Here is a 71,276-nt window from a genome sequence, read left to right on the forward strand (position 1 = left end):
CCATTCTGGAAAGGACCCCGAAAAGAATTTTTAACCATTTTCACAAAAAGTGACATTTTTTGTTTTTTTTTTTTTTTTTTTTCGGGACTTAAAAACGGTGACCCCGGACATGCCGAATTTGCGCCATTCTGAAAGGACCCCGAAAAGAATTTTTAACCATTTTCAAAAAAAAGTTTTTTTTTTTTTTTTTCGGGACTTAAAAACGGTGACCCCGGACATGCCGAATTTGCGCCATTCTGAAAGGACCCCGAAAATAATTTTTAACCATTTTCAAAAAAGTGTTTTTTTTTTTTTTCGGGACTTAAAAACGGTGACCCCGGACATGCCGAATTTGCGCCATTCTGAAAGGACCCGAAAAGAATTTTTAACCATTTTCACAAAAAAAGTGTTTTTTTTTTTTTTTTTTTTTTTCGGGACTTAAAAACGGTGACCCGGACATGCCGAATTTGCGCCATTCTGAAAGGACCCCGAAAAGAATTTTTAACCATTTTCAAAAAAGTGATTTTTTTTTTTTTTTTCGGGACTTAAAAACGGTGACCCCGGACATGCCGAATTTGCGCCATTCTGAAAGGACCCCAAAAAGAATTTTTAACCATTTTCAAAAAAAAGTTTTTTTTTTTTTTTTTTTCGGGACTTAAAAACGGTGACCCCGGACATGCCGAATTTGCGCCATTCTGAAAGGACCCCGAAAAGAATTTTTAACCATTTTCAAAAAAGTTTTTTTTTTTTTTTTTTTTTTTTTTCGGGACTTAAAAACGGTGACCCCGGACATGCCGAATTTGCGCCATTCTGAAAGGACCCCGAAAAGAATTTTTAACCATTTTCAAAAAGTTTTTTTTTTTTTTTTTTTTTTCGGGACTTAAAAACGGTGACCCCGGACATGCCGAATTTGCGCCATTCTGAAAGGACCCCGAAAAGAATTTTTAACCATTTTCACAAAAAGTGATTTTTTTTTTTTTTTTTTTTTTCGGGACTTAAAAACGGTGACCCCGGACATGCCGAATTTGCGCCATTCTGAAAGGACCCCGAAAAGAATTTTTAACCATTTTCACAAAAAAGTTTTTTTTTTTTTTTTTTTTTCGGGACTTAAAAACGGTGACCCCGGACATGCCAATTTTTGCGCCATTCTGAAAGGACCCCGAAAAGAATTTTTAACCATTTTCAAAAAAAGTTTTTTTTTTTTTTTTTTTCGGGACTTAAAAACGGTGACCCCAGACATGCCGAATTTGCGCCATTCTGGAAAGGACCCCGAAAAGAATTTTTAACCATTTTCACAAAAAAGTGTTTTTTTTTTTTTTTTTTTTCGGGACTTAAAAACGGTGACCCCGGACATGCCGAATTTGCGCCATTCTGAAAGGACCCCGAAAAGAATTTTTAACCATTTTCAAAAAATTTTTTTTTTTTTTTTTTTTTTTCGGGACTTAAAAACGGTGACCCCGGACATGCCGAATTTGCGCCATTCTGAAAGGACCCCGAAAATAATTTTTAACCATTTTCAAAAAAGTTTTTTTTTTTTTTTTTTCGGGACTTAAAAACGGTGACCCCGGACATGCCGAATTTGCGCCATTCTGAAAGGACCCCGAAAAGAATTTTTAACCATTTTCAAAAAAGTGTTTTTTTTTTTTTTTTTTCGGGACTTAAAAACGGTGACCCCGGACATGCCGAATTTGCGCCATTCTGAAAGGACCCCGAAAAGAATTTTTAACCATTTTCACAAAAAAGTTTTTTTTTTTTTTTTTCGGGACTTAAAAACGGTGACCCCGGACATGCCGAATTTGCGCCATTCTGAAAGGACCCCGAAAAGAATTTTTAACCATTTTCAAAAAAAGTTTTTTTTTTTTTTTTTTCGGGACTTAAAAACGGTGACCCCGGACATGCCGAATTTGCGCCATTCTGAAAGGACCCCGAAAAGAATTTTTAACCATTTTCACAAAAAAGTTTTTTTTTTTTTTTTTTTTTTTTTCGGGACTTAAAAACGGTGACCCCGGACATGCCGAATTTGCGCCATTCTGAAAGGACCCCGAAAAGAATTTTTAACCATTTTCACAAAAAAGTTTTTTTTTTTTTTTTTTTTTTTTCGGGACTTAAAAACGGTGACCCCGGACATGCCGAATTTGCGCCATTCTGAAAGGACCCTGAAAAAAGAATTTTTAACCATTTTCACAAAAAAGATTTTTTTTTTTTTTTTTTTTTTCGGGACTTAAAAACGGTGACCCCGGACATGCCGAATTTGCGCCATTCTCTGAAAGGACCCCGAAAATAATTTTTAACCATTTTCACAAAAAAGTTTTTTTTTTTTTTTTTTTTTTTCGGGACTTAAAAACGGTGACCCCGGACATGCCGAATTTGCGCCATTCTGAAAGGACCCCGAAAAGAATTTTTAACCATTTTCAAAAAAGTGTTTTTTTTTTTTTTTTTTTTTTCGGGACTTAAAAACGGTGACCCCGGACATGCCGAATTTGCGCCATTCTGAAAGGACCCCGAAAAGAATTTTTAACCATTTTCAAAAAAGTTTTTTTTTTTTTTTTTTTTTTTCGGGACTTAAAAACGGTGACCCCGGACATGCCGAATTTGCGCCATTCTGAAAGGACCCCGAAAAGAATTTTTAACCATTTTCAAAAAAGTTTTTTTTTTTTTTTTTTTTTTTTTTTCGGGACTTAAAAACGGTGACCCCGGACATGCCGAATTTGCGCCATTCTGAAAGGACCCCGAAAAGAATTTTTAACCATTTTCAAAAAAAGTTTTTTTTTTTTTTTTTTTTTCGGGACTTAAAAACGGTGACCCCGGACATGCCGAATTTGCGCCATTCTGAAAGGACCCCGAAAATAATTTTTAACCATTTTCACAAAAAGATTTTTTTTTTTTTTTTTTTTTTTTTTCGGGACTTAAAAACGGTGACCCCGGACATGCCGAATTTGCGCCATTCTGAAAGGACCCCGAAAAGAATTTTTAACCATTTTCAAAAAAAAAGTTTTTTTTTTTTTTTTTTTTTTTTCGGGACTTAAAAACTGTGACCCCGGACATGCCGAATTTGCGCCATTCTGGAAAGGACCCCGAAAAAAATTTTTAACCATTTTCAAAAAAAGTTTTTTTTTTTTTTTTCGGGACTTAAAAACGGTGACCCCGGACATGCCGAATTTGCGCCATTCTGAAAGGACCCCGGAAAAAAATTTTTAACCATTTTCACAAAAAAGTTTTTTTTTTTTTTTTTTTTTTCGGGACTTAAAAACGGTGACCCCGGACATGCCGAATTTGCGCCATTCTGAAAGGACCCCGAAAAGAATTTTTAACCATTTTCACAAAAAAGTGATTTTTTTTTTTTTTTTTTTTTTCGGGACTTAAAAACGGTGACCCCGGACATGCCGAATTTGCGCCATTCTGAAAGGACCCCGAAAAGAATTTTTAACCATTTTCAAAAAATGTTTTTTTTTTTTTTTTTCGGGACTTAAAAACGGTGACCCCGGACATGCCGAATTTGCGCCATTCTGAAAGGACCCCGAAAAGAATTTTTAACCATTTTCACAAAAAAGTGATTTTTTTTTTTTTTTTTTTTTCGGGACTTAAAAACGGTGACCCCGGACATGCCGAATTTGCGCCATTTTGGAAAGGACCCCGAAAAAAATTTTTAACCATTTTCACAAAAAAGTTTTTTTTTTTTTTTTTTTTTTTTCGGGACTTAAAAACGGTGACCCGGACATGCCGAATTTGCGCCATTCTGGAAAGGACCCCGAAAAGAATTTTTAACCATTTTCACAAAAAAGTTTTTTTTTTTTTTTTTTTTTTCGGGACTTAAAAACGGTGACCCCGGACATGCCGAATTTGCGCCATTTCTGAAAGGACCCCGAAAAGAATTTTTAACCATTTTCAAAAAAGTGTTTTTTTTTTTTTTTTTTTTTCGGGACTTAAAAACGGTGACCCCGGACATGCCGAATTTGCGCCATTCTGAAAGGACCCCGAAAAGAATTTTTAACCATTTTCACAAAAAAGTTTTTTTTTTTGTTTTTTTTTTTTTTTTTTTTCGGGACTTAAAAACGGTGACCCCGGACATGCCGAATTTGCGCCATTCTGAAAGGACCCCGAAAAGAATTTTTAACCATTTTCAAAAAAGTTTTTTTTTTTTTTTTTTTTTTTTTTTTCGGGACTTAAAAACGGTGACCCCGGACATGCCGAATTTGCGCCATTCTGGAAAGGACCCCGAAAAGAATTTTTAACCATTTTCACAAAAAAGTGATTTTTTTTTTTTTTTTCGGGACTTAAAAACGGTGACCCCGGACATGCCGAATTTGCGCCATTCTGGAAAGGACCCCGAAAAGAATTTTTAACCATTTTCACAAAAAAGTGTTTTTTTTTTTTTTTTTTTTTTTTCGGGACTTAAAAACGGTGACCCCGGACATGCCGAATTTGCGCCATTCTGGAAAGGACCCCGAAAAGAATTTTTAACCATTTTCACAAAAAAGTTTTTTTTTTTTTTTTTTTTTTTTTTTCGGGACTTAAAAACGGTGACCCCGGACATGCCGAATTTGCGCCATTCTGAAAGGACCCCGAAAAGAATTTTTAACCATTTTCACAAAAAATTTTTTTTTTTTTTTTTTTTTTTTCGGGACTTAAAAACGGTGACCCCGGACATGCCGAATTTGCGCCATTCTGAAAGGACCCCGAAAAAAATTTTTAACCATTTTCAAAAAAAAGTTTTTTTTTTTTTTTTTTTTTTTCGGGACTTAAAAACGGTGACCCCGGACATGCCGAATTTGCGCCATTCTGAAAGGACCCCAAAATAATTTTTAACCATTTTCAAAAAAATTTTTTTTTTTTTTTTTTTTTTTTCGGGACTTAAAAACGGTGACCCCGGACATGCCGAATTTGCGCCATTCTGGAAAGGACCCCGAAAATAATTTTTAACCATTTTCACAAAAAAGTTTTTTTTTTTTTTTTTTTTTTTTTCGGGACTTAAAAACGGTGACCCCGGACATGCCGAATTTGCGCCTTTCTGGAAAGGACCCCGAAAATAATTTTTAACCATTTTCACAAAAAGTTTTTTTTTTTTTTTTTTTTTTTCGGGACTTAAAAACGGTGACCCCGGACATGCCGAATTTGCGCCATTCTGGAAAGGACCCCGAAAAGAATTTTTAACCATTTTCACAAAAAAGTTTTTTTTTTTTTTTTTTTTTTTTTTCGGGACTTAAAAACGGTGACCCCGGACATGCCGAATTTGCGCCATTCTGAAAGGACCCCGAAAAGAATTTTTAACCATTTTCAAAAAAGTTTTTTTTTTTTTTTTTTTTTTTTTTCGGGACTTAAAAACGGTGACCCCGGACATGCCGAATTTGCGCCATTCTGAAAGGACCCGAAAAGAATTTTTAACCATTTTCAAAAAAGTTTTTTTTTTTTTTTCGGGACTTAAAAACGGTGACCCCGGACATGCCGAATTTGCGCCATTCTGGAAAGGACCCCGAAAAGAATTTTTAACCATTTTCAAAAAAAGTGATTTTTTTTTTTTTTTTTTTTTTTCGGGACTTAAAAACGGTGACCCCGGACATGCCGAATTTGCGCCATTCTGGAAAGGACCCCGAAAAGAATTTTTAACCATTTTCACAAAAAAGTTTTTTTTTTTTTTTTTTTTTTTTTTCGGGACTTAAAAACGGTGACCCCGGACATGCCGAATTTGCGCCATTCTGGAAAGGACCCCGAAAAGAATTTTTAACCATTTTCACAAAAAAGTTTTTTTTTTTTTTTTTTTTTTTTTTTCGGGACTTAAAAACGGTGACCCCGGACATGCCGAATTTGCGCCATTCTGGAAAGGACCCCGAAAAGAATTTTTAACCATTTTCACAAAAAAGTTTTTTTTTTTTTTTTTTTCGGGACTTAAAAACGGTGACCCCGGACATGCCGAATTTGCGCCATTCTGGAAAGGACCCCGAAAAGAATTTTTAACCATTTTCACAAAAAAGTTTTTTTTTTTTTTTTTTTTTTTTTTCGGGACTTAAAAACGGTGACCCCGGACATGCCGAATTTGCGCCATTCTGGAAAGGACCCCGAAAAGAATTTTTAACCATTTTCAAAAAGTTTTTTTTTTTTTTTTTTTTTTTTTTTTCGGGACTTAAAAACGGTGACATGCCGAATTTGCGCCATTTTGAAAGGACCCCGAAAAGAATTTTTAACCATTTTCAAAAAAGTTTTTTTTTTTTTTTTTTTTTTTTTTCGGGACTTAAAAACGGTGACCCCGGACATGCCGAATTTGCGCCATTCTGGAAAGGACCCCGAAAAGAATTTTTAACCATTTTCAAAAAAAAGTTTTTTTTTTTTTTTTTTTCGGGACTTAAAAACGGTGACCCCGGACATGCCGAATTTGCGCCATTCTGAAAGGACCCCGAAAATAATTTTTAACCATTTTAAAAAAAGTTTTTTTTTTTTTTTTTTCGGGACTTAAAAACGGTGACCCCGGACATGCCGAATTTGCGCCATTCTGGAAAGGACCCCGAAAAGAATTTTTAACCATTTTCAAAAAAAAGTTTTTTTTTTTTTTTTTTTTTTCGGGACTTAAAAACGGTGACCCCGGACATGCCGAATTTGCGCCATTCTGAAAGGACCCCGAAAAGAATTTTTAACCATTTTCACAAAAAGTTTTTTTTTTTTTTTTTTTTTTTTCGGAACTTAAAAACGGTGACCCCGGACATGCCGAATTTGCGCCATTCTGAAAGGACCCCGAAAAAATTTTTAACCATTTTCAAAAAAAGTTTTTTTTTTTTTTTTTTCGGGATTTAAAAACTGTGACCCCGGACATGCCGAATTTGCGCCATTCTGAAAGGACCCTGAAAAGAATTTTTAACCATTTTCAAAAAAAGTTTTTTTTTTTTTTTTTGACTTAAAAACGGTGACCCCGGACATGCCGAATTTGCGCCATTCTGGAAAGGACCCCGAAAAGAATTTTTAACCATTTTCAAAAAAGTTTTTTTTTTTTTTTTTTTTCGGGACTTAAAAACGGTGACCCCGGACATGCCGAATTTGCGCCATTCTGGAAAGGACCCCGAAAAGAATTTTTAACCATTTTCACAAAAAAGTTTTTTTTTTTTTTTTTTTTTTTTTTCGGGACTTAAAAACGGTGACCCCGGACATGCCGAATTTGCGCCATTCTGAAAGGACCCCGAAAAGAATTTTTAACCATTTTCACAAAAAAGTGTTTTTTTTTTTTTTTTTTTTTTTTTTCGGGACTTAAAAACGGTGACCCCGGACATGCCGAATTTGCGCCATTCTGGAAAGGACCCCGAAAAGAATTTTTAACCATTTTCAAAAAAATTTTTTTTTTTTTTTTTTTTTTTTCGGGACTTAAAAACGGTGACCCCGGACATGCCGAATTTGCGCCATTCTGAAAGGACCCCGAAAAGAATTTTTAACCATTTTCAAAAAAATTTTTTTTTTTTTTTTTTTTTTCGGGACTTAAAAACGGTGACCCCGGACATGCCGAATTTGCGCCATTCTGGAAAGGACCCCGAAAAGAATTTTTAACCATTTTCAAAAAAGTTTTTTTTTTTTTTTTTTTTTTTTTTTCGGGACTTAAAAACGGTGACCCCGGACATGCCGAATTTGCGCCATTCTGAAAGGACCCCGAAAAGAATTTTTAACCATTTTCAAAAAAATTTTTTTTTTTTTTTTTTTTTTCGGGACTTAAAAACGGTGACCCCGGACATGCCGAATTTGCGCCATTCTGAAAGGACCCCGAAAAAAATTTTTAACCATTTTCAAAAAGTGTTTTTTTTTTTTTTTTTTTTTTCGGGACTTAAAAACGGTGACCCCGGACATGCCGAATTTGCGCCATTCTGAAAGGACCCCGAAAAGAATTTTTAACCATTTTCAAAAAAAGTTTTTTTTTTTTTTTTTTTTTTTCGGGACTTAAAAACGGTGACCCCGGACATGCCGAATTTGCGCCATTCTGGAAAGGACCCCGAAAAGAATTTTTAACCATTTTCAAAAAAAGTTTTTTTTTTTTTTTTTTTTTTCGGGACTTAAAAACGGTGACCCCGGACATGCCGAATTTGCGCCATTCTGGAAAGGACCCCGAAAAGAATTTTTAACCATTTTCACAAAAAAGTGATTTTTTTTTTTTTTTTTTTTTTTTTTCGGGACTTAAAAACGGTGACCCCGGACATGCCGAATTTGCGCCATTCTGAAAGGACCCCGAAAAAAATTTTTAACCATTTTAAAAAAAAAATTTTTTTTTTTTTTTTTTTTTTTTCGGGACTTAAAAACGGTGACCCGGACATGCCGAATTTGCGCCATTCTGGAAAGGACCCCGAAAAGAATTTTTAACCATTTTCAAAAAAAGTGTTTTTTTTTTTTTTTTTTTTTTTCGGGACTTAAAAACGGTGACCCCGGACATGCCGAATTTGCGCCATTCTGAAAGGACCCCGAAAAGAATTTTTAACCATTCAAAAAAAAGTTTTTTTTTTTTTTTTTTTTTTTTTTCGGGACTTAAAAACGGTGACCCCGGACATGCCGAATTTGCGCCATTTTGAAAGGACCCCGAAAAAAATTTTTAACCATTTTCAAAAAAAAAGTTTTTTTTTTTTTTTTTTTTCGGGACTTAAAAACGGTGACCCCGGACATGCCGAATTTGCGCCATTCTGGAAAGGACCCCGAAAAGAATTTTTAACCATTTTCAAAAAAAAGTTTTTTTTTTTTTTTTTTTTTTCGGGACTTAAAAACGGTGACCCCGGACATGCCGAATTTGCGCCATTCTGAAAGGACCCCGAAAAAAATTTTTAACCATTTTCACAAAAAAGTTTTTTTTTTTTTTTTTTTCGGGACTTAAAAACGGTGACCCCGGACATGCCGAATTTGCGCCATTCTGAAAGGACCCCGAAAATAATTTTTAACCATTTTCACAAAAAATTTTTTTTTTTTTTTTTTTTTCGGGACTTAAAAACGGTGACCCCGGACATGCCGAATTCGCCATTCTGAAAGGACCCCGAAAATAATTTTTAACCATTTTCAAAAAAGTTTTTTTTTTTTTTTTTTTTTCGGGACTTAAAAACGGTGACCCCGGACATGCCGAATTTGCGCCATTCTGGAAAGGACCCCGAAAAGAATTTTTAACCATTTTCACAAAAAAGTTTTTTTTTTTTTTTTTTTTTTTCGGGACTTAAAAACGGTGACCCCGGACATGCCGAATTTGCGCCATTCTGGAAAGGACCCCGAAAAAAATTTTTAACCATTTTCACAAAAAAGTGTTTTTTTTTTTTTTTTTTTTTTTCGGGACTTAAAAACGGTGACCCCGGACATGCCTAATTTTTGACTTTCTGAAAGGACCCCGAAAAGAATTTTTAACCATTTTCACAAAAAAGTTTTTTTTTTTTTTTTTTTTTCGGGACTTAAAAACGGTGACCCCGGACATGCCGAATTTGCGCCATTCTGGAAAGGACCCCGAAAAGAATTTTTAACCATTTTCAAAAAAGTTTTTTTTCGGGACTTAAAAACGGTGACCCCGGACATGCCGAATTTGCGCCATTCTGAAAGGACCCCGAAAAGAATTTTTAACCATTTTCACAAAAAGTTTTTTTTTTTTTTTTTTTTTTTTTCGGGACTTAAAAACGGTGACCCCGGACATGCCGAATTTGCGCCATTCTGAAAGGACCCCGAAAATAATTTTTAACCATTTTCAAAAAAAGTTTTTTTTTTTTTTTTTTTTCGGGTCTTAAAAACGGTGACCCCGGACAACCCGAATTTGTGCCCTTTTTGAAAGGGCCCCGAAAAAAATTTTTAACCATTTTCAAAAAATTTTTTTTTTTTTTTTTTTTTTCGGGACTTAAAAACGGTGACCCCGGACATGCTGATTTTGCGCCATTGTTTTTTTGGAAAGGACCCCGAAAATAATTTTTAACCATTTTCAAAAAAATTTTTTTTTTTTTTTTTTTCGGGACTTAAAAACGGTGACCCCGGACATGCCGAATTTGCGCCATTCTGAAAGGACCCCGAAAAGAATTTTTAACCATTTTCACAAAAAGTTTTTTTTTTTTTTTTTTTTTTTTTTTCGGGACTTAAAAACGGTGACCCCGGACATGCCGAATTTGCGCCATTCTGAAAGGACCCCGAAAAGAATTTTTAACCATTTTCAAAAAAGTTTTTTTTTTTTTTTTTTTTTCGGGACTTAAAAACGGTGACCCCGGACATGCCGAATTTGCGCCATTCTGAAAGGACCCCGAAAAGAATTTTTAACCATTTTCAAAAAAAAGTGTTTTTTTTTTTTTTTTTTTTTTTTCGGGACTTAAAAACGGTGACCCCGGACATGCCGAATTTGCGCCATTCTGAAAGGACCCCGAAAAGAATTTTTAACCATTTTCACAAAAAAGTTTTTTTTTTTTTTTTTTTTCGGGACTTAAAAACGGTGACCCCGGACATGCCGAATTTGCGCCATTCTGAAAGGACCCCGAAAATAATTTTTAACCATTTTCACAAAAAGTTTTTTTTTTTTTTTTTTTTTTTTCGGGACTTAAAAACGGTGACCCCGGACATGCCGAATTTGCGCCATTCTGAAAGGACCCTGAAAAGAATTTTTAACCATTTTCAAAAAAGTGTTTTTTTTTTTTTTTTTTTCGGGACTTAAAAACGGTGACCCGGACATGCCGAATTTGCGCCATTCTGAAAGGACCCCGAAAAGAATTTTTAACCATTTTCAAAAAAGTTTTTTTTTTTTTTTTTTTTTTCGGGACTTAAAAACGGTGACCCCGGACATGCCGAATTTGCGCCATTCTCTGAAAGGACCCCGAAAAGAATTTTTAACCATTTTCAAAAAAGTTTTTTTTTTTTTTTTTTTTCGGGACTTAAAAACGGTGACCCCGGACATGCCGAATTTGCGCCATTCTGGAAAGGACCCCGAAAAGAATTTTTAACCATTTTCAAAAAATTTTTTTTTTTTTTTTTTTTTTTCGGGACTTAAAAACGGTGACCCCGGACATGCCGAATTTGCGCCATTCTGAAAGGACCCCGAAAAGAATTTTTAACCATTTTCAAAAAAAATTTTTTTTTTTTTTTTTTTTCGGGACTTAAAAACGGTGACCCCGGACATGCCGAATTTGCGCCATTCTGGAAAGGACCCCGAAAAGAATTTTTAACCATTTTCAAAAAAAGTGATTTTTTTTTTTTTTTTTTTTTCGGGACTTAAAAACGGTGACCCCGGACATGCCGAATTTGCGCCATTCTGAAAGGACCCCGAAAAGAATTTTTAACCATTTTCAAAAAAGTTTTTTTTTTTTTTTTTTTTTTTTCGGGACTTAAAAACGGTGACCCCGGACATGCCGAATTTGCGCCATTCTGAAAGGACCCCGAAAAGAATTTTTAACCATTTTCACAAAAAAGTTTTTTTTTTTTTTTTTTTTTTTCGGGACTTAAAAACGGTGACCCCGGACATGCCGAATTTGCGCCATTCTGAAAGGACCCCGAAAAGAATTTTTAACAATTTTCAAAATTTTTTTTTTTTTTTTTTTTTTTTCGGGACTTAAAAACGGTGACCCCGGACATGCCGAATTTGCGCCATTCTGAAAGGACCCCGAAAAGAATTTTTAACCATTTTCAAAAAAAGTTTTTTTTTTTTTTTTTTTCGGGACTTAAAAACGGTGACCCCGGACATGCCGAATTTGCGCCATTCTGAAAGGACCCCGAAAAGAATTTTTAACCATTTTCAAAAAAAGTTTTTTTTTTTTTTTTTTTCGGGACTTAAAAACGGTGACCCCGGACATGCCGAATTTGCGCCATTCTGAAAGGACCCCGAAAAGAATTTTTAACCATTTTCAAAAAAAGTTTTTTTTTTTTTTTTTTTTTTTCGGGACTTAAAAACGGTGACCCCGGACATGCCGAATTTGCGCCATTCTGAAAGGACCCCGAAAAGAATTTTTAACCATTTTCACAAAAAGTGTTTTTTTTTTTTTTTTTTTTTCGGGACTTAAAAACGGTGACCCCGGACATGCCGAATTTGCGCCATTCTGGAAAGGACCCCGAAAATAATTTTTAACCATTTTCACAAAAAAGTTTTTTTTTTTTTTTTTTCGGGACTTAAAAACGGTGACCCCGGACATGCCGAATGCGCCATTCTGAAAGGACCCGAAAAGAATTTTTAACCATTTTCACAAAAAGTGTTTTTTTTTTTTTTTTTTTTTTTTTTTCGGGACTTAAAAACGGTGACCCCGGACATGCCGAATTTGCGCCATTCTGAAAGGACCCCGAAAAAAATTTTTAACCATTTTCAAAAAAAAATTTTTTTTTTTTTTTTTTTTTTCGGGACTTAAAAACGGTGACCCCGGACATGCCGAATTTGCGCCATTCTGAAAGGACCCCGAAAAGAATTTTTAACCTTTTTCAAAAAAGTTTTTTTTTTTTTTTTTTTTTTTTTTTCGGGACTTAAAAACGGTGACCCCGGACATGCCGAATTTGCGCCATTCTGAAAGGACCCCGGAAAAAAATTTTTAACCATTTTCAAAAAAAGTTTTTTTTTTTTTTTTTTTTTTTCGGGACTTAAAAACGGTGACCCCGGACATGCCGAATTTGCGCCATTCTGAAAGGACCCCGAAAAGAATTTTTAACCATTTTCACAAAAAAGTGATTTTTTTTTTTTTTTTTTTTCGGGACTTAAAAACGGTGACCCCGGACATGCCGAATTTGCGCCATTCTGAAAGGACCCCGAAAAGAATTTTTAACCATTTTCAAAAAAGTTTTTTTTTTTTTTTTTTTTTTTTTTTTCGGGACTTAAAAACGGTGACCCGGACATGCCGAATTTGCGCCATTCTGAAAGGACCCCGAAAAGAATTTTTAACCATTTTCACAAAAAAGTGTTTTTTTTTTTTTTTTTTTTTTCGGGACTTAAAAACGGTGACCCCGGACATGCCGAATTTGCGCCATTCTGAAAGGACCCGAAAAGAATTTTTAACCATTTTCAAAAAAAAGTTTTTTTTTTTTTTTTTTTTCGGGACTTAAAAACGGTGACCCGGACATGCCGAATTTGCGCCATTCTGAAAGGACCCCGAAAAGAATTTTTAACCATTTTCAAAAAAGTGTTTTTTTTTTTTTTTTTTCGGGACTTAAAAACGGTGACCCCGGACATGCCGAATTTGCGCCATTCTGAAAGGACGAAAAGAATTTTTAACCATTTTCAAAAAAAGTTTTTTTTTTTTTTTTTTTTTCGGGACTTAAAAACGGTGACCCCGGACATGCCGAATTTGCGCCATTCTGAAAGGACCCCGAAAAGAATTTTTAACCATTTTCACAAAAAGTTTTTTTTTTTTTTTTTTTTTTTTTTTCGGGACTTAAAAACGGTGACCCCGGACATGCCGAATTTGCGCCATTCTGAAAGGACCCCGAAAAGAATTTTTAACCATTTTCACAAAAAAGTTTTTTTTTTTTTTTTTTTTTTTTCGGGGCTTAAAAACGGTGACCCCGGACATGCCGAATTTGCGCCATTCTGAAAGGACCCCGAAAAGAATTTTTAACCATTTTCACAAAAAAGTTTTTTTTTTTTTTTTTTTTTTCGGGACTTAAAAACGGTGACCCCGGACATGCCGAATTTGCGCCATTCTGAAAGGACCCGAAAAGAATTTTTAACCATTTTCACAAAAAAGTGTTTTTTTTTTTTTTTTTTTTTTCGGGACTTAAAAACGGTGACCCCGGACATGCCGAATTTGCGCCATTCTGGAAAGGACCCCGAAAAGAATTTTTAACCATTTTCACAAAAAAGTTTTTTTTTTTTTTTTTTTTTTTTTTTTCGGGACTTAAAAACGGTGACCCCGGACATGCCGAATTTGCGCCATTCTGGAAAGGACCCTGAAAAGAATTTTTAACCATTTTCAAAAAATTTTTTTTTTTTTTTTTTTTTTCGGGACTTAAAAACGGTGACCCCGGACATGCCGAATTTGCGCCATTCTGGAAAGGACCCCGAAAAGAATTTTTAACCATTTTCAAAAAAGTTTTTTTTTTTTTTTTTCGGGACTTAAAAACGGTGACCCCGGACATGCCGAATTTGCGCCATTCTGAAAGGACCCCGAAAAGAATTTTTAACCATTTTCAAAAAAGTGATTTTTTTTTTTTTTTTTTTTTTTTTCGGGACTTAAAAACGGTGACCCCGGACATGCCGAATTTGCGCCATTCTGAAAGGACCCCGAAAAGAATTTTTAACCATTTTCAAAAAAGTGAATTTTTTTTTTTTTTTTCGGGACTTAAAAACGGTGACCCCGGACATGCCGAATTTGCGCCATTCTGAAAGGACCCCGAAAAGAATTTTTAACCATTTTCAAAAGTGTTTTTTTTTTTTTTTTTTTTTTTTTTTCGGGACTTAAAAACGGTGACCCCGGACATGCCGAATTTGCGCCATTCTGAAAGGACCCCGAAAAGAATTTTTAACCATTTTCAAAAAAGTTTTTTTTTTTTTTTTTTTTTTTCGGGACTTAAAAACGGTGACCCCGGACATGCCGAATTTGCGCCATTCTGAAAGGACCCCGAAAAGAATTTTTAACCATTTTCAAAAAAAGTTTTTTTTTTTTTTTTTTTTTTTCGGGACTTAAAAACGGTGACCCGGACATGCCGAATTTGCGCCATTCTGAAAGGACCCCGAAAAGAATTTTTAACCATTTTCAAAAAAGTTTTTTTTTTTTTTTTTTTTCGGGACTTAAAAACGGTGACCCCGGACATGCCGAATTTGCGCCATTCTGAAAGGACCCCGAAAAGAATTTAACCATTTTTTTTTTTTTTTTTTTTTTTTTTCGGGACTTAAAAACGGTGACCCCGGACATGCCGAATTTGCGCCATTCTGAAAGGACCCCGAAAAGAATTTTTAACCATTTTCAAAAAAAGTTTTTTTTTTTTTTTTTTTTCGGGACTTAAAAACGGTGACCCCGGACATGCCGAATTTGCGCCATTCTGAAAGGACCCCGAAAAGAATTTTTAACCATTTTCAAAAAAAAGTTTTTTTTTTTTTTTTTTTTTTTTCGGGACTTAAAAACGGTGACCCCGGACATGCCGAATTTGCGCCATTCTGAAAGGACCCCGAAAAGAATTTTTAACCATTTTCACAAAAAATGATTTTTTTTTTTTTTTTTTTTTTTTCGGGACTTAAAAACGGTGACCCCGGACATGCCGAATTTGCGCCATTCTGAAAGGACCCCGAAAAGAATTTTTAACCATTTTCAAAAAAAGTGATTTTTTTTTTTTTTTTTTTTTTTTCGGGACTTAAAAACGGTGACCCCGGACATGCCAATTTGCGCCATTCTGAAAGGACCCCGAAAAGAATTTTTAACCATTTTCAAAAAAGTTTTTTTTTTTTTTTTTTTTTTCGGGACTTAAAAACGGTGACCCCGGACATGCCGAATTTGCGCCATTCTGAAAGGACCCCGAAAAGAATTTTTAACCATTTTCACAAAAAGTTTTTTTTTTTTTTTTTTTTTTTTTCGGGACTTAAAAACGGTGACCCCGGACATGCCGAATTTGCGCCATTCTGAAAGGACCCCGAAAAGAATTTTTAACCATTTTCACAAAAAAAGTTTTTTTTTTTTTTTTTTTTTTTTTTCGGGACTTAAAAACGGTGACCCCGGACATGCCGAATTTGCGCCATTCTGAAAGGACCCCGAAAAGAATTTTTAACCATTTTCACAAAAAAGTTTTTTTTTTTTTTTTTTTTCGGGACTTAAAAACGGTGACCCCGGACATGCCGAATTTGCGCCATTCTGAAAGGACCCCGAAAAGAATTTTTAACCATTTTCACAAAAAAAGTGATTTTTTTTTTTTTTTTTCGGGACTTAAAAACGGTGACCCCGGACATGCCGAATTTGCGCCATTCTGAAAGGACCCCGAAAAGAATTTTTAACCATTTTCAAAAAAGTTTTTTTTTTTTTTTTTTTTCGGGACTTAAAAACGGTGACCCCGGACATGCCGAATTTGCGCCATTCTGAAAGGACCCCGAAAAGAATTTTTAACCATTTTCAAAAAAGTTTTTTTTTTTTTTTTTTTTCGGGACTTAAAAACGGTGACCCCGGACATGCCGAATTTGCGCCATTCTGAAAGGACCCCGAAAAGAATTTTTAACCATTTTCAAAAAAAGTTTTTTTTTTTTTTTTTTTTTTTCGGGACTTAAAAACGGTGACCCCGGACATGCCGAATTTGCGCCATTCTGAAAGGACCCCGAAAAGAATTTTTAACCATTTTCAAAAAGTGATTTTTTTTTTTTTTTTTTTTCGGGACTTAAAAACGGTGACCCCGGACATGCCGAATTTGCGCCATTCTGAAAGGACCCCGAAAAGATTTTTTAACCATTTTCAAAAAAGTGTTTTTTTTTTTTTTTTTTTTTTTTTTTTTCGGGACTTAAAAACGGTGACCCCGGACATGCCGAATTTGCGCCATTCTGAAAGGACCCCGAAAAGAATTTTTAACCATTTTCACAAAAAAGTGTTTTTTTTTTTTTTTTTTTTTTTTTCGGGACTTAAAAACGGTGACCCCGGACATGCCGAATTTGCGCCATTCTGGAAAGGACCCCGAAAAAAATTTTTAACCATTTTCACAAAAAGTGTTTTTTTTTTTTTTTTTTTTTTTTCGGGACTTAAAAACGGTGACCCCGGACATGCCGAATTTGCGCCATTCTGAAAGGACCCCGAAAAGAATTTTTAACCATTTTCAAAAAAGTGATTTTTTTTTTTTTTTTTTTTTTTCGGGACTTAAAAACGGTGACCCCGGACATGCCGAATTTGCGCCATTCTGAAAGGACCCCGAAAAGAATTTTTAACCATTTTCAAAAAAGTTTTTTTTTTTTTTTTTTTTTTTTTTTCGGGACTTAAAAACGGTGACCCCGGAATGCCGAATTTGCGCCATTCTGAAAGGACCCCGAAAAGAATTTTTAACCATTTTCAAAAAAGTGTTTTTTTTTTTTTTTTTTTTTCGGGACTTAAAAACGGTGACCCCGGACATGCCGAATTTGCGCCATTCTGGAAAGGACCCCGAAAAGAATTTTTAACCATTTTCAAAAAAAAGTTTTTTTTTTTTTTTTTTTTCGGGACTTAAAAACGGTGACCCCGGACATGCCGAATTTGCGCCATTCTGAAAGGACCCCGAAAAGAATTTTTAACCATTTTCAAAAAAAAGTTTTTTTTTTTTTTTTTTTTCGGGACTTAAAAACGGTGACCCCGGACATGCCGAATTTGCGCCATTCTGGAAAGGACCCCGAAAAGAATTTTTAACCATTTTCACAAAAAGTTTTTTTTTTTTTTTTTTTTTTTTTTTTTCGGGACTTAAAAACGGTGACCCCGGACATGCCGAATTTGCGCCATTCTGAAAGGACCCCGAAAAGAATTTTTAACCATTTTTCAAAAAAGTGATTTTTTTTTTTTTTTTTTTTTCGGGACTTAAAAACGGTGACCCCGGACATGCCGAATTTGCGCCATTCTGAAAGGACCCCGAAAAGAATTTTTAACCATTTTTCAAAAAAGTTTTTTTTTTTTTTTTTTTTTTTTTTCGGGACTTAAAAACGGTGACCCCGGACATGCCGAATTTGCGCCATTCTGAAAGGACCCCGAAAAGAATTTTTAACCATTTTCAAAAAAGTTTTTTTTTTTTTTTTTTTTTTTTTCGGGACTTAAAAACGGTGACCCCGGACATGCCGAATTTGCGCCATTCTGAAAGGACCCCGAAAAGAATTTTTAACCATTTTCAAAAAAGTTTTTTTTTTTTTTTTTTTTTTTTCGGGACTTAAAAACGGTGACCCCGGACATGCCGAATTTGCGCCATTCTGAAAGGACCCCGAAAAGAATTTTTAACCATTTTCAAAAAAGTTTTTTTTTTTTTTTTTTTTTTTCGGGACTTAAAAACGGTGACCCCGGACATGCCGAATTTGCGCCATTCTGAAAGGACCCCGAAAAGAATTTTTAACCATTTTCACAAAAAAAGTTTTTTTTTTTTTTTTTTTCGGGACTTAAAAACGGTGACCCCGGACATGCCGAATTTGCGCCATTCTGAAAGGACCCCGAAAAGAATTTTTAACCATTTTCAAAAAAGTTTTTTTTTTTTTTTTTTTCGGGACTTAAAAACGGTGACCCCGGACATGCCGAATTTGCGCCATTCTGAAAGGACCCCGAAAAGAATTTTTAACCATTTTCAAAAAAGTTTTTTTTTTTTTTTTTTTTTTTTTCGGGACTTAAAAACGGTGACCCCGGACATGCCGAATTTGCGCCATTCTGAAAGGACCCCGAAAAGAATTTTTAACCATTTTCAAAAAAGTTTTTTTTTTTTTTTTTTTTTTTCGGGACTTAAAAACGGTGACCCCGGACATGCCGAATTTGCGCCATTCTGAAAGGACCCCGAAAAGAATTTTTAACCATTTTCAAAAAAAGTGTTTTTTTTTTTTTTTTTTTTTTTTCGGGACTTAAAAACGGTGACCCCGGACATGCCGAATTTGCGCCATTCTGAAAGGACCCCGAAAAGAATTTTTAACCATTTTCACAAAAAAGTGATTTTTTTTTTTTTTTTTTTTCGGGACTTAAAAACGGTGACCCCGGACATGCCGAATTTGCGCCATTCTGGAAAGGACCCCGAAAAGAATTTTTAACCATTTTCACAAAAAAGTGATTTTTTTTTTTTTTTTTTTTTTTTTTTTCGGGACTTAAAAACGGTGACCCCGGACATGCCGAATTTGCGCCATTCTGGAAAGGACCCCGAAAAGAATTTTTAACCATTTTCACAAAAAAGTTTTTTTTTTTTTTTTTTTCGGGACTTAAAAACGGTGACCCCGGACATGCCGAATTTGCGCCATTCTGAAAGGACCCCGAAAAGAATTTTTAACCATTTTCAAAAAAGTTTTTTTTTTTTTTTTTTCGGGACTTAAAAACGGTGACCCCGGACATGCCGAATTTGCGCCATTCTGAAAGGACCCCGAAAAGAATTTTTAACCATTTTCAAAAAAGTTTTTTTTTTTTTTTTTTTTTTTTCGGGACTTAAAAACGGTGACCCCGGACATGCCGAATTTGCGCCATTCTGGAAAGGACCCCGAAAAGAATTTTTAACCATTTTCACAAAAAAGTGATTTTTTTTTTTTTTTTTTTTCGGGACTTAAAAACGGTGACCCCGGACATGCCGAATTTGCGCCATTCTGGAAAGGACCCCGAAAAGAATTTTTAACCATTTTCACAAAAAAGTTTTTTTTTTTTTTTTTTTTTTTTCGGGACTTAAAAACGGTGACCCCGGACATGCCGAATTTGCGCCATTCTGAAAGGACCCCGAAAAAAATTTTTAACCATTTTCAAAAAAAAGTTTTTTTTTTTTTTTTTTTTTTTTCGGGACTTAAAAACGGTGACCCCGGACATGCCGAATTTGCGCCATTTTGAAAGGACCCCAAAAAGAATTTTTAACCATTTTCAAAAAAATGTTTTTTTTTTTTTTTTTTTTTTTTTTCGGGACTTAAAAACGGTGACCCCGGACATGCCGAATTTGCGCCATTCTGAAAGGACCCGAAAAGAATTTTTAACCATTTTCAAAAAAGTGTTTTTTTTTTTTTTTTTTTTTGGGACTTAAAAACGGTGACCCCGGACATGCCGAATTTGCGCCATTCTGAAAGGACCCCGAAAAGAATTTTTAACCATTTTCAAAAAAAGTTTTTTTTTTTTTTTTTTTTCGGGACTTAAAAACGGTGACCCCGGACATGCCGAATTTGCGCCATTCTGGAAAGGACCCCGAAAAGAATTTTTAACCATTTTCAAAAAAAAGTTTTTTTTTTTTTTTTTTTTCGGGACTTAAAAACGGTGACCCCGGACATGCCGAATTTGCGCCATTCTGAAAGGACCCCGAAAAGAATTTTTAACCATTTTCACAAAAAAGTGTTTTTTTTTTTTTTTTTTTTTCGGGACTTAAAAACGGTGACCCCGGACATGCCGAATTTGCGCCATTCTGGAAAGGACCCCGAAAAGAATTTTTAACCATTTTCAAAAAAAGTTTTTTTTTTTTTTTGACTTAAAAACGGTGACCCCGGACATGCCGAATTTGCGCCATTCTGAAAGGACCCCGAAAAGAATTTTTAACCATTTTCAAAAAGTTTTTTTTTTTTTTTTTTTTTTTTTTTTCGGGACTTAAAAACGGTGACCCCGGACATGCCGAATTTGCGCCATTCTGAAAGGACCCCGAAAAGAATTTTTAACCATTTTCAAAAAAAGTTTTTTTTTTTTTTTTCGGGACTTAAAAACGGTGACCCCGGACATGCCGAATTTGCGCCATTCTGAAAGGACCCCGAAAAGAATTTTTAACCATTTTCAAAAAAGTTTTTTTTTTTTTTTTTTTTTTTTTTTTTTTTTCGGGACTTAAAAACGGTGACCCGGACATGCCGAATTTGCGCCATTCTGAAAGGACCCCGAAAAGAATTTTTAACCATTTTCACAAAAAAGTGTTTTTTTTTTTTTTTTTTTTCGGGACTTAAAAACGGTGACCCCGGACATGCCGAATTTGCGCCATTCTGAAAGGACCCCGAAAGAATTTTTAACCATTTTCAAAAAAAGTTTTTTTTTTTTTTTTTTTCGGGACTTAAAAACGGTGACCCCGGACATGCCGAATTTGCGCCATTCTGAAAGGACCCCGAAAAGAATTTTTAACCATTTTTTTTTTTTTTTTTTTTTTCGGGACTTAAAAACGGTGACCCCGGACATGCCGAATTTGCGCCATTCTGAAAGGACCCCGAAAAGAATTTTTAACCATTTTCAAAAAAGTTTTTTTTTTTTTTTTTTTTTTTTTTTTTTCGGGACTTAAAAACGGTGACCCCGGACATGCCGAATTTGCGCCATTCTGAAAGGACCCCGAAAAGAATTTTTAACCATTTTCAAAAAAGTTTTTTTTTTTTTTTTTTTTTTTTTTTCGGGACTTAAAAACGGTGACCCCGGACATGCCGAATTTGCGCCATTCTGAAAGGACCCGAAAAGAATTTTTAACCATTTTCAAAAAAGTTTTTTTTTTTTTTTTTTTTTTTTTTCGGGACTTAAAAACGGTGACCCCGGACATGCCGAATTTGCGCCATTCTGAAAGGACCCCGAAAAGAATTTTTAACCATTTTTTTTTTTTTTTTCGGGACTTAAAAACGGTGACCCCGGACATGCCGAATTTGCGCCATTCTGAAAGGACCCCGAAAAGAATTTTTAACCATTTTTTTTTTTTTTTTTTTTTTTTTTTTTCGGGACTTAAAAACGGTGACCCCGGACATGCCGAATTTGCGCCATTCTGAAAGGACCCCGAAAAGAATTTTTAACCATTTTCAAAAAAGTGTTTTTTTTTTTTTTTTTTTTTTTCGGGACTTAAAAACGGTGACCCCGGACATGCCGAATTTTGCCATTCTGAAAGGACCCCGAAAAGAATTTTTAACCATTTTCAAAAAAAGTGTTTTTTTTTTTTTTTTTTTTTCGGGACTTAAAAACGGTGACCCCGGACATGCCGAATTTGCGCCATTCTGAAAGGACCCCGAAAAGAATTTTTAACCATTTTCAAAAAAAAGTTTTTTTTTTTTTTTTTTGACTTAAAAACGGTGACCCCGGACATGCCGAATTTGCGCCATTCTGAAAGGACCCCGAAAAGAATTTTTAACCATTTTCAAAAAAAGTTTTTTTTTTTTTTTTTTTTTTCGGGACTTAAAAACGGTGACCCCGGACATGCCGAATTTGCGCCATTCTGAAAGGACCCCGAAAAGAATTTTTAACCATTTTCACAAAAAAGTGATTTTTTTTTTTTTTTTTTTTTTTTTCGGGACTTAAAAACGGTGACCCCGGACATGCCGAATTTGCGCCATTCTGAAAGGACCCGAAAAGAATTTTTAACCATTTTCAAAAAAGTTTTTTTTTTTTTTTTTTTTTCGGGACTTAAAAACGGTGACCCCGGACATGCCGAATTTGCGCCATTCTGAAAGGACCCCGAAAAGAATTTTTAACCATTTTCACAAAAAAAAAAGTTTTTTTTTTTTTTTTTTTTTTCGGGACTTAAAAACGGTGACCCCGGACATGCCGAATTTGCGCCATTCTGAAAGGACCCCGAAAAGAATTTTTAACCATTTTCACAAAAAAGTTTTTTTTTTTTTTTTTTTTTTTTTCGGGACTTAAAAACGGTGACCCCGGACATGCCGAATTTGCGCCATTCTGAAAGGACCCCGAAAAGAATTTTTAACCATTTTCACAAAAAGTTTTTTTTTTTTTTTTTTTTTTTTCGGGACTTAAAAACGGTGACCCCGGACATGCCGAATTTGCGCCATTCTGAAAGGACCCCGAAAAGAATTTTTAACCATTTTCAAAAAAGTGTTTTTTTTTTTTTTTTTTTTTCGGGACTTAAAAACGGTGACCCCGGACATGCCGAATTTGCGCCATTCTGAAAGGACCCCGAAAAGAATTTTTAACCATTTTCAAAAAAGTTTTTTTTTTTTTTTTTTTTTTTTCGGGACTTAAAAACGGTGACCCCGGACATGCCGAATTTGCGCCATTCTGAAAGGACCCGAAAAGAATTTTTAACCATTTTCAAAAAAGTTTTTTTTTTTTTTTTTTTTTTTTCGGGACTTAAAAACGGACCCCGGACATGCCGAATTTGCGCCATTCTGAAAGGACCCCGAAAAGAATTTTTAACCATTTTCAAAAAGTTTTTTTTTTTTTTTTTTTTTTCGGGACTTAAAAACGGTGACCCCGGACATGCCGAATTTGCGCCATTCTGAAAGGACCCCGAAAAGAATTTTTAACCATTTTCAAAAAAGTTTTTTTTTTTTTTTTTTTTTTTCGGGACTTAAAAACGGTGACCCCGGACATGCCGAATTTGCGCCATTCTGAAAGGACCCCGAAAAGAATTTTTAACCATTTTCAAAAAAGTTTTTTTTTTTTTTTTTTCGGGACTTAAAAACGGTGACCCCGGACATGCCGAATTTGCGCCATTCTGAAAGGACCCCGAAAAGAATTTTTAACCATTTTCAAAAAAAGTAACCATTTTTTTTTTTTTTTTTTTTCGGGACTTAAAAACGGTGACCCCGGACATGCCGAATTTGCGCCATTCTGAAAGGACCCCGAAAAGAATTTTTAACCATTTTCAAAAAAAAGTTTTTTTTTTTTTTTTTCGGGACTTAAAAACGGTGACCCCGGACATGCCGAATTTGCGCCATTCTGAAAGGACCCCGAAAAGAATTTTTAACCATTTTCAAAAAAGTTTTTTTTTTTTTTTTTTTTTTTTCGGGACTTAAAAACGGTGACCCCGGACATGCCGAATTTGCGCCATTCTGAAAGGACCCCGAAAAGAATTTTTAACCATTTTCACAAAAAGTGTTTTTTTTTTTTTTTTTTTTTTTCGGGACTTAAAAACGGTGACCCCGGACATGCCGAATTTGCGCCATTCTGAAAGGACCCCGAAAAGAATTTTTAACCATTTTCAAAAAAGTTTTTTTTTTTTTTTTTTTTTCGGGACTTAAAAACGGTGACCCCGGACATGCCGAATTTGCGCCATTCTGAAAGGACCCCGAAAAGAATTTTTAACCATTTTCACAAAAAAGTTTTTTTTTTTTTTTTTTCGGGACTTAAAAACGGTGACCCCGGACATGCCGAATTTGCGCCATTCTGAAAGGACCCCGAAAAGAATTTTTAACCATTTTCACAAAAAAGTTTTTTTTTTTTTTTTTTTTTTCGGGACTTAAAAACGGTGACCCCGGACATGCCGAATTTGCGCCATTCTGAAAGGACCCCGAAAAGAATTTTTAACCATTTTCAAAAAAGTTTTTTTTTTTTTTTTTTTTTTTTTTTCGGGACTTAAAAACGGTGACCCCGGACATGCCGAATTTGCGCCATTCTGAAAGGACCCCGAAAAGAATTTTTAACCATTTTCACAAAAAAGTTTTTTTTTTTTTTTTTTTTTTTTTCGGGACTTAAAAACGGTGACCCCGGACATGCCGAATTTGCGCCATTCTGAAAGGACCCCGAAAAGAATTTTTAACCATTTTCACAAAAAAGTTTTTTTTTTTTTTTTTTTTTCGGGACTTAAAAACGGTGACCCCGGACATGCCGAATTTGCGCCATTCTGAAAGGACCCCGAAAAAAATTTTTAACCATTTTCACAAAAAAGTGATTTTTTTTTTTTTTTTTTTGGACTTAAAAACGGTGACCCGGACATGCCGAATTTGCGCCATTTTGAAAGGACCCCGAAAAGAATTTTTAACCATTTTCAAAAAAAAGTTTTTTTTTTTTTTTTTTTTCGGGACTTAAAAACGGTGACCCCGGACATGCCGAATTTGCGCCATTCTGAAAGGACCCCGAAAATAATTTTTAACCATTTTCACAAAAAAGTTTTTTTTTTTTTTTTTTTTTTCGGGACTTAAAAACGGTGACCCCGGACATGCCGAATTTGCGCCATTCTGAAAGGACCCTGAAAAGAATTTTTAACCATTTTCAAAAAAGTTTTTTTTTTTTTTTTTTTCGGGACTTAAAAACGGTGACCCCGGACATGCCGAATTTGCGCCATTCTGGAAAGGACCCCGAAAAGAATTTTTAACCATTTTCACAAAAAAGTGTTTTTTTTTTTTTTTTTTTTTTTCGGGACTTAAAAACGGTGACCCCGGACATGCCGAATTTGCGCCATTCTGAAAGGACCCCGAAAAGAATTTTTAACCATTTTCACAAAAAAGTTTTTTTTTTTTTTTTTTTTTTTTCGGGACTTAAAAACGGTGACCCCGGACATGCCGAATTTGCGCCATTCTGGAAAGGACCCCGAAAAGAATTTTTAACCATTTTCACAAAAAAGTTTTTTTTTTTTTTTTTTTTTCGGGACTTAAAAACGGTGACCCCGGACATGCCGAATTTGCGCCATTCTGAAAGGACCCCTGAAAAGAATTTTTAACCATTTTCAAAAAAAAGTGTTTTTTTTTTTTTTTTTTTTTTTTTCGGGACTTAAAAACGGTGACCCCGGACATGCCGAATTTGCGCCATTCTGAAAGGACCCGAAAAGAATTTTTAACCATTTTCACAAAAAAGTGTTTTTTTTTTTTTTTTTTTTTCGGGACTTAAAAACGGTGACCCCGGACATGCCGAATTTGCGCCATTCTGAAAGGACCCCGAAAAGAATTTTTAACCATTTTCAAAAAAGTGTTTTTTTTTTTTTTTTTTTTTTTCGGGACTTAAAAACTGACCCCGGACATGCCGAATTTGCGCCATTCTGAAAGGACCCCGAAAAGAATTTTTAACCATTTTCACAAAAAGTGTTTTTTTTTTTTTTTTTTTTTTTCGGGACTTAAAAACGGTGACCCCGGACATGCCGAATTTGCGCCATTCTGGAAAGGACCCCGAAAAAAATTTTTAACCATTTTCACAAAAAAGTTTTTTTTTTTTTTTTTTTTTTTTTTCGGGACTTAAAAACGGTGACCCCGGACATGCCGAATTTGCGCCATTTTGAAAGGACCCCGAAAAAAATTTTTAACCATTTTCACAAAAAAGTTTTTTTTTTTTTTTTTTTTTTTCGGGACTTAAAAACGGTGACCCCGGACATGCCGAATTTGCGCCATTCTGGAAGGACCCCGAAAAGAATTTTTAACCATTTTCAAAAAAAGTGTTTTTTTTTTTTTTTTTTCGGGACTTAAAAACGGTGACCCCGGACATGCCGAATTTGCGCCATTCTGAAAGGACCCCGAAAAGAATTTTTAACCATTTTCAAAAAGTTTTTTTTTTTTTTTTTTTTTTCGGGACTTAAAAACGGTGACCCCGGACATGCCGAATTTGCGCCATTCTGAAAGGACCCCGAAAAGAATTTTTAACCATTTTCAAAAAAGTTTTTTTTTTTTTTTTTTTTTTTTTCGGGACTTAAAAACGGTGACCCCGGACATGCCGAATTTGCGCCATTCTGAAAGGACCCGAAAAGAATTTTTAACCATTTTCAAAAAAAGTTTTTTTTTTTTTTTTTTTTCGGGACTTAAAAACGGTGACCCCGGACATGCCGAATTTGCGCCATTCTGAAAGGACCCCGAAAAGAATTTTTAACCATTTTCACAAAAAGTTTTTTTTTTTTTTTTTTTTTTTTTTTTTCGGGACTTAAAAACGGTGACCCCGGACATGCCGAATTTGCGCCATTCTGAAAGGACCCCGAAAAGAATTTTTAACCATTTTCAAAAAAGTGTTTTTTTTTTTTTTTTTTTTTTTTTCGGGACTTAAAAACGGTGACCCCGGACATGCCGAATTTGCGCCATTCTGAAAGGACCCCGAAAAGAATTTTTAACCATTTTCACAAAAAAGTTTTTTTTTTTTTTTTTTTTTTTTTTGGGGACTTAAAAACGGTGACCCCGGACATGCCGAATTTGCGCCTTTCTGAAAGGACCCCGAAAAAAATTTTTAACCATTTTCACAAAAAAAAGTTTTTTTTTTTTTTTTTTTTTTTTTCGGGACTTAAAAACGGTGACCCCGGACATGCCGAATTTGCGCCATTCTGAAAGGACCCCGAAAAGAATTTTTAACCATTTTCACAAAAAAGTGTTTTTTTTTTTTTTTTTTTTTTTTTCGGGACTTAAAAACGGTGACCCCGGACATGCCGAATTTGCGCCATTCTGGAAAGGACCCCGAAAAGAATTTTTAACCATTTTCAAAAAAAGTTTTTTTTTTTTTTTTTTCGGGACTTAAAAACGGTGACCCCGGACATGCCGAATTTGCGCCATTCTGGAAAGGACCCCGAAAATAATTTTTAACCATTTTCACAAAAAGTTTTTTTTTTTTTTTTTTTTCGGGACTTAAAAACGGTGACCCCGGACATGCCGAATTTGCGCCATTCTGAAAGGACCCCCAAAATAATTTTTAACCATTTTCAAAAAAAATTTTTTTTTTTTTTTTTTTTTTTTTTTCGGGACTTAAAAACGGTGACCCCGGACATGCCGAATTTGCGCCATTCTGAAAGGACCCCGAAAAGAATTTTTAACCATTTTCACAAAAAATTTTTTTTTTTTTTTTTTTTTTTTCGGGACTTAAAAACGGTGACCCCGGACATGCCGAATTTGCGCCATTCTGGAAAGGACCCCGAAAAGAATTTTTAACCATTTTCAAAAAAGTGTTTTTTTTTTTTTTTTTTTTCGGGACTTAAAAACGGTGACCCCGGACATGCCGAATTTGCGCCATTCTGAAAGGACCCCGAAAAGAATTTTTAACCATTTTCAAAAAGTTTTTTTTTTTTTTTTTTTTCGGGACTTAAAAACGGTGACCCCGGACATGCCGAATTTGCGCCATTCTGGAAAGGACCCCGAAAAGAATTTTTAACCATTTTCACAAAAAAAGTGTTTTTTTTTTTTGTTTTTTTCGGGACTTAAAAACGGTGACCCCGGACATGCCGAATTTGCGCCATTCTGAAAGGACCCCGAAAAGAATTTTTAACCATTTTCACAAAAAAGTTTTTTTTTTTTTTTTTTTTTCGGGACTTAAAAACGGTGACCCCGGACATGCCGAATTTGCGCCATTCTGAAAGGACCCCGAAAAGAATTTTTAACCATTTTCAAAAGTGTTTTTTTTTTTTTTTTTTTTTTTTTTCGGGACTTAAAAACGGTGACCCCGGACATGCCGAATTTGCGCCATTCTGAAAGGACCCCGAAAAGAATTTTTAACCATTTCAAAAAAAAAAAGTTTTTTTTTTTTTTTTTTTTCGGGACTTAAAAACGGTGACCCCGGACATGCCGAATTTGCGCCATTCTGGAAAGGACCCCGAAAAGAATTTTTAACCATTTTCACAAAAATGTTTTTTTTTTTTTTTTTTTTCGGGACTTAAAAACGGTGACCCCGGACATGCCGAATTTGCGCCATTCTGAAAGGACCCCGAAAAGAATTTTTAACCATTTTCAAAAAAAGTTTTTTTTTTTTTTTTTTTTTTTTTTCGGGACTTAAAAACGGTGACCCCGGACATGCCGAATTTGCGCCATTCTGGAAAGGACCCCGAAAATAATTTTTAACCATTTTCACAAAAAAGTGTTTTTTTTTTTTTTTTTTTTTTTTCGGGACTTAAAAACGGTGACCCCGGACATGCCGAATTTGCGCCATTCTGGAAAGGACCCCGAAAAGAATTTTTAACCATTTTCACAAAAAAGTTTTTTTTTTTTTTTTTTTCGGGACTTAAAAACGGTGACCCCGGACATGCCGAATTTGCGCCATTCTGGAAAGGACCCCGAAAAGAATTTTTAACCATTTTCAAAAAAATGTTTTTTTTTTTTTTTTTTTTTTCGGGACTTAAAAACGGTGACCCCGGACATGCCGAATTTGCGCCATTCTGAAAGGACCCCGAAAAGAATTTTTAACCATTTTCAAAAAAGTTTTTTTTTTTTTTTTTCGGGACTTAAAAACGGTGACCCCGGACATGCCGAATTTGCGCCATTCTGGAAAGGACCCCGAAAAGAATTTTTAACCATTTTCAAAAAAAGTGTTTTTTTTTTTTTTTTTTTCGGGACTTAAAAACGGTGACCCCGGACATGCCGAATTTGCGCCATTCTGGAAAGGACCCCGAAAAGAATTTTTAACCATTTTCACAAAAAAGTGTTTTTTTTTTTTTTTTTTTTTTTTTCGGGACTTAAAAACGGTGACCCCGGACATGCCGAATTTGCGCCATTCTGGAAAGGACCCCGAAAAGAATTTTTAACCATTTTCAAAAAAGTGTTTTTTTTTTTTTTTTTTTCGGGACTTAAAAACGGTGACCCCGGACATGCCGAATTTGCGCCATTCTGGAAAGGACCCCGAAAAGAATTTTTAACCATTTTCAAAAAAGTGTTTTTTTTTTTTTTTTTTCGGGACTTAAAAACGGTGACCCCGGACATGCCGAATTTGCGCCATTCTGGAAAGGACCCCGAAAAGAATTTTTAACCATTTTCAAAAAATGTTTTTTTTTTTTTTTTTTTTTTCGGGACTTAAAAACGGTGACCCCGGACATGCCGAATTTGCGCCATTCTGGAAAGGACCCCGGAAAAGAATTTTTAACCATTTTCAAAAAAAAGTTTTTTTTTTTTTTTTTTTTTTTCGGGACTTAAAAACGGTGACCCCGGACATGCCGAATTTGCGCCATTCTGAAAGGACCCGAAAAGAATTTTTAACCATTTTCACAAAAAAGTTTTTTTTTTTTTTTTTTTTTTTTTTTCGGGACTTAAAAACGGTGACCCCGGACATGCCGAATTTGCGCCATTCTGGAAAGGACCCCGAAAAGAATTTTTAACCATTTTCAAAAAAGTTTTTTTTTTTTTTTTTTTTTTTTCGGGACTTAAAAACGGTGACCCCGGACATGCCGAATTTGCGCCATTCTGAAAGGACCCCGAAAAGAATTTTTAACCATTTTCAAAAAAGTGATTTTTTTTTTTTTTTTTTTTCGGGACTTAAAAACGGTGACCCCGGACATGCCGAATTTGCGCCATTCTGGAAAGGACCCCGAAAAGAATTTTTAACCATTTTCAAAAAAATGTTTTTTTTTTTTTTTTTTTTTTTTCGGGACTTAAAAACGGTGACCCCGGACATGCCGAATTTGCGCCATTCTGGAAAGGACCCGAAAAGAATTTTTAACCATTTTCACAAAAAAAAGTTTTTTTTTTTTTTTTTTCGGGACTTAAAAACGGTGACCCCGGACATGCCGAATTTGCGCCATTCTGGAAAGGACCCCGAAAAGAATTTTTAACCATTTTCACAAAAAAGTGATTTTTTTTTTTTTTTTTTCGGGACTTAAAAACGGTGACCCCGGACATGCCGAATTTGCGCCATTCTGGAAAGGACCCCGAAAAGAATTTTTAACCATTTTCACAAAAAAGTTTTTTTTTTTTTTTTTTTTCGGGACTTAAAAACGGTGACCCCGGACATGCCGAATTTGCGCCATTCTGGAAAGGACCCCGAAAAGAATTTTTAACCATTTTCACAAAAAAGTGTTTTTTTTTTTTTTTTTTCGGGACTTAAAAACGGTGACCCCGGACATGCCGAATTTGCGCCATTCTGAAAGGACCCCGAAAATAATTTTTAACCATTTTCAAAAAAGTTTTTTTTTTTTTTTTTTTTTTCGGGACTTAAAAACGGTGACCCCGGACATGCCGAATTTGCGCCATTCTGGAAAGGACCCCGAAAAGAATTTTTAACCATTTTCAAAAAAGTTTTTTTTTTTTTTTTTTTTTTCGGGACTTAAAAACGGTGACCCCGGACATGCCGAATTTGCGCCATTCTGGAAAGGACCCCGAAAAGAATTTTTAACCATTTTCAAAAAAGTGTTTTTTTTTTTTTTTTTTCGGGACTTAAAAACGGTGACCCCGGACATGCCGAATTTGCGCCATTCTGAAAGGACCCCGAAAAGAATTTTTAACCATTTTCAAAAAAAAAAAGTGTTTTTTTTTTGGAAAGGACCCCGGAAAAGAATTTTTAACCATTTTAAAAAAAAAAGTTTTTTTTTTTTTTTTTCGGGACTTAAAAACGGTGACCCCGGACATGCCGAATTTGCGCCATTCTGGAAAGGACCCCGAAAAGAATTTTTAACCATTTTAAAAAAAGAGTGTTTTTTTTTTTTTTTTTTTTCGGGACTTAAAAACGGTGACCCCGGACATGCCGAATTTGCGCCATTCTGGAAAGGACCCCGAAAAGAATTTTTAACCATTTTCAAAAAAAGGTTTTTTTTTGTTTTTTTTTCGGGACTTAAAAACGGTGACCCCGGACATGCCGAATTTGCGCCATTCTGAAAGGACCCCGAAAAGAATTTTTAACCATTTTCACAAAAAAGTTTTTTTTTTTTTTTTTTTTTTTTTCGGGACTTAAAACGGTGACCCCGGACATGCCGAATTTGCGCCATTCTGAAAGGACCCGAAAATAATTTTTAACCATTTTCACAAAAAAGTTTTTTTTTTTTTTTTTTCGGGACTTAAAAACGGTGACCCCGGACATGCCGAATTTGCGCCATTCTGAAAGGACCCCGAAAAGAATTTTTAACCATTTTCACAAAAAAGTTTTTTTTTTTTTTTTTTTTTTTTCGACTTAAAAACGGTGACCCCGGACATGCCGAATTTGCGCCATTCTGAAAGGACCCCGAAAAGAATTTTTAACCATTTTCACAAAAAAATTTTTTTATTTTTTTTTTTTTAAAAAAAAATTTTTTTCGATTTTTTTTTTTTAAAAAAAATATTTTTGTGATTTTAAAAAAAAAAAAAAAATTTTTTTTTGTGATTTTTTTTTTAAAAAAATTTTTTTTTTTCGTTTAAAAAAAAAAAAAAAAGTTTTTCAAAAAAAAAAATCGCTAAAAAATATTTTTTTGCGTTTTTTTTAAAAAAAAAGTTTTTCCAAAAAAAAAATCGCAAAAAAATTTTTTTAACGTTTTTTTTTTGAAGAAAAAAAACTTTTTCAAAAAAAAAAATCGCAAAAAAAAAATTTTTTTACGTTTTTTTTTGGAAAAAAATTTTTTTTTTAAAAAAAAAAAATCGCAAAAAATTTTTTTTTTTACGCTAGAGGGCGCTATTGAATTGTACCAGACAACAGAACTCAGGTGCATTCAGCAGGGCACAACATTGTGGATATTTCAGATAGAAATAGATTATGTAGAACATACATACCTCTCTGACATGTAGAACAAATGAATCATGTCAGCTCTATTCATAACATTTCTATCTGAACCATTCAATGTTTGCCTACTGAACATGGCCCTGAACAGATATTCTATTGGTCTGATACCGGATGCTGTTCATGATGATGATGATTACAGGGCATTAATAAGCATAGAAATCTAATAATTATATTTCTATGGCATTAGACAGGTTGAAGAGAACAGAACAATAATAGATAATGAACAACACCAAGCAATATGTACACTAACTCTGAATCATTCCCCTGACTGCACCGTGGAGTAAACTAAAACTACAGCCCCTTTCTTTCAGGGTCTGACCGCACTTGTTTATGTTGATTAACTATTGTATTTATTTGGTATTGCAGTCTTTATACTGTATTAAAATGCAATACTACGTACTAGGATACCATTGAGAACAAAAACTCAGGTCAAATCTCAAATGGCACCCTAATCCCCATAGCTCTGGGTCAAAAGTAGTGCACTTCATAGGAAATAGTGTGCCATTCGAGACGAAGCCTCAGTCACCGACCATTTGCATTACCATCTACAAGTGTCAAGATCCTAGATCAGATCACTAAAGCATGGTTGTAATATAGTATGTATATTGTACTTGTATTTTTGTCCAAATGCAGATGTTAGTCAGAGCATGAGGCTCAGATCAAAGGGACTTATTCACCCATAGAAACAGAATCTATTGAAAAAAAGAAATCTACCACTCACGAGTAGCAGACTAGTTAGTTTAAGAACAAACTAGTTGTCTGGCAACTAGTTACTTTCCTGTCAGCTAAGGTTGTGTCCCGATTCTAAATCCTTATCAACTAAATGCGTACTTGTTCACTTCCCTTCTTGGATTGAAAAGGAAAGGACTGCTGTAAGAAATATGGTGGAATCACCCTCTCCCAATCCAAATACACTGCTCAAAAAATAAAGGGAACACTAAAATAACACATCCTAGATCTGAATGAATGAAATATTCTTATTAAATACTTTTTCGTTACATAGTTGAATGTGCTGACAACAAAATCACACAAATTATCAATGGAAATCAAAATTATCAACCCATGGAGGTCTGGATTTGGAGTCACACTCAAAATTAAAGTGGAAAACCACACTACAGGCTGTTCCAACTTTGATGTAATGTCCTTAAAACAAGTCAAAATGAGGCTCAGTAGTGTGTGGCCTCCACGTGCCTGTATGACCTCCCTACAACGCCTGGGCATGCTCCTGATGAGGTGGCGGATGGTCTCCTGAGGGATCTCCTCCCAGACCTAGACTAAAGCATCCGCCAACTCCTGGACAGTCTGTGGTGCAACGTGGCAAGAGGAAGGCATTGATGCTATGGACTTGCCCGGTGGATGGAGCGAGACATGATGTCCCAGATGTGCTCAATTGGATTCAGGACTGGGGAACGGGCGGGCCAGTCCATAGCATCAATGCCTTCCTCTTGCAGTAACTGCTGACACACTCCAGCCACAATGCATTGTCTTGCATTAGGAGGAACCCAGGGCCAACCGCACCAGCGTATGGTCTCACAAGGGGTCTGAGAATCTCATCTCGGTACCTAATGGCAGTCAGGCTACCTCTGGCGAGCACATGGAGGACTGTGTGGCCCCCCAAAGAAATGCCACCCGACACCATGACTGACCCACCGCCAAACTGGTCATGCTGGAGGATGTTGCAGGCAGCAGAACGTTCTCCACGGCGTCTCCAGACTCTGTCACGTCTGTCACATGTGCTCAGTGTGAACCTGCTTTCATCTGTGAAGAGCACAGGGCGCCAGTGGCGAATTTGCCAATCTTGGTGTTCTCTGGCAAATGCCAAACGTCTTGCACGGGCTGTATGTAAGCACAACCCCCACCTGTGGATGTCGGGCCCTCATGGAGTCTGTTTCTGACCGTTTGAGCAGACACATGCACATTTTTGGCCTGCTGGAGGTCATTTTGCAGGGCTCTGGCAGTGCTCCTCCTTGCACAAAGGCGGAGGTAGCGGTCCTGCCGCTGGGTTGTTGCCCTCCTACAACCTCCTCCACGTCTCCTGGTAGCACCTCCATGCTCTGGACACTAAGCTGAGACACAGCAAACCTTCTTGCCACAGCTCTCATTGATGTGCCATCCTGAATGAGCTGCACTACCTGAGCCACTTGTGTGGGTTGTAGACTCCGTCACATGCTACCACTAGAGTGAAAGCACCGCCAGCATTCAAAAGTGACCAAAACATCAGCCAGGAAGCATAGGAACTGAGAAGTGGTCTGTGGTCCCCACCTGCAGAACCACTCCTTTATTGGGGGTGTCTTGCTAATTGCCTATAATTTCCACCTGTTGTCTATTCCACTTGCACAACAGCATGTGCAATTTATTGTCAATCAGTGTTGCTTCCTTAGTGGACAGTTTGATTTCACAGAAGTGTGATTGACTTGGAGTTACATTGTTTTTTTGTGTTCCCTTTATTTTGGGCAGCATTGGGATGCAATAGAGGCCTATGTTTCAACAGCCTCCGTTCCATCCTATCAAATGACTCAGCAGGTTCCATTTGATAAGCTATAAAATGGCAGCTCCTGTGTTCTCTAAGGTTTTATAGATCCACTCGTATTTATTTTCTGGAAAAGCAGATTTTTAAAACTTAAAAAAAAAATCTGAATGAATTCTGTCCTCTTAACTCTTTAAAAAAATATATCTTTCTCAAGGGTGCCAGTAATTTTGGACCTGACCGTAGATGTGGATTTGTTTTGTTGCCAATACAGCAAAAGACCACTGCCCCATGGTGACTGGAGAAAGAGGCTCTTGTATGTTTCCGATTAGCCTGATATGTTGATTTGTCTTACTAAGTCCCTATGGTAAATGTCACGTTAATGTTTTTTCAGAACACTATAAACAGATTTTGCTCCAAGCTAGTCTCCAATATGCTGAATCAAACAGACTCCTCGTTCCTTTGAACGTACATGTTGTTTTTTTTTATAATTGCATCTGTGTACAATAAATATTTAAGACAAATAAAAATCACAGTTCAAAAACTGGAAATGTGGGTGTCAGACTTTAATGCTGGGTAAGTATAGGTTTTCATAAAGTCATAGCAAGTGACCATTCCAATGAACTTCCATCAACTTTTAATTTCCAATGAACATTGTTACACACACGCAACACGAACGAGAATTTGTAGTTCTCTTAATCTTTATTTCTGTAGTTTGACAATGTTATGGTACCCAATGTCGACATTTCTTTCCAAAACGTGCACAAAAGTTACTTTATTTCCTGCAAATAATAAAAAATTAAATATGACTTGAGCAAAGAAAGCAAAGAGCAGGAAATTCATTTGTTTTTAATCGCCCTGTCTTAGTTTCAGCGATTCATAATATCTTAGTTTCTCTCCTCACACTCACAGACACACCAGTCAGTTCAGGAGTTTCTCTCCTTTGGTAGTTAAAAACGAATATTTCCTCCATTGAAAAAACATGATCACACGGGTGGGTGGGGCAAAGGTGGAAAAATAGGAATGACACAGAAACAAAAAAAGTTAAGGTGACATGAATACATACAGTTTGAAATTGATTTCAACAAATGCAATATCCATGTCTTCTAGTAGTGTAAGAGCTGTTTGTCATACCCAAAAAACCATCAGTGACCGATTTCCCCTTTAATTTTATGAGCATAAGTGACATAACCAAATGACGGTGAGTTCTGAATTTCTGCAATGGATAAAATTACTAGGGGATCCAGGATCCAGTGTGGGTGGGGGGGGCTAAAAATGCAGAAGAAAAAAATGTATATTTTGTTTGGACATTTATTTGTTCAAAACAAAAAAAGACAACTTTTAGCTAACTAAACCTATTCAGATTTTTCTACCTATACTCTTGTGATGGTGTCAAGAAAGATATGGAAAACTTTCTCCCTTCAACAAAAAATAACCTAAGAACAAATCATTAAAAACATCCAACTGGGACACAAAGGGCCTTAATTAAAAACATAAATGAATGCAGATCAAAGTAAAATCAGGTGGGTGGGCGTGATTTTCATAAAATAATACAAATAAACTAAGTTGGATAGTTGCATTGACCACTTTAAAAGGAGAGAGCTGACTGATGGATCCGTTGGTGGTAGAGGTAAAATGTGGGGGTGATTAGTGCAGATCACATCTAGAGTCTGTTCTATCAGTTGGCCGCCAGTCCTGTAGCTTCAGAGGAGAGCCTGGAGAGAGACACATTGAGAAATCGAAGGGGGAGAGAATAAGCCATGCTGTGCGTTTCAAATTACAATGATAAAACAGGACAAACTCACCTTTTCACAATTGAACCTTCTTTACAAACCTCCACACCGCTTTTTTCAGTTCATAAAATATCTACCCAATAGATAAACCTCTAGAGGTGTATTAACTATCAGTGGATAAGAGGATGTTGTTTCCTTGACATCAACCTCTTCAAAGAGTGTATTCCATTTCACCTTACAGTCACTGACCTCTGATCAGTGCTAATAAATTGTAGTGCATCAGTGATTGCCAGCGAAAGGATAAAAGAAGCAGTTATGGCTCGATTCAAGAGTCCTAATCGAGGACATCAATTTCCTGAAATTGTAAAGGTCCAACAGCCCATGATTAGCAGGGCTATATGATACCAGAGGTCCAATTATTATAGTGATTAAGCCCAACTTTACCCCATGTGGCAGATAGATACATAAACAAAACAAGATTTTAGCACTATAATGAACACTTTACAAATATAACTAGCTACCCCACATACAGTTGAAGTCGGAAATGTACATACACTTAGGTTGGAGTCATTAAAACTTGTTTTTTAACCTCTCCACAAATGTCTTGCTTTGGCAAGTTGGTTAGAACATTACTCTGTGCATGACAAGTAATTTTTCCAACAATTGTTTGTTTACAGAATGATTATTTTACTTATAATTCACTGTATCACAATTCCAGTGGGTCAGAAGTTTACATACACTAAGTTGCCTGGAAAATTTCAGAAAATTATGTAATGGCTTTAAAAGCTTCTGATAGGCTAATTGACATCATTTGAGTCAATTGGAGGTGTACCTGTGGATAGGCCTACCTTCAAACTCAGTGCCTCTTTGCTTGACATCATGGGAAAATCAAAAGAAAATCAGCCAATACCTCAGAAACAAATTGTAGACCTCCAAGGGTCTGGTTCATCCTTGGAAGCAAGTTCCAAATGCCTGAAGGTACCACGTTCATCTGTACAAACAATAGTACGCAAGTATAAACACCATGGGACCAAGCAGCAGTCATACTGGTCAGGAAGAAGACTCCTAGAGATGAATGGTGCGAAAAGTGCAAATCAACCCAGAACAGCAGCAAAAAACCTTGAAGATGCTGGAGGAAACTGGTACAAAAGTATCTATATCCACAGTAAAACGAGTCCTATACCGACATAACCTGAAAGGCCGCTCAGCAAGGAAGAAGCCACTGCTCCAAAACCGCCATAAAAAAGCCAGACTACGGTTTGCAACTGCACATGGGGACAAAGATCGTACTTTTTGGAGAAATGTCCTCTGGTCTGATGAAACAAAAATAGAACTGTTTGGCCATAATGACTATTGTTATTTTTTGGAGGAAAAAGGGGGAGGGCTTGCAAGCCGAAGAACACCATACCAACCATGAAGCATGGAGGACGCAGTATCATGTTGTGGGGGTGCTTTGCTGCAGGAGGGACTGGTGCATTTCACAAAATAGATGGCATCATGAGGATGGAAAATGATTTGGATATATTGAAGCAACATCTCAAGACATCAGTCAGGAAGTTAAAGCTTGGTCGCAAATGGGTCTTCCAAATGGACAATGACCCCAAGCATACTTCTAAAGTTGTGGAAAAATGGCTTAAGGACAACAAAGTCAAGGTACTGGAGTCGCCATCACAAAGCCCTGACCTCAATCCCACAGAACATTTGTGGGCAGAACTGAAAAAGCGTGTGCGAGCAAGGAGGCCGACAAACCTGACTCAGTTACACCAGCTCTGTCAGGAGGAATGGGTCAAAATTCACCCAACTTATTGTTGGAAGCTTGTGGAAGGCTGCCCGAAACATTTGCCCCAAGTTAAACAATTTAAGGGCAATGCTACCAAATACTAATTGAGTAGTATGTAAACTTCTGACCCACTGGGAATGTGATGTAAGAAATAAAAGCTGCAATAAATCATTCTCTCTACTATTATTATGACATTTCACATTCTTAAAATAAAGTGGTGATCCTAACTGACCTGAGACAGGGAATTTTTACTAGGATTAAATGTCAGGAATTGTGAAAAGCTGAGTTGAAATGTAGCTACGGTGTTTGTAAACTTCTGACTTAAACTGTATTATCCAGGACAAAGTTAATATTCAAATAAATGAAGTACAGCATGAGATCTTAACATAAAGATAGCATGAGAGGTGCTACCTGAGCTTACAGCAAGAGAGAAAATCCAACCAAAAGCTTTTAATTAGTAACGTTGAAGTCGGTCTGAGACAAGCGTGCCCATGCGGATGCAGTCTTTAGATCAGAACGATCAGAGAACGATCAGGGACCTTCAAGAGGGTGAGCGAGACATAAACCAAGCAGTGGACCAAAGGACATGGAGGAGAGAAGCCAGATCTGGAAGTGTAACTTTTTTTGTGGCATTTTTTGATTAACTGTATAGTCAAGAAGCATGTGGCATAGGGCACAGCCAGGTTTAAAGCAGTGACGACCAAGTACAGACAACGCTAAGCAACATCCCAAATGGCACCTTATTCCCTATAAAGTGTATCACTTTTGACCAGAGCCCACTTTTGACGAGGGCCCTGGTGAAAAGTAGTGCACTATAATAAGGAAGTGCCATTTGGGACACACTTCACGTCTGTACTGTAGTTTCTATTATGGCTGTAGCTTTAGTACGGAGAAAGCCTTCGCCTCTTAGACTTGGAGCCCAGCTCTGAGGAAAGCTTTGGCTCGGGATTGGCTGAGTGGACAGGGTTACCGGAGGAGGTGGGGCCAGTGGAAACAACATGGAGGGCCAGGAGGGGGAGGGGCTTAAGACTGAGCAGACTGGAGACACAGGGGACAGCAGGGGAGTTGGGTGGGAGTGGTGAGTCAGAGGAAGAAGGTCCTTGAGGAGCCAACAAGGACAGAGAGATGGAGGCGGAGGGGGGCGCCAAACAGGAGGAAGAAGAGAAGGAGGAAGCAGTAGAGGTAGCGGCAGGAGAGGTGGTAGTAGTGGAGAGAGGAGGGCAGAGGAGGCTGGTGCTGTGGGTCTGTTCAGGGTTCGAGGAGGAGAATTTAGAGGACTCTACGCTGTAGAAACAAGAGAGACAAGAAGGAAAAAGAGGGACACACAGTCGGGATGGGTTCCAGGATAGGCTGGTGAGTATGGAAGGAGTGAGGGGTAGACTTCAGGGTTGGGAGGGTGCATGAGGGGGAATCATAAGCACAGACTGACAGTCAGGGAGGGGTGTGAGAGTGACAGGCATAGAAAAACTGACAATAGTGGCCATCAATGAGTAAACATCATTAGAAGACCAACTCATGTTTCAATAGACAATGTGCGTGTTTGAGATCGACTACGTTCCAGCCGGACTGCACAGGATCACTGATCTACAAATCACCTTCCATCCCCAAATAACTACTCATTACGTGATAAAGGTCAGTGATTCTGTGCCTCGTCTTGTTCAAACTGATCCCCTCAAACATGCCATGGATAGGGGTGGGGGTTAAGCAGTTAACACAAACACATTGCACTGTAGGCAGACTAACTGGGAGGCACCCAAATGTCAAAAGGAAGTACCATGGTGTGGGGGTAGATGAGATTGGGTGGATTCTCAGTTCTACAAAAAAAAAAAAAAAAAAAAGGGGGGGGGGCTTGGTTGAATACTGGGCAGAAGAAGGTCCTTCTGGAGGGCCACAGGCTTTTGTTCCAACCCAGCTGTTTTAGTTTGCGTTGGGCTGGATCAAAAGCCTACTGCACCAAGCAACTGTGGTGCTCCAGGACCAGGAGCAAAATTCCTGAAAGTTCCCAGAACCCAAAGTCCTCAGGTTTTTCAGAAAACATGTTGGAGAATTTCCAGAATCAGGAGGGAATGTGCAGGGAGGTAAGTTTCTTGAATTTTGCAACCCAAAGTCAATTTATCCCCGACTCTAAAAGGACAAAAGATGGTAGTTGGTTAAAAAGCTTGTCACTAATGTGTCTGACCTGGCGTTGATGAGGTACTCTGCCAGGCTGATGGAGGCGGGGGAACCAGTGATGGTGACCTGTCTGTCTGCGGAGCCCTCGAGAGGGTTAGCTATCTTTATCTGGGCACCCGACATCTGGCGGATCTCATTGATCTTAGCACCCTGGCGACCAATGATGCAGCCAATCAACTAGGAGGAAGAAAAACAGGAAGTCAGTTAAGCCAATCAACAAGAGGGGAGAGAGAACCAGGAATTCAGTTACGTCAATCAATTAGAGAGGAGTCGATTGACAGTGTGAAATGTCTAACCACTGGAGGGAAATGGAAGAGGAGGGTCAGTCATCACTGTGGAAATACTTACATCATTTGGAATGGTCATCTCATGGGAACTAGTTTGGGCAGACGCATCCATCCCTCCTAAATCAACAAGCCAAAAATACATAAAACAAGGATCCGGAACAATTTGGCACTTTTCATGATATGTAAATGCCATTGTGGTGGCAGGTTCAATGTAACAAAATCTTAACTGACATTTCAGTCGGTAAAGCCTTCGTCGAGGAGTTGTTTTCTCTATCCATGTGACAAACCAACGATGGCCTGACAGCCAGAACATTTGCATTTTGCCTCAACGAAAAAAGAAAAAAAAAAGAAAAAAAAGAAAAAAGAAAATGCAGTTCGCACTCCTGCTGATGTTCTAATTTGGTCAACACACCAGTTCTGAGCGCAGTAGTTTCAATAACCGTATCTTTTTATTCTATTTTTTTATACAAACTATTGTATTGTTATGTCCTTAGTACCTTGGAATCCTTGGTTGCTTGGGGCCATTGGGAAGGGGCTCTGCTGCATGGCCAGCTGGTGTAACTTGGTGAGCTGTGGAGAGATAGAGGAAGACTGTGAGGACAAGAGATGGGGCAGGGAGGGAGGAGAGAAATGGAAAGGAAAGAGAAGGGACAAGAAGCACAGTCAGTAAAGTACCAAAACCATTTCATTCACCATGACATTCATTCATAATAGTAGTTGGAGTTGTGTTCATTACATACCAAACTAACGAACAGTTAGGGACTACCTGGACCTTTTCTGTTAAACTCAGTTGCATGCACTGATAAACACACAACCCAGCCATCTTATTTTCTTTCTCTAAAATGGACAAGTGTTGGATGGGTTGTGTAATCATTCTTAATAAATTTGTACCCCATGGTCTTTCCACTGTAGCTCTGGAGAACTCGGACTCTGAATGTTTGCTTATAGTCTTCTGGCAGATGGATATGACACTACATGTTCTCAGTATGTAGGAATAGATATTTCCTGGCCTGTACCAAACAAAACCAACCAGGCCCACACAACTACAGGCCATGGTATAATCAACACAGTTATAGTTAGGACAATAATACAAGATCAATAGTGAACAACCATAATTTCTTAAACCACCCAGTGCTATGTTAAATAAAAAATGTTGAGAATGACGTTACTGGTTAACACACTACCAAATACACCAACTCCTCTAAATCATTTGTCTATTAATATCATCTCTTCACCATAAAGCAAATTTCTCATCAAACCCTTCCTCTTAAGGCATCCAAACCAGGCTGGGTTTGGAGCCTCGGCCTACAGTCTACCTAACACCTTTTCCTAGTGCACTGGTTGGAGGGAGGGTAGGTTAGGAATGGTAGATAAAAGAAATAGGAGGGCAGGGAGGTACAGAGGATAGGGAACTGGGGGGGTATAAATTGAGAGGTGAAGGGTAGGGATGATAGCATAAGGTAGGGAAGGTACGGAAAGGTAGGGCAGGGACAGGTAAGAATTTTGGGGGAAGGACAGAGGGTAGAGAGGATACGGACACCGGGAGGAAGAAATTGTGACAACAGCACTTACATCTGGCTGTGGTATCGCATGTTGTCCTTGAACGGCGTACGCCTGAAAAAAGAACAACGTGTTCATAGGCATCCTGTTCACATATCACGATTCGCAGCCACAATAGTATACAGGACAAACGTATGTTAGAATGTTAAAAGTATAAAATCCCCGTCCAAGAAATTTAAATGAAAATTTGCTCCTGAACGTATTTAGATGTGCCACAGAAAGGGGTGTGAAGACCTTTGCAATCAAGAGGTCTGTTTTATTACATTTCCGAACATTTCTATAATTTCTCTTTCACTTTGAAAATTTGGAGTGTATTGTGTAGATAAGTGAGGGAAAATCTCAATTTGATCCTTTTTTTTTTTAAATAGAAATTTAAGGCAACAAAATGTAAAAACGTTGCAAGGGTGTGTCGACTTTCACTAGGCATTGTACATCCATCTCAAACAACAATTTCGAGTTTAAAAATGGTTTGAAACAATTTAACTCTGCGCTCAGGACTAGAGCTTCCATAGCGTCTGTGCAGTGCCTGAATGTTTCATGTCCCCAAACAATATTTTTCTTCAACACACACAGATCCTATAGGTCTATATCTCTAAATGCTCTCAATACATTTTAAAGTAGCCAAATCTTGAACATAGTATCCATATTAATAGAGAAAGATAACATTTCTAAAGGAATGTTAAAGCGTTTGAAAACACAGAAAAAACAAAGCACGTTTCCATTCTGCCTAGCGGAGCATGAACTGGGCTTGGATTTTCAGGGATGTTATTCATTAATTCTCCCAGTAACAGTAACAATGGTGGGTGGAGGGAGGTCTACTTCAGTTTAGGGATGGGGCTTTAAATAAGTTCACTATTCGAATAATACCATGCATTTGTGTGGGATTTCTGGATATTTTTTACTTAAGTTTTAAACCTTAGCACTAAGGCACAAGGGAGAGAGGGTGGCGCGATATTGCTGAAGCTGCAGAGGGGCCAGTGAAATGGGAGCAAGCTGACTCTGAGGTATGGGAGGTCATAGCTACACTGAAAAGGTTTTTATTTAAATTAATCATTTGAAAATGTCATGGTATATCCTTGTATGTAACATGGATATTTTAACTTGAAAAAAAGCCCTTTTCTCTGTTTAATAGGCCCCTACACTTTTGCCCACAAAAATGAATTATTTACCTTTATTTAACTAGGCAAGTCAGTTAAGAACAAATTCTTATTTTCAATGACGGCCTAGGAACAGTTCAGGGGCAGAACGAACCTTGTCAGCTCGGGGATTTGAACTTCCAACCTTTTGGTTACAAGTCCACCACTCTAACCACTAGGCTACCCTTCCGCCCAAAAAAATACTCCCACAAGTATTTGAATACTAATGTCCGTTCAGATGTTCAAATAACCGTGCACATCACTATTTCTGTTGGTAACCACCAGAGATGTCATAACAGTAACACAAAACCAAAGGCTGGGCAAAAGTATCATAGAGTTTATTATTGGTAAATTCCCTATAAAAATACAGCAGAACACAACAGATCAACTACAGGTTAGTTCTCAGAGGAACCCCCCATTCCCCTTCCCAGCCAGCAGTAAGTTGATTAAATGATCTAAATAAGAACATGTACAGTGGGGCAAAAAAGTATTTAGTCAGCCACCAATTGTGCAAGTTCTCCCACTTAAAAAGAAGAGAGAGGCCTGTAATTTTCATCATAGGTACACTTCAACTATAACAGACAAAATGAGAAGAAAACAAATCCAGAAAATCACTTTGTAGGATTTTAAATTAATTTATTTGCAAATTATGGTGGAAAATAAGTATTTGGTCAATAACAAAAGTTTATTTCTGGCTCTCACAGACCTGTAACTTCTTCTTTAAGAGGCTCCTCTGTCCTCCACTCGTTACCTGTATTAATGGCACCTATTTGAAATTGTTATCAGTATAAAAAACACCTGTCCACAACCTCAAACAGTCACACTCCAAACACCACTATGGCCAAGACCAAAGAGCTGTCAGAGGACACCAGAAACAAAATTGTAGACCTGCACCAGGCTGGGAAGACTGAATCTGCAATAGGTAAGCAGCTTGGTTTGAAGAAATCAACTGTGGGAGCAATTATTAGGAAATGGAAGACATACAAGACCACTGATAATCTCCCTCGATCTGGGGCACCACGCAAGATCTCATCCCGTGGGGTCAAAATGATCACTAGAACGGTGAGCAAAAATCCCAGAACCACACGGGGGGACCTAGTGAATGACCTGCAGAGAGCTGTGACCAAAGTAACAAAGCCTACCATCAGTAACACACTACGCCGCCAGGGACTCAAATCCTGCAGTGCCAGACGTGTCCTCCTGCTTAAGCCAGTACATGTGCAGGCCCGTCTGAAGTTCGCTAGAGAGCATTTGGATGATCCAGAAGAGGATTGGGAGAATGTCATATGGTCAGATGAAACCAAAATATAACTTTTTGATAAAAACTCAACTCGTTGTGTTTGGAGGACAAAGAATGCTGAGTTGCATCCAAAGAACACCATACCTACTGTGAAGCATGGGGGTGGAAACATCATGCTTTGGGGCTGTTTTTCTGCAAAGGGACCAGGACGACTGATCCGTGTAAAGGAAAGAATGAATGGGGCCATGTATTGTGAGATAGATTTTGAGTGAAAACCTCCTTCCATCAGCAAGGGCATTGAAGATGAAACGTGGCTGGGTCTTTCAGCATTACAGTGATCCCAAACACACCGGGCGACAAAAGAGTGGCTTCGTAAGAAGCATTTCAAGGACCCGGAGTGGCCCAGCCAGTCTCCAGATCTCAACCCCATAGAAAATCTTTGGAGGGAGTTGAAAGTCCGTGTTGCCCAGCAACAGCCCCAAAACATCACTGTTCTAGAGGAGATCTGCATGGAGGAATGGGCCAAAATACCAGCAACAGTGTGTGAAAACCTTGTGAAGACTTACAGAAAACATTTGACCTCTGTCATTGCCAACAAAGGGTATATAACAAAGTATTGAGATAAACTTTCGTTATTGACCAAATACTTATTTTCCACCATAATTTGCAAATAAATTCATTAAAAATCCTACATTTTGTCTGCCATAGCTGAAGTGTACTTATGATGAAAATTACAGGCCTCATCTTTTTAAGTGGGAGAACTTGCACAATTGGTGGCTGACTAAATACTTTTTTGCCCCACTGTATATAAATGTGTAAAAATATATCAAACATACCTGTCCTCCAGCAAAGATGACAGGGGATCCTGAAGGTTTTGGTCGGTATGGGATGGTGACCCCCTTAGGGGGAGCCTGGAGGAAAGAGGGAAGGGAAAGAGAAAAGGAGAGACAGGACAGGAAAATGGGTTTAATTCAGACGTGTTTTCAAAACACTTTTGTATAAGTAAGCAAGAGATGCCAAAATGGGTACCAAAGAGGTTGTACGGGTAATTTGACAAATTAATAAAATTATAAATATTTAAGCTGAATAAAAATAGATCAACGATTTGAGGATATTACTTACACTTACCTCGAGCATAACCACGCAGATTTGCTTGACACACTCAATTATGGACTGGGGGGTCCCTGCGATGGTGATGGCCCGTTCTGTAGAGTTAGGAAGCATGTCCCCTGCCACCTGTACCTGAGCACCTGTCGACTAGAGAGAGAGGAGAGATTGACTGGTCTGGACTTACATATTACATTAACATTTTTGTAATTTAGCAGACGCTCATATCCAGACAAAACTTACAATCAGTGCTCTGAACTAAGGTAGGTAAAACGACCACCAGCAGTAACTTAGTCACTGCAAGTAAAACCTTTCAAAATAGCCACTTTCTGCTAAATCTGTGCAAGTCGGGTATGCAAACTGGTGAGGGCCCAAGGTGACACTTTCTTTGCACTGAAACATCCATAAAATCCCTGCTAGGGGGAAATGCAAGTTAATTAAACAAAGAATCTACATGATCAGTCTCTGTGTGTAAGATAAAGTGGTTAACATGAACCTAACTCACAGCTAAAAAAAGTAAGAAAGCAATGCAATGTTATTTGTTGCCTAGATTTTACTGCAAACACTCAAGTCGAGAAAAAAAAAACAATACACTAAAATGGCAGTTAGCCATGACAGCCTTTATAATAGAAAGCTTGTGACCACACACAATCTATATATTGCACTTCAGAAAAAAAACATTTAAAGTAGAAATAGAATGAAACAGGGATTATATTTTTTTCTATTATAGTGGCCACTATAGTAGACATCAATGAAGTGCATAAGGCTACATGTGTACAAAAATAACATTCAGAGTAAAAATGTAATAATCCCCCTCACTCACACAAGTTGTATAGGAAAGTTCAACAAAACCAATATCTTTGGGCTACACTGCACATTATTACATTGTAGAACAGATGTCCACAGGCAGAAAGTGTACAATGTGCCAGCTGAGCATGATACCCGTTGTTGGCATAATTGAAAAAGTGTATTGAAAAAGTGAGATTGGGGGTGGTGGTGGTGTTCCTTTCACCTCTATTAGAGGTCGACCGATTAATTAGGGCCGATTTCAAGTTTTCATAACAATCGGAAATCGGTATTTTTGGGCGCTAATAATTTTTTTAATATATATACACCTTTATTTAACTAGGCAAGTCAGTTAAGAACACATTCTTATTTTCAATGATGGCCTAGGAACGGTGGGTTAACTGCCTCGTTCAGGGGCAGAAAGACAGATTTTCACCTTGTCAGCTCGGAGGATCCAATCTTGCAACCTTACAGTTAACTAGTCCAACACAATAACGACCTGCCTCTCTCTCGTTGCACTCCATGAGGAGACTGCCTGTTACGCAAATGCAGTAAGCCAAGGTAAGTTGCTAGCTAGCATTAAACTTATCTTATAAAAAACAATCAATCATAAAATCACTAGTTAACTACACATGGTTGATGATATTACTAGATAATATCTAGTGTGTCCTGTGTTGCATATGATCTGACTGAGCATACAAGTATTTAAGTATCTGACTGAGCGGTGGTAGGCAGAAGCAGGTGCGTAAACATTCATTCAAACAGCACGTTCGTGCGTTTTGCCAGCAGCACTTTGTTGTGCGTCAATGATCCCAAACACAACGTTCGGGCGAAGGAGTGGCTTTCAAGGTCATTTCAAGGTCTTTGAGTGGCCTAGCCAGTCTCCAGATCTCAACACCATAGAAAATCTTTGGAGGTAGTTAAAAGTCAGTGTTGCCTAGCAACAGCCCCAAAACATCACTGCTCTAGAGGAGATCTGCATGGAGGAATGGGCCAAAATACCAGCAACAGTGTGTGAAAACCTTGTGAAGATTTACAGAAAACATTTGACCTCTGTCATTGCCAACAAAGGGTATATAACAAAGTATTGAGATAAAGTTTTGTTATTGACCAAATATGTATTTTCCACCATAATTTGCAAATACAAATCATTAAAAATCCTACAATGTGATTTTCTGGATTTGTTTCCCCATTTTGTCTGTCATAGTTGAAGTGTACCTATGATGACAATTACAGGCCTCTCATCTTTTTTAAGTGGGAGAACTTGCACAATTGGTGGCTGACTAAATACTTTTTTGCCCCACTGTAAAACTTCTTACCTGGGAATATTGAAGACTCATGTTAAAAGGATTACACTGGCAATACTAAAGTGCCTATAAGAACATCCAATAGTCAAAGGTATATGAAATACAAATGGTATAGAGAAATAGTCCTATAATTCCTATAATAACTACAACCTAAAACTTCTTACCTGGGAATATTGAAGACTCATGTTAAAAGGAACCACCAGCTTTCATATGTTCTCATGTTCTGAGCAAGCAACTGAAACGTTAGCTTTCTTACATAGCACATATTGCACTTTTACGTTCTTCTCCAACACTTTGTTTTTGCATTATTTAAAACAAATTGAACATGTTTCATTATCTACATGAGGCTAAATAGATTTTATTGATGTATTATATTAAGTTAAAATAAGTGTTAATTCAGTATTGTTGTAATTGTCATTATTACAAATACATTTTTTATTTGTATTTATTTATTATTATGTATTTATAAATCGGCATTGGCTTTTTTGGTCCTCCAATAATCAGTATTGGTATCGGCGTTGAAAAATCATAATCGGTCGACCTCTAACCTCTACAGTGGCATCCAGCTTAAGCCAGGCCCAGATCCAGCTACACTTGATCCCTGAATCCACTTGTTTAACAAGCAACGCCTCATTTTCACCTAATTCTCTCATTCTGAAAATTAACCACATTCTGTAGAGGGAAAACATTAGCTCACAGATAGCAGTTAGTTCATTAGCTAGTTAACATTCCACACAGATTGCCAGGGTCCAGTAAGCAAGTAACACGTTATAACTTGACAAACGGCAAGGAGTCGCATACCAGTTAACACTATAGTGAATTGGTTAGGTTACTAAAGTTAGCTCATCTGATGTTGTAACGTTAGCTAGCTAGCTGTCTGACTTTATTAAATCAGCTAATTTTCACACCATAAACCTCTATTTGATCAGTTAAGTTGTCTAATGTTGCCCAACATTTCTCTGGCTAGCTAACGGAGAATTTGATCAAGATACTTAACAATGCTGACAATACTTGTTCAACCACGCTTTCTCCCTCACATAAGGGCTGGGTGATATGGCCAAAATATCATATGGTATTTTTCACATTTGACAGTATTTTATGTTTTTTGATTAATAAAAGTTCTACATTTGCTTTATGAGTAGTGGGTGACCCTAGGGTGGCAACATATATCCTAAATTATTTCAATGGGTCTTTCTCCATTCAGATTATTTTATGCTGTTCAATTCAACCCAAAATAATTTTCTGCATTTCCATCAATTTCCACACTGCCACGATATTGGGAAAAATACAAAATGTATTTTTAACCAAATGTTGCAATTGTTATTAAGATCAAAACACTTGGGTGAACTTTCGGAATCACAGAAATAGAATGTTTATTATAATTCTATAGTTGGAATATAACTAATAGTGGGCACTTTGAAAAGTGTTGTTTGACATGACAACGAATGAAAATGTCATGGATGAGTTATTGTGACAGGGTAGGAACCAAAGTGATGTTCAGTGTTTCTTAGGGAACCTTACAGTCTTTGGCTACATTCAATCTTTTATCGGGCGGCAGCGAAGCTTAGTGGTTAGAGCGTAACCCACTATTCCTAGGCCGTCATTGAAAATAAGAATTTGTTCTTAACTGACTTGCCTCGTTAAATAAAAGGTAAAATAAAAATAAATTCATGTAGCCAACATTCATGCGTCACCTATTCCTCTTTAATTTAGAATATACTGTTGCAAACATGCTGATTTAGGCCTCCACCAGCACTGGTATCAGGCTGTATTAGCTAGCTACATTTACTCTGACTCAGTACTTTTATAAGCTAACATTAGTTATCTAGCGATTAGCATTAGTGGCTAACACTATTTAGCTGAACTTACTAAGAAAATACAAACTAGCTGTTTGCAGATGTAAGAAACAAACTAATATTGTAATTATAGAACGCTTGTGGATTTATATTAAGATCAAAGTGGAAACATTGTTGTCATCAACATTGTTGCATGTGCTGCATTGACCATGCAGACTGAATGAAACAGTCCCGTGGTCAAGCAACAACAAATGCGCTCCTCGAGTGACAGGGGTGGGACTAGGTCTGTGTGGAAAGCGGCATGGAAAGAGAGAGCGTAGAGGATTGACTCAAGTAGCGGAGTAAACTATGAAAACGGACGTTACACACTGCGCATCACATTTAACAAACCAAATATTAAAATACCATTATAGAAGGTAAAGTAAAAACCCCAAACAGGTCCGTGCATCAATACCGGTATATAGTAAAATACGGTATAGCGCCCAGCCCTACCTTACCTCAAACTTTCCAAATGCCAGTTGTTTTTCGGTTACAGCTCATGAAATACAGGTCATCACCTTCTCACCCCCATGGTCAGGTTTCTCACCTACCTCTGTTATCGTTCAGGGGACGCGCTGCTGCAACTGGCAAACTGCCTTTCCACTCTCATCCCAGAGCACGTGCTGATGCTGTAACAAGCAAATTGGTTGTCTCTTCTAACTTCAGTCGCGTGTTGCGTTCTGTTCTCAACGATTGGTTGACCCTTGGATACAGCCAGTATTACTCCAAACACGCTTCACTTGTTCGCTTACAGCCAGTAGTGATCCAAAGCCAACTCCCCCTTCCTCCCCCGCCCAAACTTTTCTCATCTACACAAATCACGTGTAAAAATTTCACCCGAAATGTGACTAGTTTGCATTGCTGGCTAGTAAGAAAAAGCAAGTGCAAATGTGAGTACATATGTTCTCCCACCCACCTCTCGGATTTCTTTGATCTTGCAGCCTCCTTTGCCAATGAGGGACCCACACTGGCTGGCTGGCACCACGATGCGGAGGGTGACAGGGGGCTTGCTGGTGGCCGTACTGTTCGTCATGGAGCTGCTGATGTCCTGGGAGAGAAGAATGATTGATCAATGAACTTACTCCACAACGTCCACTTGACAACATCATTGATGGATATGTGAGAGGTGTTCAGACACTCTTGGAGGACAACTGTAAACAGATGTATTGTTAATAAAGAACCTTTTTTCAAATCAACTTCTAATAGTCCTCTAGGATTAGTTGAACACCTCACACATCCAGTCAGTCCCTCTATTCATGCACCTGAGAGGTAGTGTTAATCGGTTCCGTAAAAGTAGCCACATCACATTCCCTGTAGATGCCAAAGTGACAAACAAACAGTTGGGCCTGGACAAGACAGGGTACTTAAGTTACCTCTTCCAGCTTTTCGATGATCATGGAGAATGCTTTAAAGATGGCGGTGGTGGGGCCTGCCAAAGTGATGATCCTCTCAGGACAGTTGCCCTCTGAGATGTTGATGCGAGCTCCGCTCTGGACGCAAGGGGTTGGGAAATTCACCATTAGAGAGTTATATAAAAGAGGTGCAACTAACAAAACAAACAGCTTTAGTGTAATTTAGAAACAGAAGGCATCTGTCACCTCTTCTCTCATCTTCTTCACAGATTCACCTTTCTTGCCAATGATGCTTCCAACTTCCTAAAAGAAAAACAAATACATTTAGAAACGTAATTCCTAAACTTTTAGTCACCTGCTGTGGGAGGTCACTCCTTGCATCAGCAATCTAATGGTCAGCATGACATTACCTAGCCTTTAGCACCGTGGGCTAACAGTCATCTGCTGTGGGATCTTGCTCACCTTGCCATGCATGAGCAATCTAATGGTCAGAGTGACATTGAGTCCTCCTTCAATAACACCGGAGTCCATAACTACCACTGGATGGGAGAGTAGCTGCTGCAGATGGGTCAAAACTGGGGTATGGTCACAAAGATTGGATCTGGAGGTAAGACAAGAAAACAGTGAGAAAAGTAGGAAAAGTTAGAATAGTGCATTGGAAGTATTATGGGGAAGAGCAGGAGAACAATTGAATATAGAATGTGAGAACAGAACAAGACTGGTGGTTTTGGTTTTTAATTCAGCCTATGACTTTGTACAATAATACTAAATAGCTAGCAAACTATTGAACTCATAAAACTTGATAGGAAGGTATCAAGTAAACGATCCAAGCTGCTGAAACCATCCAAATAATGCCATGTCACTTAAAACAGTAGCTGCTTTTAGTTCAATGGATGAGATTATCTGTATGCACTGATGCTCTTACAAACTAATCAAATATATGCATAACACCTGATCTAAACTGATTGCCATTATTATAAGAGTGAAACATCAATTTGCAGCTCGTCACCTTGCGGCATAAACTCAACTCTGTACCTTTACAGAGTAGAGTTGCTATAAGTGTTGGCTGAGAGTACCACCAACTACATCGAGTCGCTATCAGGGATGTAAAATGTACATTATTTTATTCCACCTTGTACCCATGTTTGTCCTGTGTAACTGTGGGCTTTTTTGGGGTGCTGAATTGAGTAGTTTTTGATTAAGAAGTAATTTTGTGTGAGGTCTGTCATATTGCACCCTTTAATCCACAGCTTTTCAATGGAGTGCGAAGTTCAGACTTCAAAACGTGCTCTACTACTCGATACTTTAATACATATCAATTTTTTAACGCTTACTGGTACCCGTGCTTGTCAGTTGCAATCCATAGTTTGATAAATCTATGATGCATTCTGTGTCCCTTGCCAAAACTACTGTAAGAATCTGCCGTGAAATGACGGTCTGCTCCTTCTCAACAACGGCTATGCAGAGAATTTTTACTTTTATTTAATTTTTAAACTACGGATATCAGCACCCAAAGAAAAGCTAGTACAAGGTAAGCAATGAACAATATATTTGTACAAGTATGGACTGATAGTGGTACACTCCGCCAACACTCAACTCCGTAGAGATGAGTTCTCAGCTAGCTAACTTCTGACCCCCCAAAAAGAATGGGGCCTTCTAAGTATGAGGTTACGTCAATGATTATCATTAGAGAACTGTATCATAATTCATGCAAAGTAACCTGCCATTAGACTAAAAGGAACACATTTAGTTGGCGTGGTCATCATAGCAATGGTTCACGTGTGCAGATTTTAGCTTGCTCGTAGCACACTCCTGGCATGTTAGACTAACAAACAGGTTAATGATCCCAAGACTGAATCCGGAACGAAAGTAACTTACGGCTCAGTTCGTAAATGAATGGACAATGTGTCCGATTACTTGGCTCCAATGAATTTAACTGCGCTCATAGCTAAGGCACGACGTTTAGCCTCACCGGCAGACTCTAGTTTAGCTTTTAGCTAGATTTACGACCTAGCATAGCGCGCTAACTAGCAAGTCAACTGGGTGGCTAGCATCCATATGTGGAGCATGTATACATTGTATGAATGGCTGTGCTGTAGTCATTCACGCTAGCACTGTTTCAATAATATATCGGCTACAAACACCAACACTCGTCATTTACAAATGGACAAGCGTAAATAGCAGCCATTTGGCTGGCTTTGTGAGCTGCGTGCAAGTCGTGTGGCCTGGCAAATTCACGCGGTGGTTTTTTTTGTGATTGTATTGCACACACATATAAAATGTTCTTACCTGATCCGTGTTTTGGGATGCGTTGTCGGGGAGGGGGTGGGGTTGTGAGGGTAGAAAGGGAGAGGTTCGGGAGGGTAGAAACCCGGGGGAGAGTTTTAAAAGGATTCGGGGAAGAGGGAAGTGTGAGATGATGATCGGGCTCCACTCGCTGAGCTGCTTCTTTTTCCATGATAAAATGGCGGTCCGTAAACAAACGTTAAAGGTGCATGCCGCCACCTACTGTTTAGGAGTGTTGTCAATCACGGTTTACAACATAACCTCCACATTTCTAAATCCTCCTACCTAGTATTTCTGAGAAAAAAATAAAACTTTTTTTTTAAAAGAGCTCTGACTTATAATAGACCCTCCCGCATGCCCCAAATCCCTTCCAACCCCGACTTCAATCTTTCTGTCTCTTCAACATACATACTACCGTTTCACCGACCATACACTCCAGATGTAACAGTATAGCTTCCGTCCCTCTCCTCGCCCCGACCTGGGCTCGAACCAGGGATCAACCACAGTCACTCACGAAGCATCGTTTTTGCATTATTTGCAAATAAACTGTTAGTCAAGGAGGAATTAGATTTCCAAATGCATCAGAGAAAGAGCTTGAGTATGAAGCAAGTTAACAAATGCCACAGAAATACGTTTTTGTACTGGAAAGAACTGGACTGTATTGAATACATGCATAGTTCATTCTATAGACAGAATTCTCGAAATAGAGTTAACAAACTAAATCTACATTCATATAAAAGTTTATAACAATATAATTTAAGATTGATTCTCATACACAATCACTCACAACAGAAAAGCAATTTCTTGCGAAAAGTTCAGTTGATCCTTCCTATGGTAATTTACATAGAAAGTTATCAAAAAAGTGTTTTGCTATGATAGTAAACTTATCAAAGCATGATGGCTTGAATGTGTACCTATAATTAATCATAAATGGCAACAACAACAAAAAATATGTCAAATTAGGATTTTATGGCACCCTATTCCCTACATAGTGCACGACTTCTGGTCAAAAGTAGGGAATAGGCTTCCAGAGAGTTCTTCCATCCCCTGATGATTAGTGCTCCTAGGTCTGCAGCATATTCAGCAAGTTGAAACGCTCCAAACTTTGCAAATAAAAACTTTAAACTGGCCTCCAATGAGAAGGAACTAGTGGTCAAACTGGGTGGGGTCAGAGCAGACGTGGCAAGGCCCAACCCACTCACAAGCGCTAGTGCAGTGGAGTATAGAAGGAAGCCCTGGTATACATTGTACTATACCCAGGTAGGGAGAGAGGGTTGGAAAAGAAGAGACCCAAGAGGGAACTGAGAAGGGGGGGCTAGACTCTGAGTAACAATAGTAGTAGTGTGCAGCCATATGCTGTACAAAAAGACTGGAAGAGATGGATTCATATTGCATTGGAAGCCTACCTCAAACTCACACCAGTTGCAGAGAGGAGAATTTGTGATTATGTTAACGACAATTTATGACAGGGCTCCTGAGTGGTCTAAGCGGTCTAAGGCACTGCATCTCAGTGCAAGAGGCGTCACTTGTCCCTTGTTCGAATCCAGGCTGTATCACATCCAGCCTTGTCCGAGTTTGGCCGTCATTGTAAATAAGAATTTGTTCATAACTGACTTGCCTAGATAAATAATTATATAAAACAAAATTAAATCACCACTTTAGTAGTGCCATTCATACCCTTCCATCATCAGATCTAGCTAACCAACATATAGATTCTACTCCACTTAACATTCCATTGGCTTGAAGTCCACGGGGCAACGCCATACATCTAAATAAAGGGACAGGGTCTTTCTGCCTTGCCGCACCTCTCAAAAATAACTTATTGAACTCTACCCTCCCTTCATATCAGTAGCATTTAGTTGTACTTTTGTTCTGTATATTATCCATTATCCCTTCTTAGCCCTTAGATAAAAGTCCATGTCCACTGTCTACACTACTTTCCTCTTCTGACCTGACTCCAACATCCAATCAGTAATTCATATCCGTTACAGTTGGAGTGCAGATCAGCCACATGCAACACGTTGATGCCGCTGCTGGCCAATCGGGCAATGCCCTCAGGCGATAGTGTTTCCATGGCGATAAGTGCGTGCTGATCGCTGACTACGCCCCCTGCCCCACCCTTTGTGATTCCGCCTCCTGACTGAGGGGCAGAGTTATTGGAGGCCGTGGCACCGCAAATAAAATCAAATCAAAATCAAATCAAATCAAATTTTATTTGTCACATACACATGTTAATGCGAGTGTAGCGAAATGCTTGTGCTTCTAGTTCCGACAATGCAGTGATAACCAACAAGTAATCTAACTAACAATTCCAAAACTACTGTCTTATACACAGTGTAAGGGGATAAGGAATATGTACATAAGGATATATGAATGAGTGATGGTACAGAGCAGCATACAGTAGATGGTATCGAGTACAGTATATACATATGAGATGAGTATGTAGACAAAGTAAACAAAGTGGCATAGTAAAAGTGGCTAGTGATACATGTATTACATAAGGATGCAGTAGATGATATAGAGTACAGTATATACATATGAGATGAGTATGTAGACAAAGTAAACAAAGTGGCATAGTAAAAGTGGCTAGTGATACATGTATTACATAAGGATGCAGTCGATGATGTAGAGTACAGTATATACGTATGCATATGAGATGAATAATGTAGGGTAAGTAACATTATATAAGGTAGCATTGTTTAAAGTGGCTAGTGATATATTTACATCATTTCCCATCAATTCCCATTATTAAAGTAGCTGGAGTTGGGTCAGTGTCAATGACAGTGTGTTGGCAGCAGCCACTCAATGTTAGTGGTGGCTGTTTAACAGTCTGATGGCCTTGAGATAGAAGCTGTTTTTCAGTCTCTCGGTCCCAGCTTTGATGCACCTGTACTGACCTCGCCTTCTGGATGATAGCGGGGTGAACAGGCAGTGGTTCGGGTGGTTGATGTCCTTGATGATCTTTATGGCCTTCCTGTAACATCGGGTGGTGTAGGTGTCCTGGAGGGCAGATAGTTTGCCCCCGGTGATGCGTTGTGCAGACCTCACTACCCTCTGGAGAGCCTTACGGTTGAGGGCGGAGCAGTTGCCGTACCAGGCGGTGATACAGCCCGCCAGGATGCTCTCGATTGTGCATCTGTAGAAGTTTGTGAGTGCTTTTGGTGACAAGCCGAATTTCTTCAGCCTCCTGAGGTTGAAGAGGCGCTGCTGCGCCTTCTTCACGACGCTGTCAGTGTGAGTGGACCAATTCAGTTTGTCTGTGATGTGTATGCCGAGGAACTTAAAACTTGCTACCCTCTCCACTACTGTTCCATCGATGTGGATAGGGGTGTTCCCTCTGCTGTTTCCTGAAGTCCACAATCATCTCCTTAGTTTTGTTGACGTTGAGTGTGAGGTTATTTTCCTGACACCACACTCCGAGGGCCCTCACCTCCTCCCTGTAGGCCGTCTCGTCGTTGTTGGTAATCAAGCCTACCACTGTTGTGTCGTCTGCAAACTTGATGATTGAGTTGGAGGCGTGCGTGGCCACGCAGTCGTGGGTGAACAGGGAGTACAGGAGAGGGCTCAGAACGCACCCTTGTGGGGCCCCCGTGTTGATGATCAGCGGGGAGGAGATGTTGTTGCCTACCCTCACCACCTGGGGGCGGCCCGTCAGGAGGCCCAGTACCCAGTTGCACAGGGCGGGGTCGAGACCCAGGGTCTCGAGCTTGATGACGAGCTTGGAGGGTACTATGGTGTTGAATGCCAAGCTGTAGTCGATGAACAGCATTCTCACATAGGTATTCCTCTTGTCCAGGTGGGTTAGGGCAGTGTGCAGTGTGGTTGAGATTGCATCGTCTGTGGACCTATTTGGGCGGTAAGCAAATTGGAGTGGGTCTAGGGTGTCAGGTAGGGTGGAGGTGATATGGTCCTTGACTCGTCTCTCAAAGCACTTCATGATGACGGAAGTGAGTGCTACGGGCGGTAGTCGTTTAGCTCAGTTACCTTAGCTTTCTTGGGAACAGGAACAATGGTGGCCCTCTTGAAGCATGTGGGAACAGCAGACTGGTATAGGGATTGATTGAATATGTCCGTAAACACACCGGCCAGCTGGTCTGCGCATGCTCTGAGGGCGCGGCTGGGGATGCCGTCTGGGCCTGCAGCCTTGCGAGGGTTAACACGTTTAAATGTCTTACTCACCTCGGCTGCAGTGAAGGAGAGACCGCATGTTTTCGTTGCAGGCCGTGTCAGTGGCACTGTATTGTCCTCAAAGCGGGCAAAAAAGTTATTTAGTCTGCCTGGGAGCAAGACATCCTGGTCCGTGACTGGGCTGGGTTTCTTCTTGTAGTCCGTGATTGACTGTAGACCCTGCCACATGCCTCTTGTGTCTGAGCCGTTGAATTGAGATTCTACTTTGTCTCTGTACTGACGCTTAGCTTGTTTAATAGCCTTGCGGAGGGAATAGCTGCATTGTTTATATTCGGACATGTTACCAGACACCTTGCCCTGATTAAAAGCAGTGGTTCGCGCTTTCAGTTTCACGCGAATGCTGCCATCAATCCACGGTTTCTGGTTTGGGAATGTTTTTATCGTTGCTATGGGAACGACATCTTCGACGCACGTTCTAATGAAGTCGCACACCGAATCAGCGTATTCGTCAATATTTCCATCTGACGCAATACGAAACATGTCCCAGTCCACGTGATGGAAGCAGTCTTGGAGTGTGGAGTCAGCTTGGTCTGACCAGCGTTGGACAGACCTCAGCGTGGGAGCCTCTTGTTTTAGCTTCTGCCTGTAGGCAGGGATCAACAAAATGGAGTCGTGGTCAGCTTTTCCGAAAGGGGGGCGGGGCAGGGCCTTATATGCGTCACGGAAGTTAGAGTAACAATGATCCAAGGTTTTACCACCCCTGGTTGCGCAATCGATATGCTGATAAAATTTAGGGAGTCTTGTTTTCAGATTAGCTTTGTTAAAATCCCCAGCTACAATGAATGCAGCCTCCGGATAAATGGTTTCCAGTTTGCAAAGAGTTAAATAAAGTTCGTTCAGAGCCATCGATGTGTCTGCTTGGGGGGGATATATACGTCTGTGATTATAATCGAAGAGAATTCTCTTGGAAGATAATGCGGTCTACATTTGATTGTGAGGAATTCTAAATCAGGTGAACAGAAGGATTTGAGTTCCTGTATGTTTCCTTCATCACACCATGTCTCGTTAGTCATGAGGCATACGCCCCCGCCCCTCTTCTTACCAGAAAGATGTCTATTTCTGTCGGCGCGATGCGTGGAGAAACTCGTTGGCTGCACCGCATCGGATAGCGTCTTCCCAGTAAGCCATGTTTCTGTGAAGCAGAGAACGTTGCAGTCTCTGATGTCCCTCTGGAATGCCACCCGTGCTCGGATTTCGTCAACCTTGTTGTCAAGAGACTGGACATTGGCAAGAAGAATGCTGGGGAGTGGTGCGGGATGTGCCCTTTTTCGGAGTCTGACCAGAACACCGCCTCGTTTCCCTCTTTTTCGGAGTCGTTTCCTTGGGTCGCTTGCATGCGATCCATTCCGTTGTCCTGTTTGTAAGGCAGAACACAGGATCCGCGTCGCGGAAAACATATTCTTGGTCGTACTGATGGTGAGTTGACGCTGATCTTATATTCAGTAGTTCTTCTCGACTGTATGTAATGAAACCTAAGATGACCTGGGGTACTAATGTAAGAAATAACACGTAAAAAAACAAAAAACTGCATAGTTTCCTAGGAACGCGAAGCGAGGCGGCCATCTCAGTCGGCGCCGGAAGTGGTTCCTTTAAGTTGAGGTGGGTGTTGATGTATTTGGAGAGGTGGTCGCTGCGCATTAAGCGATTTGGACACAATGTACATGAAAACTTCTCACCTGGAAGTAATAACGAAACATAAGGTTAGTGTCCCAGCTGGCATATGTGAGATTGTAAACCCCCCTGAGCTGCCCTATCCTGATTGGCCATCACGTGTCTGAAATTTGCATAATATTGGGAAATGTTGAACTTGGCTCTCAAGTTCTCATTTCATTGAAAATGCATGGTTGCTGGTAGCTAGTTCTCAGATATTTTATAATTTTTATAAATCCCGTGTAAATGTTCCTTCTTTTGTATTCACTCTGGCATCAAGCGGTTTAATTCATAACAATTATTCAGAAATGAAAACATCATACATCAACTGCACAGTCATTGTCACATTTGACCATAAAAGTTGCCAAGACTGAAGAGTCTGCTAAATGACAGAAATGTCAATAGCTAGGGCCAGGGGTTATTCCTAAAACCAAGTTATTATAACTCAGAGCCTGTAACTAGGGCCCAGAGATTTTCTTGGTCTGGCCATACGGTCTGCCAAGGAAATCTTGCCCTCGTAAGGAGTGACAACAATATCTACAGCTCCTGACTTGGCCATGACTTGTGGTGAGGCTGGGTACTGAGAGCAAAATATCATTTCCATTATCGCTGTAAAATGGAAATAAAGGGAAAGGGGGATACCTAGTCAGTTATTCAATGTATTCAATTGAAATGTGTCTTCCGCATTTAACCCAACCCCTCTGAATCAGAGGGGGGCTGTCTTAATCGACATCCACGTCTTCGACACCTGGGGAACAGTGGGTTATCTGCCTTGTTCAGAGGCAGAATGACAGACTTTTACCTTGTCAGCTCGGGAATTCAATCCAGCAACGTTCCGGTTACTGGACCAATGCTCTAACCACTAGGCTAAATAAAGATATATTGTATTGGCATGTCTCACCTGTGTGTCTCCTCTTACGGCGCTGCAGTTCATCTGAGCGTGTGAATCTCTTCCCACAGAAAGACCAGCTGCAGACAAATGGTCATTCTCCAGTGTGCCAGCGGAGGTGGGTTAGAAGGTGAGACGTCTTACCATACACCTTCCCACAACCTGCGATGTGACAGATATGCTGCTTCTTCTTACTGGGATCTCTGCAGGCAAAATAAATGTAAATTGCCTGTTCATTTGCTGTTGGGCTTTTTGACGTGTCCCACCAACCTTTAGAGCATTTTCAGAAACAATACTTCACTCTTGAGGTACATCGCATTCGGAAAGTATTCAGACCCCTTGACTTTTTCAACATTGTTACTTTACAGACTTATTCTAAAATGGATTAAATAGTTCCCCCCCCTCAATCTACACACAATACGGAAATATCACAATTACATAAGTATTCTGACCCTTTACTCAGTACTTTCTTGAAGCACCTTTGGCAACGATTACAGCCTCGAGTCTTCTTGGGTATGACACCTGTATTTAGGAAGTTTCTCCCATTCTTCTCTGCAGATCTTCTCAAGCTTTGTCAGGTTGGATGGGGAGTGTCGCTGCACAGCTATTTTTAGGCCTCTCCAGAAATGTTTGATCTGGTTCAAGTCTGGGCTCTGGCTGGGCCACTCAAGGATATTGAGACGAGAGGTTGACCGATTATGATTTTTTTCAATGCCGATACCGATTAATCGTCCAATTCATTTAATTTATTTGTAATAATGACAATTACAACAATACTGAATGAACACTTATTTCAACCTAATATAATACATCAATAAAATCAATTTAGCCTCAAATAAATAATGAAACATATTCCATTTTTTTATCTGTTATTTTACCAGGTAAGTTGACTGAGAACACGTTCTCATTTGCAGCAATAACCTGGGGAATAGTTACAGAGGAGAGGAGGGGGATGAATGAGCCAATTGTAAACTGGAGATTATTGGGATATTTTTTTAGACCAGAGGAAAGAGTGCCTCCTACTGGCCCTCCAACAACACTTCCAGCAGCATCTGGTCTCCCATCCAGGAACTGACCAGGACCAACCCTGCTTAGCTTCAGAAGCAAGCCAGCAGTGGTATGCAGGGTTGTATGCTGCTGGCAAATTTGGTTTAAATAAAGCAAAAACAAGAAAATAAAAGTGCAATATGTGCCATGTAAGAAAGCTAACGTTTAAGTTCCTTGCTCAGAACATGAGAACATATGAAAGCTGGTGGTTCCTTTTAACATGAGTCTTCAATATTCCCAGGTAAGGTTTAGGTTTAGGTTGTAGTTATAGGAATTATAGGACTATTTCTCTCTATAGCATTTGTATTTCATATACCTTTGACTATTGGATGTTCTTATAGGCACTTTAGTATTGCCAGTGTAACAGTATAGCTTCCATCCCTCTCCTCGCCGCTACCTGGGCTCGAACCAGGAACACATCGACAACAGCCACCCTCGAAGCAGCGTTACCCATGCAGAGCAAGGGGAACAACTACTCCAAGTTTCAGAGCGAGTGACGTTTGAAACGCTATTAGCGCGCACCCCGCTAACTAGCTAGCCAATTCACATCAGTTACACCAGCCTAATCTCAGGAGTTGATAGGCTTGAAGTCATAAACAGCGCAATGCTTGAAGCATTGCGAAGAGCTGCTGGCAAAACGCACAAAAGTGCTGTTTGAATGAATGCTTACGAGCCTGATGGTGCCTACCATCGCTCAGTCAGACTGCTCAATCAAATCATGGACTTAATTATAACACAATAACACAGAAATACGAGCCTTAGGTCATTAATATGGTGTGGAATCTATAATTTGGAAACCAAAGATTTATTCTTTCAGTGAAATACGGAACGGTTCTGACTGAATATTGTTGTTACATTGCACAACCTTCAATGTTATGTCATAATTACGTACAATTCTGGCAAATTAGTTTGCGGCCCAAACGGTTGAATATACCCTGACTCTGCGTGCAATGAACGCAAGAGAAGTGACACAATTTCACCTGGTTAATATTAATATATGCCATTTATCAGACGCTTTTATCCAAAGCGACTTACAGTCATGTGTGCATACATTCTACGTATGGGTGGTCCCGGGGATCAAACCCACTACCCTGGCGTTACAAGCGCCATGCTCTACCAACTGAGCTACAGAAGGACCACATATTGCCTGCTAACCTTTCTTTTAGCTAAATATGCAGGTTTAAAAATATATACTTCTGTGTATTGATCTTAAGAAAGGCATTGATGTTTTATGGTACGGTACACGTTGGAGCAATGACAGTCCTTTTTCGCGAATGCGCACCGCATCGATTATATGCAACGCAGGACATGCTAGATAATATCATTAACCATGTGTAGTTAACTAGTGATTATGATAGATTGATTGTTTTTTATAAGATAAGTTTAATGCTAGCTAGCAACTTACCTTGCCTTCTTACTGCATTCGCATAATAGGCAGGCTTCTCGTGAGGCAGGGTGGTTAGAGCGTTGGACTAGTTAACCGGAAGGTTGCAAGATTGAATCCCTGAGCTGACAAGGTAAAAATCTGTCGTTCTGCCCCTGAACAATGCAGTTAACCCACCGTTCCTAGGCCTCCATTGAAAATAAGAATGTGTTCTTAGCTGACTTGCCTCGTTAAATAAAATTGTAAAAAAAATACCTGCAAAATCTGCGTCCAAAAATACAGATTTCCGATTGTTATGAAAACTTGAAATCGGCCCTAATTAATCGTCTCTTCCGATTAATCGGTCAACCTCTGATTGAGAGTTGTCCCAAAGCCACTCCTGCATGAGCTGGTTTTCATCAAGAATCTCTGTATTTTGCTCCGTTCATCTTTCCCTCGATCCTGACTAGTCTTCCAGTTCCTGCCGCTGATAAACATCTCCACAGCGTGCCCCCCTCATGCTTCAATGTTGGGATGGTTGCAGGTTTCCTCCACATGTGATGCTTGGCATTCAGATCAGAGAATCTTGTTTCTCATTTTCAGAGTCCTTTAGGTGTCATTTGGAAAACTGCAAGCAGGCTGTCATGTGCTTTTTACTGAGGAGTGGCTTCCATCTGGCTACTACCATAAAGGCCTGATTGGTGGAGTGTTGCAGAGATGGTTGTCCTTCTGGAAGGTTCTCGCACAGATCTCCACAGAGGAACTATAGAGCTCTGCCGATTGCTCAGTCTTTTAAGAATGATGGAGGCCACTGTGTTATTGGGGACCTTCAACGCTGCAGACATTTTTTGGTACCCTTCCCTAGATCTGTGCCTCAACACAATCCTGTCTCTGCACTCTTCAGACAATTCCTTCGACCTCAAGTTTTGGTTTTTGCTCTGACATGCACTGTCAACTGTGGGAACTTATATAGACAGGTGTGTGTTTTTCCAAATCATGTCCGATCAATTGAATTTACCACAAGTGGACTCCAATCAAGTTGGAATTTTGAGTCTGATAGCAAAGGGTCTGACTACTTATGTAAATAAGACAAACCTGTTTTCGCTTTGTCATTATGGGGTATTGTGTGTAGATTGAGGAAGAAAATGTTTTATTTAATACATTTTAGAAAAAGGCTGTAACGTAACAAAATGTGGAAAAAGTCAAGGGGTCTGAATACTTTCCGAAGGCACTGTAAATAAATGAAATACAGCCAGGTATTTGGATAGTGACACAATTTGCATAATTTTGACTCTGTACGCCACCACAATGGATTTGAAAGGAATCGATCAAGATGTGCTTTAAGTGTAGACGTTCATCTTTAATTTAAGGGTTTTGTCAATTTTTTTGTATGAACCGTGTAGGAATTACAACCACTTTTATACATAGGCCCCAATTTTAGGGGCTCAAAAGTAATTGGACAAATGAACAATCATAAATTAAATTGTGAGTTTTAATAATTCAGTTGCCAATACTTTGCAGTTAATTACTGCCTGATGTCTGGAACCCATAGACATCACCAGATGCTGGGTTTATTCCCTGGTGATGCTCTGCCAGGCCTTTACGGCAGCTGTCTTCAGTTCCTGCTTATTCTTGGGGCATTTTGCCTTCAGCAAGTGAAATGCATGCTCAATGCATGCTCAATTGGATTCAGGTCAGGTGATTGACTTTGCCATTGCAGAACATTCCACTTCTTTTCCTTCAAAAGTTATTGGGTTGCTTTCGCAGTATGCTTCGGGTCATTGTCTATCTGCACTGTGAAGCGCCATCCAATGAGTTTTGAAGCATTTGGCTGAATCTGAGCAGATAATATGGTCATTAACACTTCAGAATTCATCCTGCTGCTTTTGTCAGCAGTCACATCATCAATAAATACAAGGGAACCAGTGCCATTGGCAGCCATGTCATAACACTACCTCCACCATGCTTCACAGATGAGGTGGTATGCTTCGGATCATGAGCAGTTCCTTCCCATTTCCATACTCTTCTCTTCCCATCATTCTGGTACAAGTTGATCTTTGTCTCATCTGTCCATTGGCTTTTTTAGATGTTTTTTTGGCAAATTCTAATCTGGTCTAGCTGTTTTTGAGGCTTACTAATGGTTTACATATTGTGGTAAACCCTCTGTATTTACTCTGGTGAAGTCTTCTCTTGATTGTTGACGTTGACACAGATACGCCTACCTCCTTGAGGGTGTTTTTGATCTGGCCAACTGTTGTGAAGGGGCTTTTCTTCACCAGGGAAAGAATTTGTCTGTCATTCACCACAGTTGTTTTCCATGGTCTTCTGGGCCTTTTGATGTTCCTGAGCTCACCAGGGCATTCAATCTTTTAAAGAATGTACCAAATAGTTGATTTGGCCACACATAATGTTTTTGCTATCTCTCTGATGGATTTGTATAGAATTTTCAGCCTAATGATGGCTTGCTTCACTGGCATTGACAACTCTTTGGACTTCATATTGAGGGCTATAACAGTGTCGTGACATGTCTATCATTTTTTATTTTTTTATTTCAGCTTTATTTAACCAGGTAGGCCAGTTGAGAACATGTTCTCATTTACAACTGCAACCTGGCCAAGATAAAGTAAAGCAGTGCGACACAATGTGTCAGAGAAAACACTGTACAACCGAAGTTGACGTGCATGCACCCAGCCCACCTCAAGGAGTCACTAGAGCGTGATGGGACAAGGACATCCCGGCCGGCCAAACCCTCCCTGCCTTAGACCGCTGCACCACCCGGGAGGTTCCTTTTCATATTGTTTACTCAATATGTGAACTAATGTACATTTACATTTACATTACATTTAAGTCATTTAGCAGACGCTCTTATCCAGAGCGACTTACAAAATTGGTGCATACACCTTATGGCATCCAGTGGAACAGCCACTTACATCTAAATCTTTTTTTTTTGGGGGAGAAGGGGGGGGGGGGAGAAGGATTACTTACCCTTACTTACCCTATCCTAGGTATTCCTTGAAGAGGTGGGGTTTCAGGTGTCTCCGGAAGGTGGTGATTGACTCCGCTGTCCTGGCGTCGTGAGGGAGTTTGTTCCACCATTGGGGGGCCAGAGCAGCGAACAGTTTTGACTGGGCTGAGCGGGAACTGTACTTCCTCAGTGGTAGGGAGGCGAGCAGGCCAGAGGTGGATGAACGCAGTGCCCTTGTTTGGGTGTAGGGCCTGATCAGAGCCTGGAGGTACTGAGGTGCCGTTCCCCTCACAGCTCCGTAGGCAAGCACCATGGTCTTGTAGCGGATGCGAGCTTCAACTGGAAGCCAGTGGAGAGAGCGGAGGAGCGGGGTGACGTGCGAGAACTTGGGAAGGTTGAACACCAGACGGGCTGAGTTGAGAACGTCAGGGTGTTGTCCAGGATCACGCCAAGGTTCTTAGCGCTCTGGGAGGAGGAGACAATGGAGTTGTCAACCGTGATGGCGAGATCATGGAACGGGCAGTCCTTCCCCGGGAGGAAGAGGAGCTCCGTCTTGCTGAGGTTCAGCTTGAGGTGGTGATCCGTCATCCACACTGATATGTCTGCCAGACATGCAGAGATGCGATTCGCCACCTGGTCATCAGAAGGGGGAAAGGAGAAGATTAATTGTGTGTCGTCTGCATAGCAATGATAGGAGAGACCATGTGAGGTTATGACAGAGCCAAGTGACTTGGTGTATAGCGAGAATAAGAGAGGGCCTAGAACAGAGCCCTGGGGGACACCAGTGGTGAGAGCGCGTGGTGAGGAGACAGATTCTCGCCACGCCACCTGGTAGGAGCGACCTGTCAGGTAGGACGCAATCAAGCGTGGGCCGCGCCGGAGATGCCCAACTCGGAGAGGGTGGAGAGGAGGATCTGATGGTTCACAGTATCGAAGGCAGCCGATAGGTCTAGAAGGATGAGAGCAGAGGAGAGAGAGTTAGCTTTAGCAGTGCGGAGCGCCTCCGTGATACAGAGAAGAGCAGTCTCAGTTGAATGACTAGTCTTGAAACCTGACTGATTTGGATCAAGAAGGTCATTCTGAGAGAGATAGCGGTAGAGCTGGCCAAGGACGGCACGCTCAAGAGTTTTGGAGAGAAAAGAGAGAAGGGATACTGGTCTGTAGTTGTTGACATCGGAGGGATCGAGTGTAGGTTTTTTCAGAAGGGGTGCAACTCTCGCTCTCTTGAAGACGGGAGGGACGTAGCCAGCGGTCAGGGATGAGTTGATGAGCGAGGTGAGGTAAGGGAGAAGGTCTCCGGAAATGGTCTGGAGAAGAGAGGAGGGGACAGGGTCAAGCGGGCAGGTTGTTGGGCGGCCGGCCGTCACAAGACGCGAGATTTCATCTGGAGAGAGAGGGGAGAAAGAGGTCAGAGCATAGGGTGGGGCAGTGTGAGCAGAACCAGCGGTGTCGTTTGACTTAGCAAACGAGGATCGGATGTCGTCGACCTTCTTTTCAAAATGGTTGACGAAGTCATCTGCAGAGAGGGGGAGGAGGGGGGAGGATTCAGGAGGGAGGAGAAGGTGGCAAAGAGCTTCCTAGGGTTAGAGGCAGATGCTTGGAATTTAGAATGGTAGAAAGTGGCTTTAGCAGCAGAGACAGAGGAGGAAAATGTAGAGAGGAGGGAGTGAAAGGATGCCAGGTCCGCAGGGAGGCGAGTTTTCCTCCATTTCCGCTCGGCTGCCCGGAGCCCTGTTCTGTGAGCTCGCAATGAGTCGTCGAGCCACGGAGCGGGAGGGGAGGACCGAGCCGGCCTGGAGGATAGGGGACATAGAGAGTCAAAGGATGCAGTAAGGGAGGAGAGGAGGGTTGAGGAGGCAGAATCAGGAGATCAGGAGAAAGTTTGAGCGGAGGGAAGAGATGATAGGATGGAAGAGGAGAGAGTAGCGGGGGAGAGAGAGCGAAGGTTGGGACGGCGCGATACCATCCGAGTAGGGGCAGTGTGGGAAGTGTTGGATGAGAGCGAGAGGGAAAAGGATACAAGGTAGTGGTCGGAGACTTGGAGGGGAGTTGCAATGAGGTTAGTGGAAGAACAGCATCTAGTAAAGATGAGGTCAAGCGTATTGCCTGCCTTGTGAGTAGGGGGAAGGTGAGAGGGTGAGGTCAAAAGAGGAGAGGAGTGGAAAGAAGGAGGCAGAGAGGAATGAGTCAAAGGTAGACGTGGGGAGGTTAAAGTCGCCCAGAACTGTGAGAGGTGAGCCGTCCTCAGGAAAGGAGCTTATCAAGGCATCAAGCTCATTGATGAACTCTCCGAGGGAACCTGGAGGGCGATAAATGATAAGGATGTTAAGCTTGAAAGGGCTGGTAACTGTGACAGCATGGAATTCAAAGGAGCCGATAGACAGATGGGTAAGGGGAGAAAGAGAGAAAGACCACTTGGGAGAGATGAGGATCCCGGTGCCACCACCCCGCTGACCAGAAGCTCTCGGGGTGTGCGAGAACACGTGGGCGGACGAGGAGAGAGCAGTAGGAGTAGCAGTGTTATCTGTGGTGATCCATGTTTCCGTCAGTGCCAAGAAGTCAAGGGACTGGAGGGAGGCATAGGCTGAGATGAACTCTGCCTTGTTGGCCGCAGATCGGCAGTTCCAGAGGCTACCGGAGACCTGGAACTCCACGTGGGTCGTACGCGCTGGGACCACCAGAGCAGGCTGGTCGCGGCCACGCGGTGTGGAGCGTTTGTATGGTCTGTGCAGAGAGGAGAGAACAGGGATAGACAGACACATAGTTGACAGGCTACAGAAAAGGCTACGCTAATGCAAGGAGATTGGAATGACAAGTGGACTACACGTCTCGAATGTTCAGAAAGTTATGCTTACGTAGCAAGAATCTTATTGACTAAAATGATTAAAATGATACAGTACTGCTAAAGTAGGCTAGCTGGCAGTAGCTGCGTTGTTGACACTACACTAATCAAGTCGTTCCGCCGAGTGTAATAGTTTCTGCAGTGCTACTATTCGGGGGCTAGCTGGCTAGCTAGCAGTGTTGTTTACGTTACGTTGCGTTAAAAGAACGACAATAGCTGGCTAGCTAACCTAGGAAATCGCTCTAGACTACACAATTATCTTTGAAACAAAGACGGCCATGTAGCTAGCTGTGTAGCTAGCTACGATCAAACAAATCAAACCGTTGTACTGTAATGAAATGAAATGAAAATGTGAAACTACCTGACCGGGTTGTTGAATTCGAAACAGTACACGTTGGCTAGCTGTTAGCTGTTAGCTGTTGGCTAGCTAGCAGAGTCTCCTACGTTAAGGACGACAAATAGCTGGCTAGCGACCCTCAGTGAATTAAGATAATCACTCCAAGGCTACACACACTAAACTACACGAATATCTTGGAAACAAAGACAGCTATGTAGCTAGCTAACACTAGACTAATCAAGTCGTTCAGTTGAGTGAAAAGCACTACAGTGATGCTAATCCGTGTGCGTTAGCTAGCGTTGCTAGCTCCTGGGCGAATAGCAGTGAAGGCTACGTTAGGGCGACGAAATACGATAATTAAGCAATTATCTCTGATACAAGGACGGCTATGTAGCTAGCTAAGAAGAATTGCTAAGATTAGACAAATCAACCGTTGTACTATAATGAAATGTAATGAAAAAGTTATACAACCTGCAGAGCGAAGTGCGAATGCGACCGCTCGCTCCAACCCGTGTACATGTATAGTCTAATCCTTTTCTGTTCAGTGAGTGTTTTGTGATTTAATCAAATTCTCTTCTTTACGTGTTTTCTGACAAAAGCAACAAAAAGGTTGAGAATTAAATAAATACACTCCATGCTTTAGTGATACTTACATGCAATCAATTACAGTACGTATCTTTGTGGACTCAATTTAATCACATCTGTTACAATTCCATGTTGCACAATCACAAATAATAATGAGGAATGTACAAGGGCACGGAGAAATGGCATACTATGGCATACTACAGAGCATATCAGAGCATAATAAGAATTTGTTCTTAACTGACTTGCCTAGTTAAATAAAGGTTAAAAAAATACAAATATCCAATATTCTGCAAAAAACTATATGTTCTCATTCTAGTAGTCTATGCACTCACTACCTGGTTATATTTTAAGAAAACCATCACAAAAATGCCAAATAAGTATTGTGGATGTTAGATATTGATATTCATTCCTTGGACCATGTTGATCACATTCAGCTTCGTGTCAGAGAAGTGGTTTCAATAGCATACATTTCACAAAGGTGAATTCCATGTCTGCCATTGTCATGTTTCCTAGAAACAGCAGAAGTTTTCCAACTTTCTGTCAGTGCAGGGTTGCCAGGTCAAGCTAAAATTTCTAGGCCAATGACCACTCAAAACCCATCTAAAAGGTCTGAAAACTAGACTCCCAAAAAATCATTTTCCATCAGTGGATGTAGATTTAACTTAGACTGCGATGATTAAGCAATAAGGCTCAAGGGGGTATGGTATATGGCCAATATACCATGGATAAAGGCTGTTCTTGTGGAGTGCCTGGATACAGCTGGTAGCTGTGGTATATTGGCTGTATACCACAAACTCCTGTGATGCCTTTTGCTATTATATACCGGTTACCAACGTAATTAGAACAGTAAAAAGTAATGGTGGTATATGGTCTGATATACCATGGCTTTCAGGACTAGAACCAGGTTTATAATTGTAAATAAATCCTCTTTGTGCATTTGCATAACTATAGATACATCCGAAAGGAGAGTATGAGTGATAAAAGTTCGAGAGAGGATTTTGAAATCTCTGAGCAAGACACCTGAGGCTATTTTCTGGCAATTGTGCTGTTGTTATGTGCCAGGTGTTAAGATAGGCATAGGTTACAGACTAAAAACTGGGTTTATGATGAATTAGAATGTTCCATAGTTTGCTTGGATACACAGTACACAGATCATCTGTACAGAATGGCGCCGGAGAGGATGGTTGCCGTTTTATAGGCCAACTGTGCTATTTTGTTTGTTTTTTTGCATTGTGTGTAACTTATTTTGTTCATAATGTTGCTGCTACCATCTCTTTAATTATTTGTTACTTTAATTTCTTACTTTTTAAAGGTATTATTTTAAAGGTGTTGGTTAAGAGCTTGTAAGTAAGCATTTCACTGTAAGGTATTCGGCGCATGTGACAAATACAATTGATTGGATTTTAACTCTGGGTCTTCCTTTCCTGTGGCGGTCCTCATGAGAGCCAGTTTCATCATAGCACTTGATTGTTTTTGTGACTGCACTTGACGAAACTTGAAATGTTCCATATTGACTGACCTTCATGTCTTAAAGTAATGATGGACTGTCATTTCTCTTTGCTTATTTGAGCTGTTCTTGCCATAATATGGACTTGGTATTTTACCAAATAGGGCTATCTTCTGTATACCACCCCTACCTTGTCACAACACAACTGATTGGCTCAAACGCATTAAGATGGAAAGAAATGTCACAAATTAACGTTTAACGTTTAGCAAAGCTGTCATCAAGGCAAACGGTGGCTACTTTGAAGAATCTCAAATGTAAAATAGATTTTGATATATTTAACACTTTTTTGGTTACTAAATAATTTCATGTGTTATTTAATAGTTTTGATGTCTTCACTATTATTCTACAATGTACAAAATAGTAAAAATAAAGAAAAACCCTAGAATGAGTAGGTGTGTTTACACTTATGACTAGTACTGCATGTCTAACCCTACTGCAGGCAATGATTTTAATGTTAAAAAAATAAATAAATACAACTTTCATAAGATTATGGCTCCAGTAGCATCGGCCTAACTCAGATTTCAGTCTTGTTTCAGGATCATCAAAAATATTGCTGTTATTAAAGGGATCTATTATAATAAAAATCCATTTTACTTAGTTGTGAGGAACGTAAAGGAATTGAAGGGATAAATAATAGATAACCTGTTTGCGCTGACTGCTCATCCTTGGCACACACTAGCAGGAGAGCCTGTGGTCTGGTGTCTGTCTGTCCAGCCTGGTCTCATAGACTAGACATAACATAGTAAACGTAAATCATTAAAATGTGTGTGCTATGTTACATTTGGTATACTTAGACAAGACAGATGGTTACTTGTTTTGGGTGGATGGGTGGGCCTATAACTTTAAGTCTAGCAACCCGAATGTTCCAGAGTTCAAATCTCATCACGGACACTTTTAGCATTTTAGCAAAGTAGTAACTTTTCAACTACTTACTACTTTGTAGTTACTTTGCAACTACTTAGCATGCTAGCTAACACTTCCCCTGGCCCTAACCATTTTAGCTAACCCTTCCCCTAACCTTAACCCCTAATACTAACCCCTAGCCTAGCTAACACTAGCCAGCAGGCCACCTAGCTAGAATTTGTAATATTTCAAACATTTGGCTAATACTTTCTAAATTATTATTGATTATTATACACTTTCTAAATTCGTAACATTTAATACAAATACTAATTTGTAACATATACAAAATGGGTGATGGATATCCACAAATTAATGCATATCAAACTAAACATAACATATCATAATAAACAGTGTCTCGGATTTACATCCACAATAATACAACATGCACGGAGACCAGGTTCGGCCAACTATCTGCGTGTCTCT

At 39.1% G+C, this 71,276-nt stretch overlaps 3 protein-coding genes and 1 long non-coding RNA gene across 12 annotated transcripts in view; 2 read left to right on the forward strand and 2 right to left on the reverse strand.

Moving 5' to 3' along the window:
* The window catches only part of LOC127910266 (uncharacterized), a 4,445-nt gene extending 1,424 nt beyond the window's left edge, over positions 1-3,021 (forward strand). Inside the window, exon 2 of the long non-coding RNA XR_008074035.1 lies at positions 2,972-3,021. This is a non-coding gene — a long non-coding RNA (uncharacterized LOC127910266). The remainder of the gene's footprint in view (positions 1-2,971) is intronic.
* Positions 3,022-34,616: 31,595 nt separating this feature from the next.
* On the reverse strand, positions 34,617-52,757 carry LOC118399901 (poly(rC)-binding protein 2-like). Of its 4 annotated transcripts, none has more exons than XM_035796111.2 (12): positions 52,581-52,757; positions 50,754-50,892; positions 50,538-50,594; positions 50,313-50,429; positions 49,856-49,987; positions 45,033-45,161; positions 44,741-44,815; positions 41,541-41,582; positions 40,466-40,559; positions 40,030-40,085; positions 39,689-39,858; positions 34,617-35,711 (listed from the first exon to the last, which is right to left on the reverse strand). In XM_035796111.2, exons 2-12 carry the CDS (start codon positions 50,820-50,822, stop codon positions 35,675-35,677), a joined length of 978 nt encoding a protein of 325 aa, XP_035652004.1. In that variant the 5' UTR covers positions 50,823-50,892; positions 52,581-52,757; the 3' UTR covers positions 34,617-35,674. The 4 variants fall into 4 exon arrangements, with proteins under 4 accessions (XP_035652004.1, XP_035652005.1, XP_035652003.1 ...); XM_035796112.2 differs by having other exon boundaries at positions 40,466-40,538; positions 45,027-45,161; XM_035796110.2 differs by having other exon boundaries at positions 45,027-45,161.
* A 3,156-nt stretch (positions 52,758-55,913) lies between these two features.
* Positions 55,914-59,453, reverse strand: LOC127910267 (uncharacterized). The gene is made up of 2 exons (XM_052473183.1): positions 59,317-59,453; positions 55,914-58,441 (listed from the first exon to the last, which is right to left on the reverse strand). The coding sequence occupies exon 2, from the start codon at positions 57,609-57,611 to the stop codon at positions 56,532-56,534; it is 1,080 nt and encodes a 359-aa protein (XP_052329143.1). The 5' UTR covers positions 57,612-58,441; positions 59,317-59,453; the 3' UTR covers positions 55,914-56,531.
* An 8,425-nt stretch (positions 59,454-67,878) lies between these two features.
* The window catches only part of LOC118399902 (protein TESPA1-like), a 15,145-nt gene continuing 11,747 nt past the window's right edge, over positions 67,879-71,276 (forward strand). Inside the window, exon 1 of one of the 6 annotated variants that reach the window (XM_035796116.2) lies at positions 67,879-71,276. This exon is cut by the window's right edge and continues 1,465 nt beyond it. The gene's annotated coding sequence lies outside the window, so the exon portion shown is untranslated. The other 5 variants (XM_035796117.2, XM_035796115.2, XR_008074038.1 and 2 more) reach the window with 5 other exon arrangements.

Source organism: Oncorhynchus keta, chromosome 21 (genome assembly GCF_023373465.1).
Source record: "Oncorhynchus keta strain PuntledgeMale-10-30-2019 chromosome 21, Oket_V2, whole genome shotgun sequence".
Lineage (NCBI taxonomy): Eukaryota > Metazoa > Chordata > Actinopteri > Salmoniformes > Salmonidae > Oncorhynchus > Oncorhynchus keta.

Excerpts from the sequence above, each read along its gene's own strand:
- LOC118399901 (XM_035796110.2), bottom strand. The coding sequence starts at position 50,822 with ATGGACTCCGGTGTTATTGAAGGAGGACTCAATGTCACTCTGACCATT. Across the intron at positions 50,595-50,753 it reads GATTGCTCATGCATGGCAAG|GAAGTTGGAAGCATCATTGG; the intron begins GTGAGCAAGATC and ends TTTTTCTTTTAG. Across the intron at positions 40,086-40,465 it reads AAGCAACCAAGGATTCCAAG|GAGGGATGGATGCGTCTGCC; the intron begins GTACTAAGGACA and ends TTGTTGATTTAG.
- LOC127910267 (XM_052473183.1), bottom strand. The coding sequence starts at position 57,611 with ATGGCTCTGAACGAACTTTATTTAACTCTTTGCAAACTGGAAACCATT.